At 36.7% G+C, this 61,213-nt stretch overlaps 7 protein-coding genes across 15 annotated transcripts; 6 read left to right on the top strand and 1 right to left on the bottom strand.

Moving 5' to 3' along the window:
- The first annotated feature begins 737 nt into the window (after window positions 1–737).
- Window positions 738–6,483, top strand: plagx (pleiomorphic adenoma gene X). 4 transcript variants are annotated; one of them, XM_084429224.1, is made up of 5 exons: window positions 777–982; window positions 2,170–2,246; window positions 3,026–3,058; window positions 3,207–3,264; window positions 3,364–6,478. In XM_084429224.1, the coding sequence occupies exon 5, from the start codon at window positions 3,404–3,406 to the stop codon at window positions 4,541–4,543; it is 1,140 nt and encodes a 379-aa protein (XP_084285350.1). In that variant the 5' UTR covers window positions 777–982; window positions 2,170–2,246; window positions 3,026–3,058; window positions 3,207–3,264; window positions 3,364–3,403; the 3' UTR covers window positions 4,544–6,478. The 4 variants fall into 4 exon arrangements, with proteins under 4 accessions (XP_084285351.1, XP_084285352.1, XP_084285350.1 ...); XM_084429225.1 differs by lacking the exon at window positions 3,026–3,058 and having other exon boundaries at window positions 738–982; window positions 3,364–6,483; XM_084429227.1 differs by lacking the exon at window positions 2,170–2,246 and having other exon boundaries at window positions 920–982; window positions 3,364–6,472.
- Window positions 6,484–7,076: 593 nt separating this feature from the next.
- On the top strand, window positions 7,077–8,943 carry trappc6b (trafficking protein particle complex subunit 6B). Its single transcript, XM_084429223.1, has 6 exons — window positions 7,077–7,392; window positions 7,534–7,601; window positions 7,866–7,983; window positions 8,110–8,193; window positions 8,370–8,463; window positions 8,634–8,943. Exons 1-6 carry the CDS (start codon window positions 7,315–7,317, stop codon window positions 8,663–8,665), a joined length of 474 nt encoding a protein of 157 aa, XP_084285349.1. The 5' UTR covers window positions 7,077–7,314; the 3' UTR covers window positions 8,666–8,943.
- Window positions 8,944–9,489: 546 nt separating this feature from the next.
- On the top strand, window positions 9,490–16,927 carry tpx2 (TPX2 microtubule nucleation factor). Of its 4 annotated transcripts, none has more exons than XM_084429047.1 (18): window positions 9,490–9,688; window positions 10,286–10,410; window positions 10,736–10,882; window positions 11,261–11,378; window positions 12,451–12,525; window positions 12,602–12,649; window positions 12,776–12,898; window positions 13,389–13,498; window positions 13,603–13,766; window positions 13,859–14,027; window positions 14,162–14,300; window positions 14,405–14,621; window positions 14,708–14,803; window positions 14,886–15,056; window positions 15,156–15,302; window positions 15,513–15,624; window positions 15,880–16,046; window positions 16,537–16,927. In XM_084429047.1, the coding sequence occupies exons 2-18, from the start codon at window positions 10,302–10,304 to the stop codon at window positions 16,645–16,647; spliced, it is 2,223 nt and encodes a 740-aa protein (XP_084285173.1). In that variant the 5' UTR covers window positions 9,490–9,688; window positions 10,286–10,301; the 3' UTR covers window positions 16,648–16,927. The 4 variants fall into 4 exon arrangements, with proteins under 4 accessions (XP_084285173.1, XP_084285172.1, XP_084285175.1 ...); XM_084429046.1 differs by having other exon boundaries at window positions 15,859–16,046; XM_084429049.1 differs by lacking the exon at window positions 12,602–12,649 and having other exon boundaries at window positions 9,516–9,688.
- Window positions 16,928–17,048: 121 nt separating this feature from the next.
- On the top strand, window positions 17,049–27,472 carry mylk2 (myosin light chain kinase 2). The gene is made up of 16 exons (XM_084428727.1): window positions 17,049–17,681; window positions 18,222–18,498; window positions 18,586–18,671; window positions 18,821–18,893; window positions 20,038–20,809; window positions 21,788–21,981; window positions 22,425–22,533; window positions 22,674–22,767; window positions 23,481–23,590; window positions 23,701–23,842; window positions 24,810–24,880; window positions 25,101–25,229; window positions 25,601–25,672; window positions 26,060–26,140; window positions 26,360–26,492; window positions 26,601–27,472. The coding sequence occupies exons 2-16, from the start codon at window positions 18,237–18,239 to the stop codon at window positions 26,679–26,681; spliced, it is 2,409 nt and encodes an 802-aa protein (XP_084284853.1). The 5' UTR covers window positions 17,049–17,681; window positions 18,222–18,236; the 3' UTR covers window positions 26,682–27,472.
- A 6,155-nt stretch (window positions 27,473–33,627) lies between these two features.
- cd63 (CD63 molecule) lies at window positions 33,628–43,963 on the top strand. Its single transcript, XM_084428133.1, has 8 exons — window positions 33,628–33,778; window positions 35,941–36,025; window positions 40,639–40,821; window positions 42,163–42,237; window positions 42,324–42,419; window positions 43,066–43,209; window positions 43,391–43,474; window positions 43,575–43,963. Exons 2-8 carry the CDS (start codon window positions 35,948–35,950, stop codon window positions 43,638–43,640), a joined length of 726 nt encoding a protein of 241 aa, XP_084284259.1. The 5' UTR covers window positions 33,628–33,778; window positions 35,941–35,947; the 3' UTR covers window positions 43,641–43,963.
- Window positions 43,964–44,069: 106 nt separating this feature from the next.
- letmd1 (LETM1 domain containing 1) lies at window positions 44,070–49,197 on the bottom strand. 2 transcript variants are annotated; one of them, XM_084428131.1, is made up of 9 exons: window positions 49,045–49,197; window positions 48,581–48,738; window positions 48,378–48,493; window positions 48,217–48,299; window positions 47,373–47,559; window positions 47,162–47,263; window positions 46,092–46,244; window positions 45,893–45,989; window positions 44,070–45,237 (listed from the first exon to the last, which is right to left on the bottom strand). In XM_084428131.1, the coding sequence occupies exons 1-9, from the start codon at window positions 49,161–49,163 to the stop codon at window positions 45,164–45,166; spliced, it is 1,089 nt and encodes a 362-aa protein (XP_084284257.1). In that variant the 5' UTR covers window positions 49,164–49,197; the 3' UTR covers window positions 44,070–45,163. The 2 variants fall into 2 exon arrangements, with proteins under 2 accessions (XP_084284257.1, XP_084284258.1); XM_084428132.1 differs by having other exon boundaries at window positions 48,581–48,735.
- Window positions 49,198–50,415: 1,218 nt separating this feature from the next.
- Window positions 50,416–55,986, top strand: gtsf1 (gametocyte specific factor 1). 2 transcript variants are annotated; one of them, XM_084429344.1, is made up of 8 exons: window positions 50,416–50,495; window positions 50,804–50,958; window positions 51,606–51,727; window positions 51,841–51,967; window positions 53,194–53,274; window positions 54,109–54,172; window positions 54,588–54,658; window positions 55,570–55,986. In XM_084429344.1, coding segments are annotated over exons 2-8 (552 nt in total). In that variant the 5' UTR covers window positions 50,416–50,495; window positions 50,804–50,873; the 3' UTR covers window positions 55,572–55,986. The 2 variants fall into 2 exon arrangements, with proteins under 2 accessions (XP_084285470.1, XP_084285471.1); XM_084429345.1 differs by having other exon boundaries at window positions 50,457–50,534.
- The last annotated feature ends 5,227 nt before the right edge of the window (window positions 55,987–61,213 follow it).

Raw genomic sequence — 61,213 nt, 5'->3', positions numbered from 1 at the left:
TTGAATTTATTCATAAAATAAATGATCATAATTTTTATAAATAAATTGTTTACACTGGCTGAGATTCTTCAATGAGCAATTACCGACTAATAATATAACAATTTAAAGAACTTTCATAGACAAATAATGTCTCTTGTCCAGACTGCTTTTTCTTATGTTACGTTCAGTTTCTTATATGACTTTCCCGGATGCTATTGTTGCTCGTGGAAAATGATTTCATGATGGAAACTAAAACGCTCCATTGTGAAATGGAAACAATGCTAGAAAAAACGTTAGACTCAGTAGGCTACATATATTCAAAATAAAAACGAAATTGCGCTAAACGTTACCTCAAAACAATTCATAATGAGTTTAAAATGGAGGGAAACGTTGTGGTAAGTTTGTCATATTCGTTCCCGCATGTAAAAGTTGCACTTAGTGCAATAAACCTTTGGACGTTGTAAATTAGTCGAATGACGATATATTAATTGTATCTTGTCAAATACAGTATTATTAATGATAATAATAATTAATTTTCAGAAACTTTAATTGTTCTTTATCTAGTAGCCTAAGTTGAACTAGGCTTTCCTTACTGTTTTTTAAAAATTGCTATTCTACGAAATTAAGATTTGTTTTTTAGTTTATTTATAGAACTCAAGGTAATGCCATGTGAGTGTTTGGGATATTTTAGATGGTGAAAAATAAGAGTGAAATCCAACCCTGAAAGTTGGCCAAAGTGGCTGACGTCACGTTCCCACAATGCACGCGCCCATCAAACTCGAGCTCGAGCGCTCGCCGCCGCTGTGTGTTTAGAGGGAAAGAAACAGCAGGCCCGAAAAAATAGACACATTATTGAAAACAAAAATAAAGTATCCACTGCGAACAGTTCTCGAGAATTCATCGAGATATGGCTGAGAAACAATTTTTTTTATTTGCACCCATGTGAGGTGTAGAATGGAGAATGCATGTGAAATGCAACTTTTGCGGGGATCAAAAGTTTCTGGTGAGCACAATACTGTTTTTTATGCAAATGTTATGTGTGAATTTAGGACCGCGTGGACTGTTTGCATTGATGTCCGAATGTTTGAAACCCTCAGAGAGTTTCGTTGATAGTATTTTTAGACTTTTGAGAAGACAAATGTGTGTCATTTACCCTTTTAAGAGGTTTAAATGTTGCGTGCATGAGCAAACAACATTAGCTACGCGACACTGTGAGTGTATTTAATGTATTTATTTTTATAAATGTTTTAACATGATGGAAAACGTGAATGGATAGTCTGATTTGTGTTGCTCTTTATTACGGATCCTTTCGATTTGACCATTTAATCACAATGTTCCGCGGTTCTTGAGAGATTTTTGCTGAGCGAAACGTGCCACGGGTTTCTGACCCCGAAACGTGTCAGGAGTAAATATACAAAAAGATGCCAGTTAAATCAAAAATAAAAAAAAACTTTTTTTTTTATAAGTTATTATAAAATAAGACACAACTTTATATATGACTATAATACATTTAGTGCAGTTAGTTTGATATTATTTTGAATTAATCAGATTTACCACAAACATGTCATTTGAAAATATGTCATTGCATGAAACTGTGAAATGAAATGGGGAACAAAATGTTGTTACTATGTAATTAGCATAGCTACTTGATTGTAAGCCATTTGTGATTTTGGTAATCATTTTTTGATACATTACCTAATATGAATTAACAATGAGCAATATATTTTTACATAATTTATTAACCTTTGTTAATGTTAGTTAATACAATTGCTCATGTTAGTCCACTGTGCATTAACTAATGTTAACAGATACAACTTTTGATCCTAAAAATGTTGAGATTAATAAATGCTGTAGTATTCTTAGTTTCTGTTAACTAATGTGGTTAACTAATGTTAACAAATTAAACCTTATTCTAAAGTGTTACTGTAATTTTAAATATTCAAAGCTGATAGGCAAACATAATTTTTTTATTATTGTATTATGGTAATTATACTCTCTATCTACATGAACAGTTTTGTTTGAAAGTTAATACATAGAAGAAGCACATTTTGTCCCAACTGAACTCTCAAGCACCTACATTTATAACATTAAAACTAAATCTGAATATTGAAATAAAATAGTGTGGATTTATGTGCACATTAAAAATACTTGAAATGATTGCTTGAATGATGTCCATCCATTCTCTAAAAGGGAGGGAGTAATAGTGGACATGCATTATCCGGAGGTCTGTCAAGATAATGAATGTGCTTTTGTGAGAGTCGAAACAGGTAAACAAACCCTTTATAAATGTCACTAACCAATCATCATGACGTCCCTTCAGGGTGTTTTTAAGTTTCTTGTGTTGAAATCTGCTACCATTCAGAAGCAGTTTGGTTAAAAGTCTGCACTGCCATCAAACACTTCAAGGTTTTGTTTAATTTGTATAAAAAAATACAAAAGGTTTTATAAATAAATACAAAGTTCTTTTATTGGTCAAATAAATCTCTAGAATGACACAAAAAGAGTAAATCAATTGCAAATCCTTTGTCTGTATTTTTTTTTTTACATTGTTATTAAACGAAACAAATTATCTTGAATCATTTTATAATTCTTTTTTACCAAATGAAAAAATTCCAAATCATAAATTCTCAAGTGGACCTTTGTACTTTTCAGAAATATGTGTTCTCTAAATAATATTTGTTGAAAGGAGACAATAGAAATTGATGCATGTATGTGCTCCAAGAATTTTAAAACAAATTTTGTATAGAAGCATATATATATATAAATGTTTTACAATTATATTGCATACAATTTTTTTGTTTTTAAAAATAGTTTTTGTTTGTATAATCTAACAACATTATGGCTGTACATTACATATATATTTTTAAATCATCGTTTTTGTTTGTTAGTTTACCCAAAAATGAAAATTCGATCATTTACTCATCGTTCTTCTGTGGAACACAAAAGTTATTTTGAAGGATGTTGGTAATCAAACCTTTTTGGTTACCATTAACTTACATTGTGTAGACAATTTCCCCCCCAAAATGACTAATTTTATGTTCCACAGAAAAAATTCATACAGGTTTGGAACGACATAACGGTGAGTAAATTATGACAGAATTAGAATTTTTTGACAAACTATCCCTTTAGTGAAGCACATAAATCCATTGTGGCTTTATTTTTTTAGATGAACCTTATGGTAAAAAATAAAAAATCCTCAACAGCTGCATCTTTGTGTTTGTGTGCAGAATTTTGAACATGCAAAAAAACCACCAAGAAAAATCACCTGTTGGAGCTTCTTCTCAGGTACTTGTGAAAAACGAAACAATGTATGACTGACTATGATTGTACTCTCTCTTTAACCTTCTATTATTGTGGTAACTGATCTCCTTTGGCTTTTCCCAGAGTGACATATGCCCTGAAAACTACACATATAAATGAGAAAATGTTCCATGGCAAAGACCAGCTGAACGGACACCTGCAGAACCACGACCCCAACAAGCAGGAACTGCAGTGTGAGGAATGTGGAAAGTGTTACAACACTCGCCTGGGTCTAAGACGCCACGTGGCCACACATGCCACCTCTGCCGGCGGTGACCTCACCTGTAAGGTCTGTCGTCAGGTGTTCGAGAGCATGCCGGCGTTACTCGAGCACCTGAGTACACACACTGGCCGGCCGCCCCCGGGGACTGTGGTTCGGGAAAGGAAGCATCAGTGCGAGCGGTGCGGCCGGCGCTTCTTCACTCGCAAGGATGTAAGGCGTCACGCGGTGGTGCACACCGGCCGGCGGGACTTCCTGTGCCCGCGTTGCGCCCAGCGATTCGGCCGTCGTGACCACCTCACCCGACACCTGAAGAAAAGCCACGCGCAAGAGTTGGAGACCCTGCCGGCGATGCCCATTAAGGAGGAGCCTAGTCCCACCATGTGCTCTGTCGGATCTCCGAAAGATGCCACAGAAGCGTTTTCCATGGCCATGTTCAACCCGCAAGGCTTCCCGAACGCATCTACCTCAGGGGTCAATCATCATCATCATCACACGATGGTGTCTGGCCCCCTGTCCAGCCCCATGGGTGTGGGCTGCTACCTCGAGCCAAACAAGCCTCCGCCGCAGCAGTACCAGCAGGCTCCCAGATATCAACCGAGCTGCACTACCTCATTTCTAAAAACAGAGATGGAGAACTTCTTGACCGAACTCCAGTGCGGGCCTATGCCGCCGCAGGCCGCCGTGGCAACTGCTGTCTCCCGGCCAGGCGACCTCCTCCCCGAGGGTCTGGGAGCTCAGAGTGCCCATTTCACCCTCAGAAACTCGGCGTTCACCTCCGCCGAGCCGCCTACCACCTCCGCCAACATGGACCTTTCGCACCTGCTGGGCTTCCTGCCGTTCGGCCTGCCTCCCTACAGCACTCCCCTGGGATACTCCACCACCACCAGCGCCGTGTCCCAAAGCCCTACCTCTCAGTTCTCTGGGCCACTTACCTCATTTCAGCCACAGTCACTGCATGAGCCTCAGGCTTCAGGGCACTTAAACCAGCTCTCTGGTTTCTCACCAACTCTACCTCGATTCCATCAGGCCTTCCAGCAATGATGTTGCCTGTGTCCACTATGACCTGCCAGTCAAATGCAACGAATCTGTTGCGTCATTGCCAAGTAGCTTAAAGGGTAATGAACTGGATACATTAAGTGGGTGCGAGGTCTTCAAATGGATCCTGTAGAAATAGATGAGATGATCACTAGGATAGATGGAGTTTTGCTTTTAGAATAGTTTTAACTTTGTGGTTTTTCCTAGAGGGTCTTTTGAGTAACTGTTTTGTAGTGTTAAATGAACTCAAAAAATTCATGAAACTGAAAAGTTAGCAAAAAAATACCTCAATATTTTTTGTCACGAAGGAAAATAATGCTATTACAGTGTTCTCCGTTGTAAAACGAAGCACTTTTTTTTTTTTTTATCAACGGCACTTCTGACTAAAGGTGTGGTCACATTTTTCGTTGCTCTGCGAATTTTTGCCAACGAAATACTGTCATTTAAATAGAAATCCACGTGGGGATTTCGCATGAAGGCGAACGACCAACATCGCCGCATTGATCAACAGAAAGCTGCTTGGTGTGACACTGACTTGTGTGAAAGCGGTGCTTCATACATCTGCACTATTGTCAAATAAAACAGTTTTGCCTGTGAAATTTCGCAGAAAATTCACTAATGTGATCGCACCATAAGAGTCAAGTTGAACTGTGGCCGTAGATGTACCTCTCAGCTCACGGTCACACAACACAAAAAACCTACCTCTCTAAGCTGAACTCTTGTCATGAAAAGGATTCAACCATTTGACAAGAAATGAAGCAAATCCTCACGCCAATTGCGTGAAGAACATTATCTCGTTTTTTTTGTGTTTTTTTTTTTTAGAAAGCTCAATGGTTTTAGTTATGAAAACTTTAGAGTCAGGTGATTAATTAGCATTTAATTAATTAGCTTGTGTTGATTTTTAGACTTTAGATCAAAGTTTTTAGGTGCTGTTGTGTTCACATCCTTAATGCTTATGAAAGGAATCACACTTATGTGTGGAGACTCGTCTCCTGTAAATCCCCATCTCTCTCTGTTCATTCCAGAGTATTTTGCAAGTGAAATGCAAAAAAAATCAAAAGTATTGTTTATTGGAATTGAAAATCATAATGACAAGTGAACATTTGTTTAAAATTAGCCCATCCTGACAAATTCCCAATATGGGAACTAAGTATAATATAAAGTTTTTTTTGTTGTTGTTTAGTAATAAACAAGAATTGATCATATATACGCCCTGCATATCGCTGTAAAAAGTATCTTGGGCAAATAATTGGTAATTACACAAATGATTCTCACACTACCAAGTTTTCCCGAATGTTTTGCCTGGATTCAGTATTTTCAGACGACTTAAGCTTAGCACAAACCCTGTTATTGCTGAAGCACTTCATGTATCTCTCCATGCAAAACCAGGAGCACTGTCTTTTTTTTTTTCATGTAAATTTGAATGGCATTTTAGCACTGCTTCACTGTCTATTCTTTTGGCTCAGTGTTATATGCACCAGTGACCTATAAGGGAACTGTTGGTATATGTTGTTGTCAACTCCATTTTGTTTACGCCATCTGAAGGGGGTGAATTCATTTCATGAGATCCTTCTGTTACTCCCATTTTGTTAGTAAATCATCATTACAAATCATGCCAATTGCATTTCCTCCTTTGGCTGAACTGAAATGGAATTGGCCTCAACTCAACTGTGATGTTTAGACTCAGACTAATCTACCTCAGTGAGATGCACACTGTGCACAGCTGTACTGTACCTTTAGTGAGAAATGTAAAGTTTCCATGGCTGTTTAGCTGGAGTAAACAGGTGTTTTACCTCTTTAAAATTCCAAGCATTGGCATTTTTGTGTTTCAAGGACTGTTTGTTTTCATAAACATTCTGAAAGCAAAAGTGAATGAGTGAGAGATGAAGGTGCATGCAGAAACAATGTTAAGGATGAATTAAAAAATAAAGCATCTTGTAGAACTTGCTGTGTTTCATTCATTATTTACCGTTGGTAAAACAAAGTTTTTAGCAAGCCCACTTCAGTATTATGACATTTATATTTAGGTTATACTTAAACTTAGGTGGCTTTTAAAATACATTTTATTTCGAAATGTAAAATACTTTAATGGTTTCATGGCATTGCAACAGGCTAGTGAAACATTTTAAACGCTTAATGATGTATAAAAGATAAACACATAAAATTAGATGTCAATGATTGTAAATAAATTAATTTACAGTTTTATACATCTAACGTTTCTATATATTTTTTTATAACTGAACCACTATTTTATAAAATACAATACAATCGTATAAACACTTAACACTGTAATGTATACTATTAGACCTGCAACAACAAAAAACGCTGGTACTATTGTGTTCCATCCTCAATTGTGCACTAGTATTGATAGTTGTGAGACCTCCATTTAGTTAAACCAAGAAAGTTGTTGATTGTAAAAGTCAATCGGTTGTTCGTGACTTCACTTTCCCATACTTAATTCCCGCTCTTATATGTAAATCGAGAGAGAAATCGGTTTCCAAAGAAAACGAGAGAAAAGCAAATTCACATTCAGGCAAATACAAGGGCAGCTAATTCTCAGGCAAACAGGAAGTGGAACAGATGTGAAGAAGGACCCTATTAATAACAAGCAGTCGAATACACCGGCGAAATATTTGAATTTAATTGATATATTCACACAATGAATGGCGCCTGTTTACTAAAGTAGCAGCTGAATTATACCTGTAGTCAGTTTGTGTCGTACGGCCGTTGTTTGTCGCCTGTCAGTTTCAGTCTGGCTTTGGCTGAACTGGCTTGAGATGGCAGACGAGGCTCTCTTTCAGTTCCTGCACAGTGAGATTATTCAGTATGTCAACAGTGCAGAAACTGGGGAATCGGTAAGAGCTGGAGATATACTGAAAACACTGTCACAGAAACGTAAAATAGCGTATTAGAACTGAGTAAGCCAAGCACAATAATAAAGCAACTATTGCTGGAATGTTGCGTGTTGAAGTAATGCAGTGTACCTCTGTGCACAGGAGAATGGACGATGTGTTTCTAAACTTGAGAACATGGGGTTTCGTGTGGGACAAGGACTTATTGAGAGGTATCATAACAGATATTTACATCCTATTCATAATCCAATCAGATCATCTGATGTCATCCTATAATCAGATGTTATGCTTGTGCAGTTCTTTTTTTAGTTTTGTACTAGAGCAGATTGTCACTTGAATATCCAAACTTTAACTCTGAACAAGTAAATGGGTTGTTTTAAATCAGTTCGCAGAAATGTAATAGACCGTTTAATTTGTAAAAATATCTATTTTTTCTTGAGAAGATGTGTCTCAACAGCCATAATTTCTGTTTGCAGGTTTACCAAAGACACGCCACGTTTCAAAGATGAGCTTGATGTCATGAAGTTCATCTGCAAAGATTTTTGGACCAGTGTTTTTAAGAAGCAGATTGACAACCTGAGAACAAACCACCAGGTGTGTACAATATCATGGAAGTCCAGCTGTTTTTATTTTATTTTTATATAACAAAAACATCATTTTTATGTCAATTTCATATGGCTTAGTGAACGTCTTTGAATAACATGACAAAATTGTTTGTAGGGTATTTATGTGCTACAAGATAACAAGTTCCGTCTGCTGACCCAACTGTCTGCTGGCAAACAGTATCTGGAACATGCGCCGAAGGTATAAACATAAACAAACATATTTGAAACTCCAGAATCAATATCTTTAACACATATCATTTATATATATATATATATATATAACATTAAAACATTAAAAATAGTAATGTTTCCAAACTTTTGACCGGTACTGTATATATTCTGTGTTTGGTGATTCTCATTTATTTATGTCTACAGTTTTTAGCCTTAACCTGTGGACTGGTCCGAGGAGCACTTTCAAACCTTGGTGTGAAAAGTATAGTCACAGCGGAAGTGTCAGTCATGCCTGCCTGTAAGGAACAAATTATATGCAAAAAATATAATAAATAACTTTTTTTCTTTTATGATATTACTCAATCTTTAACTGATCAGCAATGAAGTTATTTTTCCATCAAGCTCTAATTAATTGTTTCTTACTTGTCTCTCTCCATCCCTCTTTCTCTGCACCTTGTTTGTTCTTAGGTAAATTCCAGGTGATGATCCAGAAGATTTGATTCACTACAAAGGAGTGTTTTGCTCATAACACGTGCATCTGTTTTATTGCCTTGCCATTTTTTTTATTGCCTTGTCCATTTTATTGCTAATGTCACTATGATTATTTTTTATTTACAGTATCATGACAACTACTGGCATTAAAAGTGTTTTGGCATGCATCGTCAAGCCTTATTGTACTGTATTTTGTTAGTGTTTTGATAGTCATTATTCTCTGCCCAAATTCACTTTGTTTTGAAAATTAATTTGCACTGATAACATTAAAGCTGGAATCCTGGTATGAGTTTGTGGTTCATTTTTGGAAATTAATAAATATTGGGAATTAAGATTAAATGTTTGATGTTAACAATAAGGATTCATTTGGTAACATTAGTTAACTATATTAGTTAATATGAACTAATGATGAACAATCCTAGCATTTATTAATCTTAGTTCACGTTAATCTCAATATATACTAAAATATTTATGAGGTCAAATGTGTTTACAATGCATTGTGAACAAACACGAACATTTTTTATTAACTAACATTAACAAAAGTTAATAAATGGTGTAAAAATGTTGTTAGTTCGTGCTAGTTAATGCAACTGTTTACAAATGATAGCTTATTGTAAAGTGTGACCAATGTTTTTTAATAGCAAGTCATCACAAAAAGGTCACTTTATAAAACAGTAGAAGACTTATAATCCGTAATTAATAATCCGTATTTAAAACAATTACTGATATATTTAAAAACATTACAGTCGTTTTTTTTAAATGTCCTTCGTTTATGCTGCTCAGCTAGTCACGTGGTTATTGCGTTCTAAAACGTCACAAGTGCGGAGCTAATAGGAAACGAGACGCGTCGCGTTAAGCACTCTGATTGGCTGGTTTGTAAACCCAGTTCTAACGGCACAACATTCAAACTAAGCATTCGCTTCGAATTGTTTGTGACTGCAGGATACGAGCTGTCTGCTGTTTAAACATTGCAATATATTTTTCTTCAGCCTTTCAGGTTGCGGTAGGAGACAGAGGAATTGATTTGAACTGTAAGTGTTTATACATTTTGATGGGTTGTGATATTTTGTTTGACACGACTGCTGCGTTTAAGTAAAGATTAACGTTAAATTGGTGCGGTCGTTTTGGGCCATACTCGTAGAAATCCAAGCTTTTTATTGTGTGATGTAACGTTAATAGAACGACTGAAGTGAAAGTTTATCTCGTTTTATTACTGCGATCTTAATCCATATGATTATATTATTTAGACTGCGTTTGTTTAAATTTTAACGTTAACGATAACCTTTTTTCGTGCTAATGAGTAATGCAAGAGACAGACTTTTCTTTCATTAGAACTGGTTAGTGTAAAATGCTAGTCTGTCATTTTAATATTACTTATAATATTGATACACTTTATAAATAAATATGATATCCTTAACTGGCCGATACTGCTGCAATTACAGGCTAACGTTAGGCCTTTAGTCTGAGCTCGGCCCTTAACTGCCATTTTGCGCCACTCTGCAGGAAATGCAGTTCCAGTGTTCTTCTTCGTGTCCCTTTATGATTTATTTTATGTAAAATATTGTTATAGATGCAGTTTGACTGTGAAAATACGTGATTTTTTTTTTTATTTTTTTTTTATTTTACAGGAGATTCGCAGTGAATATGGAAGGGGGCTCTGCTGATGCATACACATGGGATGCCCCTTCTCATGTTATAGAGTCTATAGATGATTTTGTCCTGGACCCTCAGGATAATGCAGACCAGTGGTTTGGTAAGGCTTTTTAAGTATATAATATACATATTTTTGTTCCTGCCATGAATTGTGATATACAGAAACTAGTGTATATTTTGTTAGAATTTTAGCAATGATCTTTCAAACAATATTATCCTGTGGTGTGACTTGCTGAACACATTCAGCATTATTTTTCACTGTATTATTGTGTATGCAGGCCTGGTATCTCAGCAATATTAGGACTTTTATACAAAATATTTGTACTTATCAGAATTTGTTACCCAACATGTCCACTGAAAGGACCTCATGACATCAAAAAGTTGACTAAACTGGTAAAAATGTCTTTGTTCTGTTTTAATTTTAGAATTGAAGGCAGCCCCTAAAAGCGGTGCTGTGGAACAGCTCACCACCCCTTTACGGACTGTAAATCCTTTTGATGAAAACCATGATACTAACAGGCCCAAAGCTTTGGTATCTCCTATGGTCAAACAAGTTGAGATGACAAGCTCAGGTTGGAAAAAACTGCTTAGATACTTGAGGACTGTTTACACCAAGAATAACTAAAAATATGATTACAATTTTATCCACAAATGCATGACAGCGTTCTGTTTATTATAAGCGAGAACTGAAGTTTTTGTTGCCTGTCTTAAATGCTCTTTAAAATCAGGTTGATTCTGACTGGCTGTCCTTATTTTCATCAGCTGGAAAAAAAAAAATCTGAAAATGATTTTACCTATCATTATAGTAGTTGTGTTGTGCACTTCCCTATTCTCAGAATTGTAATGATTATTTAAACTTAATAGTTATTGTCCTTGGTGTGTACAGGCCTTTAGAAACCATTTGAAAAGGTGTTTTTGCATGTCTATTCTTAACATCTGCTCTGCTTCAGATGTCACAGAAAGTTCCTCTTCAGAGGTCCCATCTAATATAGTCACATCATGGGGGAACAGCAGACCTACTACAGCTCCTGGCCAGGGCCAGAAATCTGTTCCTGCTCAACCACGCAGGTAAAGAGAGATCTGCTTATTAGAGATGCACCAGTCGACCGGCCAGAAATCGGAACTGGCTGGTTTTTGCTTTCTTTTCTTTCTTTTTTTTTTTGGCCGACCTCTATTCCGGACTTGCGCACAAACTGCATTGCGATCATTTACCTAAATGTAATTTATGTGGAAATATTGGGAAGTCTTTAAACAGGACGTTAACACAGGCCAGTGACAGAACCTGCTGAAGACAGGTGCAAAGAGAAGAACAGTGATGTGCCAGCAGAGAAAATACTGTACCAGGCACAGCAAGCTCACGGTTTGCGATGCCTGAAATGTTAAATTGTTTTTTAATTTATTTTATTAATGTAGCTCTAAAAGCAACTGGTTATCTTATCTTCAGAAAACTTTCAATGGCATTTTCTTACCTCTGTATAATGCCTGTTTATCAGTGCCTATACAACTAGTAAATTTTTGTTCTAACTCAAGCTATGTTTCCATCCATCTATTTTTATGCTCATAAATTCTAAAAATGCGCACTAAAATCGTATGCGCTCGTTTGAGTCGGATACATTTATCCGATAAGTAAACGCGGACATAAACTACGATGGAAACACATTTACCGAGTATATTCCTTGATGTGCATAAAAAAAATCATGTGACTGCGATGGGACGACATGACCAGTGTACTGATCTCGTTTCACCGTATCTGAAAACCTATGCCTGAGCAAAGTGTTGTCAAAATGGTTCGGTATAATACCGTCCCAGAACTCTTACATGACTGCATTCCCAAACAGCAGCAGCTGCCTCTGAAAGCACGATAACGTGTTTATTGCGTTCTGTCTGTGCAATTAAGTAATTTATTACAGGCCTATACAAAATTATATACAGTGGCTGCTCCTACTTTTCTTAGTGATATTCAGCACCAGTTTATCAGCAAGTGAAGTTTTTATTCTCTTCATCTCACTGGATTAAACGGTGACCTGGAACGGTGCTTTATTCGCAAATGTTTTATGCAATATTACAATTTTGCACATAAGTTGTATTCACAACTTTGAATGGAAACATAGATACTATCAGTTTACTTTTCTTCCTGCAGAGTGTCTAAACGGCCAGTGGCAAGAAATGAAAATCCTACAGCCATTTCAACACCCCCTGTTGTTAAGAAAAGAAGGTATGTGTTCCTGGTATTTGGATCCGTTGTAGTATATTACAGAGTGCTCAATTAGCCGCTTTGTCTTGCTGCATAGAGTTGTACCAACTGCCACTGTGAGGAGAGATTTTGATCAGCGGCGAAGGTAAAACTAGAGGGCACCTAGTGGGGATTTAGTAGACTTCACTGGTGAACTGGCTAGTAATGTGGGGTGTTACTTGAAAGTAACAATATTTAGTTTTTTTACTGTTGTTGTTTTATCTCCTCATAGAAGCTCAACATCCAGAGCTGTGCGACGCAGTGGTGCTGGTGCAAGGAGCAGTGTCCGGCTGAGGAGCAAACCAGCCATTGCCTCCAAGACCTCAGATACTGCTTCTGCCTCAAACACTAAACAGTAAGTGAGAATCTTATTAGACTGCATACAGTTAGCAAAGTCAAACTACGCTACAGTTCAAAAGTAATTGAGTTTTATTAAAAGAAATGAATTATTTTATTTAGCAATGATGCATTAATTTTTTTCCAATGTTTTACAAAAGATTCCTATTTCAAATTAAGGCTGTTCTTTTGAACTTTCTATTAATCAAAGATCCTGAAAAACAAATTTACAACAAATTAAATTAATCAGCACAACTTTTCAACATTTACAATAAGATATGTTTGAGAATTTCTGAAGGATCATTTGACACTGGATTAATGGCTGCTGAATATTCAGCTTTGCCATCACAGGAATAAATCAGTTATACAGTTTTATACATTTGATTTCTTATTTTTTTTATTGTTAAGGAACTGGAACTCACCTTAATGTCTTGTCAAATGATGTATACAATCTTCAAAGTTATATATAAGTAAATAGTTAAACTCTATATGTTTTCTTTGAACTTCAGACAGAAAAGCACAGAGCAGCAGGAGCTGGAGCGCATCGAGGCTCTGCAGAAAGAGGTGGCTGAACACCGTCGTAAGAACGAGGCCAGCTACAGGGCTGCACTGGCAGGAAGTGAGTCACTGGCAAAACTTAATTCATCTACTATTTGTAATGAAATACTGCCTTTTTCATTTTAATTTTCTTTTTTAATTTGTTGTTCTGGTATCTTCTTAAAGGTCAGCCTCTTAAGAAGCAAGTGCTGTCCACCACCATTCCCAAAGAGTTCAACTTCCGCTCTGATAGCAGGCTGAAGAACCACACAGATGGAGGCTCTGCAGATGACAACTCGTATAGGGAGATAAACTTCACCTCTCAGCTCCGCAAACACCCATCTTCTCCTGTGAGTGCCATCACTAGGATGGGTCTGGATGATATGTTGGATTAAGTTGCTTGATGATTTTAAGAAATTTGAATGCTGTCGTCATTCTGTAGTTGAAGGCTCCAAAGGGAACAACCATTCCCAAACCCTTCAACCTCTCCAGAGGCAAGAGGAAGCATGATGAGGCAGGAGCCTACGTGTCAATGGCCCAGCAGATTGAGCAGTTCCAGAATCGCACACCCACCCGCTATCACCTGCGCAGTCGCCAGAGCCAGGAGAGAGGTGAGACCCTGTTTCTGGTGGCTTTGAATATTGTTAGCATTGCATTCTCATAGCATTAAATCATTCAATTTATTTCCTAAAATATGATGCTTAATCTCCCCTTTTGACTAATTTTGCCTGTATTTATTTTGCAGGACCATCACCAGTGAAGACAGAGAAGCCAAAAATCACACACCCCAAAACGCCACAGCTAATGACTCGCCAGCGACATCGTCCCACTATGGTGAAAAGCTCTGCAGAGATTGAGGCTGAGGAAACAGAAAAACTGCAGCAGTAAGCTTTGCTCAGATGTTTTGCACATACTTTTGAGCTTCAATAATGCTTCATTTTAATGTGGCATGAGTAAACCTGTTCAAACTTTCCTTCTGTCCCCTCAGGTTTAAGTTCAAAGCTCTAGAACTCAACAGAAAGATTCTGGAAGGAGCTCTGGTTCCCAAAAAGCCTGCCAGTAAAGCAGTCACCAAGTCTGAAGGCTTCCAGCTGGAGATTGAGAAGCGACTTCAGGAGAGGCAGGCCAGTAGGAAGCCTGAGGAAAAAGAGGACCACACATTCCATCCCAGACCGTTACCAACACGAATTCTGGAGGAAGTTGTGGTTGGTACAGTTCCTTCAACCCTCTTTTAAACATGATGTGCCAAATTAATGTCATTTTTATAATTCTGTTGTTTTAATTTTTAAAGGGTGTCCCAGAGAAGAAAGTTCTACACCCAACTGTTCCAGAATCACCTGCGTTTGCTCTTAAAAACCGTGTGCGAATTGAAAAGAAAAAAGAAGAGGTACATTTTTAATAATGTATGCTTTATATAGAATATAATGAAACTGATATTTGAGTCTCAACTAATTTCTTTGCACCTCCAGGAAAAGCCTCCTGCTCCTATTAAGGCACTTGCTGTGCCCCACTTCCTGCCCTTCCAGCCCAAACCACCAGTCAAGAGCCAGGTAGAAATGTGCCCTTTCTCATTTGAGGAACGTGAGCGTGAACGAAGGGTCATGAAGGAGAAGAAACTTGAGGAACTGAGACATGAAGAGGTATTTTTTTTTTTTTGTCTGGACCTGAAAGTGTCTTAACACCAAGAACCTTCATAATTTATATTGTGCCTAAATGCACTGCCTCGCCAAATCTTACAGGTGCCGAAGTTCAAGGCCCAACCCCTTCCTGACTTCCATGAAGTGCACCTCCCTGAGAAAAAGGTAACAGAGCCCACCAAACCTGCTCCTTTCAAGCTGATGGTTGACGAACGAGGAACTGCAAAGGGAGAACGCTGGGAACAGATGGTAAGATCTTTTGCCGTTTCTCCTCATCTTCCATTGCTGAATGCTTTGTTCTACTGGACCACACACATCCAATGTGTTGACTTAGCAGTTGTTTGCATACTTGCAACTAGTTAGCCAGTGGAAAGTCACTTTAAATTTGTTGCCTCTGCTTTTAAGTGGCATTACAGTCTGTATTTTAACAGGTTCATTCCATTTAAAATGTTTCCCCAGATGAAAGAGGAGTTGAAACGTCAGGCTGAATCAGCATGTTTTAAAGCACGGCCAAACAATGTAACTCACAAAGAGCCATTTGTTCCGAGGAAGGAGAATCGTTCAATCCTAGGTATGCTGTGTTTGTGGTGGATGGTTTTTTGTGATCTTACCACTTAGTGTTGTACTGTCTCCAGTCTGAACTTCCCTTGGGCTTGTTGGCTCTGTGTGTTTTGATATTGAAGTGCCGAGTTAACTCTAAAAACAACTCTTGCTTCCTTCCAACTTTCACTGCTGCATCACTGCTCTCACTTCTACCTGACTGCTTCGCCTGGTCCTCTTTATCCACATTTGGCACTTTCTTAAGCCAATACTACTAATTCTACAGTTCCGGAGGGCTTCCATTTGGCGACGGAGCGGAGAGCCATGGAACGCCTAGAGTTCGAAAAGGAGATGAGCGAGAAGGGGTCTCTGAAGGCTCGCATGGAAGAGGAGCGGGCTAGAGAACAAGAGGAGCAGGAAAAGGAGGAGATTGCAAGGCTACGTCAAGAGCAGGTAAGAGATTCCAGAATGAATTGTGCTAAATCTTGTGCACAGGTGAGAATTTCTTTTTCCCTGTAGGACTAGAAATTCAAATCTTAAAGGGATAGTTCACCCAAAAATGAAAATTGTCACCACTTACTCACCCACGGAGTTGTTCCAAACCTGAATTAGTTTCTTTCTTCTGTTGAACACAAAATATATTTTAAAGAGTGTTGGAAATCAAACAGTTGATGGTAGACATTGACTTCTATAGTAGGAAAACAAAATACTATGGAAGTCAATGGCTACCATGAACCGTCTGGTTACAAATATTAGTTAAAATATCATCTTGTGTTCAATTTGAGGGTGCGTAAGTGATGGCAACTTTTGCTTTTGGGTGAACTGTCCATTTAAGTCATCTGACTTATTTGTGCTAATTAGTGTTTGTTTTTTTTGTGTAAAACTGTTTGACATTGAAAGTTACTTTATTTTTAATTGAATCCATTTTTTTTCTTTTCAAAAGGTGCGAAAGGCCCAGCCAATAAGACGCTACAAGCCGATAGAGCTGAAAAAGAGTGACGTGACCCTCACAGTGCCCCAATCTCCAAATTTTTCTGATCGTTTCCGCATGTAAATGCGGAACACAGTTACATTTACTTAATTGTACATAATTCTCTTATGTTTTGATATTTTGTTTTATATCACTCTTTGATGTCTTTGTGAACATTTAGAGTAGTTTTTATCTCTGTGGCTGATGCATTAATCCTTTTGTGGTCAAGTCAAACGATTTTACAGTTGGGTGTGATGCTTTCCCCAGCTAAATTTCTTAACTTTTCCTGTATATGCAGATTAATTTTTCTGTCCTTTTTAGCTTTTCTTTTGTATCTCACAATAAAGAGTCTTTAGTATATAAATGTTGTGTATGTGGTTAATGATTAGTGTCTCAACTCAAATAAAATGGTTTATTTGGTCCCAAAAACGACCACAGATGGGACAATTCTATAGAAGTAGGTTTTGCTTAAAGGAATAGTTCACTTAAAAATGAAATTTGACAGCGAGTAAATTTGTTCCAAACCTGTATGAATTTCAACATTAAGGAATATATTTTGAAGGATGTCATTAACCAGACAGTTAATGGACCCTATTGACTTCCATAGTTGGGGAAAAAAATACTATGGAAGTCAGTGAGGTACATCAACTGGTTACCGACAATCTTCAAAATATCTTCATTTTGTGTTTAGCAGAAGAAATAAATTCATACAGGTTTGGAACAATAGGTAATTCATGTTAATTCCGTAAAGGGCACAGCTTTTATTGCATTAATGACATGACTGCCAGCATTGCATGGTTGAACGATAGAGGTACGTGTCTCGCATTCGTTCAACTCGTGCATTACTTGTCTACTCTTTTCGTCTTGGAAAGACTTTGTGCCCCCTCTCATGGGCCAGCTCTGCGTGCCTCTATTATCAGTTTACTGTTTGCGAGCCCCCCTTCTCTGGTCTGCCTATTTCTGGTGAGGTGGCCATGGAGCGGAGATAAAAGAGGAATCTGACAGACTGGCACTCTGTGAGCTTCCACAAAACGCCAGAGATCAATCTGTCCAAACGCTTGGTGAAAAGCATATGTACTTTACGCTGGGCTTCTCATTCTGCACAAACATCATTACAGGTGGGTGTAAAATATCTTTTGAGTTGTAAAGATGATTGTAATTTCAGTCAGTTACTCTGAGGTTGTGCAATCTTTTTTTCTTTTTTTTTTTTATCATTTTTGTAACTATTCTACTTTTAAAAAGTTCATTTATCATACCAGAGGACAGAAAAATGGGTGGCCAGTTAGAGCACCTAAAATTAGTTTTCTATATGCATTTATGTTTTAGCTTAAAGACTGTTTACTCCCATAAATATTTCAATTTAGTAAAATTGGTAATATAAATTCATATTAACTTGGCTTTTAGTTAACTAATTAGTTAAAATAATTACATTTATAAAAATGTTTAATAAATAAAAGCTCAAAAGTCCATGTTTTTTCCTGTCAGCTTGCCATGCTGAGAGACCGTCTAGGACCAGCGAACAAAAATAGTCTGGTTTAAATGGAAATATTTCAGTAGAGTTTATCTGAACGTTTGGAGTCAAATCTGAAGGCCTAATTGCAAATTTGACCTTAAAAGTACCTTTTGCGTAATACCTGTATATTTGTCTGTCCCTCTAGCACAGCTTTAATTCCATGTCTGTCAAAGGCTCTATGAAATGCCCTGTGCCTCCGTCCAATCCCACAACCCTGGAGGCCAAGGTTGATGACCTGCGGTTTAAAGTGGAGCAGCTCCTTCAGAGCCCAGGGAAAAGTTGTCCCATGTGTGCGACCTGCGTCCAGCACAACACGCTGCAGGAGACTGTGACCAGCCAGCTGTCAGCTCAGACCAGACTCCTGGATTCTCTCGAAAGGAAAGTCTTGGAGATGAGAACAGCCTTGGAGGACCTGGCACGTGGTATGGGAATCAGAATGCGATGACATTCAGGTTTTCAAGTGTCTTGGTTTTAAAAAACTTTTCTGTTCTGTCTCTTAAATATGAAAGGTCTGGAGGACAGACAGTGTGAGAGAGTGTCTGTGCCTTTAGTGGCTCTACAGAGACGGAAATCCCTGCCTGTTCGAACCTCTGCGGTCAGTGGAAAGGACTAGAGCCAGAATTGCTTATAAACTGTTACATTAACTCGTACAGTTATTGCATGAATCAACATGGCATAAATGACATTTACCATGTGCTTAATATCTGTTTGTAAACTTTTTCTTCTTTTTTTCTCTATTGACAGGAGGAAGTCTATGTTCGCTTAGACAGAGACCATAACATGGTGCCCCATTCCTTTAATAAACCCTCAGAGAAAGGTACTACAATATTACTCTGTATATGCTGGGCAGCATTCATTAGTAACGACAGGTGGAGCGTTACCATGCCATTGTCATGGTCAGTTTTGACAGACATAAATCTGAATGACGGGCTTGTTATCGTGTTAACTATTTATGAACTACAGAATGACAGAGAACCACAAATCACCTGACCAATGAAAACAAACAGTTAGTAGCTCTTTATGCCGATCATCACATAAACAAAACAAACTGGTGGTCAGAAACTGACGGTGATATCTATGGAACTTTAAGGCAATCAGAAAACCTAGCTAGTTTTTCAATGTTGCCATTTTTATTTGATTTAAATATCTAAATGTTCGTGAGAAAAAAAAAATGCGGTGGACATTGGTTATGCTAATCTTTACTCGCTTCTTGAAAAGTTAGTGAGTATCTTGAGTAAAATGGCTCTATTTAAACGAAGCACATACAAAAGACCTAAACCGGAAGCAATGCAACCAGTTAAAAAAAAAAAACGAAACTTTTAATGGGAGGTTATGAGCAAAAAACTTCTATCTCGAACCTCCCATTAAAAGGTTACCAAAAAACAATGACGATGGGGTTATGAGGTATACGATATTGTCAAATATTTGCTTTGAATGTTAGATTCAAACTTATATTCTTTTATTCTATGAATTTAAATTGGTTTTTATATTAATCTGGGATATTTTGCAAAAAAAGAGTGCGTTTGCAAGGCTAAAAGGGTTAGTTCACCCAAAAATGAAAATTAGCCCATAAATAACTTACTCTCAAGCCAACCTAGGTAAATGATTTACTTCTTTCAGCCAAACACAATTGGAGTTATTAAAAAAAAAGAAATTATTTGGGAGTAGCATAAGCCTCGGTGAGAGTTCAAACAAATAGGGCTGGGCACCAAACAAGCTCCTCACACATTTCGCTTCAAAAATATTCGTTTTAGACTTCCAATTCATGACCGGTGTTTTGTTTCGCTCTATCCTCTGCGCATGCAGTTTTCTTGTCTCAGCAGGATGGATTCTGATTGCCTGTAAATGTTTTTATCGTTCATCAGTTGAGAATTTTTTTTCTGAAATTGATTCCAATGATATTGTTCCTTTAAATCATTATCGTTATGCTGTTATAGTTCTTTTATTCTGTGTTTGCGCAGGTGTTTTGCTAGAAGTCAGTGAAACCAATGGAACGAGAAGAGAGGACCATCAAGCTAGAAAAGATTCAACAGAGGTCAAAGTTCAACATGAACCTAAATTGCAAATCAAAGGAGAAAGAGAAATATCCACTGTACCCCCAAGATCGAACCTATCTCAATGTCATGAGCAAACACAGAAAATGAATAAGCTTGAAAATAAGAACCAGAATGACGTCCTGATACCCGTCATTGCTGCTTCAACGGTGATCCAGAGGACTTCTGGTATTGCTCCACCAAAATCAGAAGCCCAAGATGACAGGAAAGTGTCACTATTAAAAACTAAAGCACCAAAGATGACATCAGCATCTGTTCCTGTGACAACAGCTGTTTTGCCCAACACAATCAGACCTAAGCATACTGAAACAGTGAATGTAACCCTACCGAATCATACCATACCAAAGATGACTGGACTGGTTGCTCCAGCAATGCCTCCATGTACGGCTTCATTGGTACCCAACAACCTTCCCAAGCTGACTTTAATGGAAGTCCCTACAGATTCAACACCAACCCAGAAAGTTCCCCAAACAAGTCTGGTTCTTCCTGCAGCAACTGCGCAGAGTTCGGGAAAATCATCAGTAAATACACCTACCACAAAAACGACGACGTTACAAGATGCGACTTTGTTTCCGCCAAGCCACAAACCACCAAAAACAGTGGGTTTGAATGTGACCACAGCAACAAAAGAGGCTTTCTCCCTTCGACAAGTGCACAGCTGCCCTAACTCTTTACAGAGGTAAAACCAGCAAGGGATGCATTACTTTTCCGAAAATTTTAAATGCAATTTATCACTGTTGCAGCAGCTGATGTAGTACTATAGTAATAACTATAAATTATGTATAATCACATGCAACTAAACCAAACCAAGTCCTAAACCTAATGTATGTACATGTAGTTACTTAATATTACTCAGTACTTAAATGCATAATTACACTGTAACAAAGACACCTTCAAATAAAGTGTAACCAATCATAAAAAGACATTTAAAGACATTAACTGGTAAAACCACACACGATTGGTATCAATGTTTTATGGAGATGTTTCATTGACAATTTTTATATTGTACAAACTGTATATTATATCCCATAAAACCAAACAACCCTCACAGAAAACTTTGTGAAAAAAATTTTTTAGTCGGTTAGTTACGATATTATAAGCTCTTGTCCTCATGGGGACCAGAAATGTCCCCACAAGGTCAAATATTTCTGGTATTGTGAGACTTGGAGACACTTTGTCCTCAAAAAGTAGGGTTTACACACACAATACCTTTAAAAAGTTTGGGATCAGTTAGTTTAAAAAAAAGATATATATATAAAAATGACAGAAATCCTTTGTAACATTATAAATGTCTATACTATTTCAGCTGTTCTTCTAAACTTTCTAATCATCAAAGAATCCTGAAAAGTGAATCACGGTTTCCACAAAAATATAGTTTTCAATATCGATAATAAAAAATGTTTCTTGAGCCCCAAATCAGCATATTAGAATGATTTCTAAAGCATCATGTGACACTGAAGTAATGATGCTGAAAATGTAGCTTTGCCAACAACAGGAACATCTTAAAATATATTGAAATAGAAATCTGTTTTTACAGCAATTTTAAACAAATATTAATCTTCTTTCAAAGCGGTACTAAATATTGCCCTAAATTTGAGCATTAATATATAATATACATGTATATATGTATGTAAATATCAATGTTTTTCTTCTACAGATTACAGGTCACTGGAGGAAAGGCAGATTTGGTCCACATGGTGAAGGCACCGCTGGCTAAGAAAGCGACTGAAGCAGTTGGAGTCGCAAACCACGTATCTGGTGGAATACAGATTAAAATAAGTCCAGCTACTGACAAGAATCCAGTACAGATGAAGAGCAAAACTCCTTTAAAAACCTTTTTTAAAGTAATAGGTAAGTAACAATTTATGTTTCTTTTATTTTTTTAAATAATGTTTATGATAAAAAAAATCAAAGACATTTAAGTTAAAGGATATTCGTAATTGACAATGCCATTAAACGTTTTCCTGAAGAAATCATCATACCCACAAAATGACAATTTCCAGTTGTGTAAATTTGTTTTCAAAGGTTAAGCTGACTGCAAGGCTAATATAGCCTGACCTTAGAAATCTGAAGTATCTGGAATATGATAATCCTTTGTCCCTGGCACATTATTGCCCTATTCTCTCCTGCAGCTGTTCCCACTCCAACCCAACATGAAGAGAGCGTTATAGATCAGATATCAACACCATTAACATCTCATAGTGATCTCTGACACAAGATTCCCAATGAAGTAGACTGACTGAAAGATTGTTGTCTGAAAGAACACTTTTCAGTAATAGTGTGGCTCTTTTCAGATGATGTTTCACCTCAGCCTGCCCCTTTTCCTCACCGGTTTGTGTCGCTGAAGTCGAACCCTCCACCCTGTGATACCTTCAGTATCCACACCAGAGAAGTGCTGGGAGGGTGAGCTGACAGCTAGCGTTTCTGCTACAGTAACTGCTACGGAGTTATTCTACATTTATTTCACCTAAGTTATTTTATTAGCAAAATATTGTCGTAGTAACCAGTTATCCTAATCTTTAACCATCATATTAAATTGTCAGCGGTCGTTTTGGCAAGGTGCACAAATGTACCGAGATTAAGACAGGGATGAGGCTTGCTGCTAAAATCATCAACACAAGAAATGCCAGAGAAAGGGTAAGCTGACCAGATCTGTCCTGTGCATGTTTTAATACTTCACAATATTTCTGACAGCATTTGCACATTAGTGCACTAAAAAGTGCCATCTCATAGACTACATGTTGCTTTCAAACTAGTATTTTTCCACTACCAGAATTAAATTTTTTACCACCATAATTGATTCCTGTGATGAATTTTCAGTATCATTACTCCAGTCTTCAGTGTCACATGATCCTTCAGAAATCATTCTAATATGCTGATTTTCTGCTCAAGAAACAGCTTTTTCCAGGATTCTCTGATGAAAAAAGTTGCAGAAAATTTCAGAAAGACTGTCAATTTTGATCAATTTAATGCATCCTTGATGAATTCTTGATATTAAATTCTTTAAAAAATCGTAACTTAACATTTTGAGTGGTATAGTGTACATAATATATTGCCTCTAGATGTATCAACAGATTTCCATTTATATAAACTGAATTTAGATCAGCAAAAGCACACATTTTCAGCTGTTCCAAATTAGCAAACATATTCTTCCACTTGAAAATGTCTCTTCTAGTCTTGCTGAGTCCTCAAATGTTCATATTCTGGAACTATATTATTAATTATGCTTTATTTACCTGACACTAGATACCTTCTTTAGCACAGCTAACACAGATAATTACACAAAAGGAACAAAAACACTCATAAAACATCAAATTAGCAAATATCTAAAGGTTGTTTCTGTTTTGCAGGACATGGCACTGAATGAGATGACGGTCATGAACCAGCTCAGTCACCCTAACATCCTCCAACTTTATGAAGCCTTTGAGGTCAAGAATCAGGTTGTGCTGATTTTGGAGTTGTAAGTAGACCCAGATCTCAACTTATTAAGCAATAAAATACAAGGAGCTAAAGCGCAACATGTGAAGGATGAAACCATAGAGATGGTCCTGTCTCTTCTTTTTTATTCAGTGTTGAGGGAGGTGAGTTGTTCGAGAGAATTGTGGATGAGAGCTGTCCGCTGACTGAGGTGGATGCCATGGTGTTCGTGAAACAGATCTGTGAGGGTGTCCAGTACATGCACCAAATGTATGTACTTCACCTGGACCTCAAGGTAAGAGATGAAGCAAAAAGGAGTCACGCTGTTCAGTCAGATTTAGACTAGTGATTTTGTTTTTTTTTCTGAGGGTTCAATAGGATTATAGCATACATCTTCATGGTAACTGCTATTGTAGAGATGGGTGTCAAAGAGAAATGTGAGTCATAAATAGACTTCGCTTGTCTGCGCCACGGATAAATTTAAGACGAGACTCGTCTTTTCTGCGTCATGGAGAAACGTAAGGCAACTTTTGCTCTTATAGTCTACTCCATGGTTCCAAAACTGCATGTAATAAGAAAGACAATAAAATTGTAATTTAAAAAAGTTTACAAAAATAATTTAATACAAATGTAAGGATTTTTGACTTTTTTTTTTACATATGGGGCCATTTGTGATGCTAAATTTAGTTTAATATCTAAATAAATTTAATTGAGAAATCATAATTATGAAATGTTTAAAAACAACAATTTGATCATTGATACAGTCATTTAAGTTACTTAAACTGCAAACAGCCATGACCAATGACAACTTTTGTAACATTTGATTGACAGCAGATTGGGTGCCACCTCCTGGCTCAACTGGAAATTGAGAAATTGATAATATATAGCAATATATAACAGAAAAAACTATTGATTGATTGAAAATCCAATGCATACTTTTAAAAAATAACAGTAACTAAAAATAACAGACTTGAATTAGAATTAAAGTGAATTTAAACTAGAATTAAAAAGAATATTAAAAATATCAATTTTATCATCATTTCTAAAATGTCCTTTTAGTTATTTTAAAGTTTTTTTTATTATTATTATCAAACTGTAGCCTCTTATTTGCTTTTATATATTAAAAAATATTTATGGATTTCTTAAACTGATGTATCAATATTTCATATGATAACTGAGGGTGGCCTCATATTTACAGCTTTCATTCATAGTTCCTTTTCTTTGACATCCTGAAAACAGTTTATCACTTCTTTTTTTCTCAGCCGGAGAACATCCTTCTCGTTAATCACTCTAGCCATCAGGTGAAAATTATTGACTTTGGACTAGCAAGGAGGTATGATTTATACTTTTACACCACTATTGTATTGTGCTTGTCCATTGTTCAAATCAAGATTAGTGTTGTCGTCAGCCATTTTGGCATATGACATTTGCCTTACATACTTTTCCAATGACCACTGTGTATTTCTGAATGTGTTGATCCTCTGAGAGTTCAAATATTACAGTCAAGGTTTACTTTTATGGTTTAAGTGACTCTTCTCCTTATCCTCCTTCAGATATAAACCACGAGAGAAGCTCAAAGTTTCATTCGGAACGCCTGAATTTTTAGCTCCGGAGGTGGTGAACTTCGATTTTGTCTCCTTCCCTACAGATATGTGGACTTTGGGAGTCGTCACATATATGCTGTAAATCACAATAAGCTGTGTGCATTAACATACACCAGAATTAAATATCATTTTGAACAATCTTCTACATTTGAATTTAAAATCACCATAACACTGCAAAAGACTCAAACGGGCCTTGATTACAAACATTAAAATTAGTTTCATAGATTGGCTAACAAACAAGGCAGTCAATGAGCATCCAGGGTCACTCAGTCAACTGCTTCTAATTAAAGCAATACCAGTGTTATGGTGTATTATGGGTAGTCTCCAAAACAGAAAAAGGAACTTTTGCAACCCTGTTAGCTCCATGTTAACTGAACTGTTGAACTGGAGAAACTGAACTGTTGAACTGGAGAAACAATAAAAATCACAATCAATTTCTGTTGTTGTAGCTTAAGTGGCCTCTCTCCTTTTCTGGGGGATGATGATGGACAGACCCTCAACAATGTGCTTCTGGGCAACTGGTAGGCCACTATTATATTAATTCTATACAAAACACAACATTAGCTACTCACAAAGAAAAATATATTTACAAGTCATACCCCCGGTTTCACAGACAAGGCTTAAGCCTAGTCCCAGACTGAAATAAAAATGTTTGAGCTGTTTTAACTGAAAGCAACTTGCACTGATATCTTAAAATATGTCAGTGTCATTGTTTTGTCTCAAAATGGCATGTTTATAAAAGCTACTTAAATGCCCTAAATGAACCAAGGCCTAATCCTGGCTTAATCTAAGGCCTGTCTGTGAAACCAGGCTGTAAATTCTATGGAGCCCAGAAATAAAATGTATGCAGGTATATCTGGAAAATAAATACAAATTGTAAAACAACACCCTCTGTTGGATGTGTGTAGGTACTTCGATGAGGATGCGTTTGAGCATGTGTCTGCCGAGGCTCGGGACTTCGTCTCCAACCTGCTTATCAGAGAAAGAAGGTGACATTTAAAATACACTTACAAGTACACTTAGTCCAAAAACTTGTAATTGTATTCTGACAACTTCCGAGTGACTTTACAGAATGTCCGAGCTGCTCATTTCCATACAATGAAAAGCGTACAGTGACTAATTGCATTCAAGCTCCAAAAGGGATGCATTTCATACAACTTACGTTATATATTCCAAGTCTTCTGAAGATGTCTCCTCTTATTTTACAGTGGTCGCATGAGTGCTACACAGAGTCTCAAACACCCGTGGCTCAACAACATCAGTGAGAAAGCCAAGAGCAGCAACATCGTGCTCAAGTCACAGGTTCTCCTCAAGAAGTATATGGCCAGGCGGATGTGGAAGGTGAAACGCTGAGGAAACATTATGATTTAACACTTTAACACTGTTTTAAGATACTAAATACTTTCTCCATTTCTCCTCCTTCGTCTTCCACCTCACTCCTTTGTACAGAAAAACTACATAGCCATTGCTGCGGCCAATAGGTTTAAGAAGATCGGAAGTTCAGGTTCCCTGACAGCGCTTGAATTCTGAGAGTATCCTGTGCTCACTATGTGTGCTTTTATAAAACGCAGATCATGTCTTTGTTATTGCTGTGCTGCATTGCCATCCACCATTCATATCTGAACACTCACTGGCAGCCAATATAATCTTTTAATTGCTTTGGTAAAACATACCAATCTGTAATATGCATTAAAATGTGTAAACAAAACACATTTTTCTTGTATTTCCTTTCAGCATCATATTATTTAACACTGATGTTTATCAACGATTCAATAATTGATCACTTTTGTCTCTTCCAAAATGTAATTCTGATTAAATAAGCATGTGGATGGAATGATATTCATATTTTGAAAGGTATTTTATTTATTAACCTTTATTTTACCAGGAAGTCTCATATAGTATAGTAGAGGAATACCAGTGGTGTGATCATTAACATAGTTTCGTCCAAAACTATGAGGGAATACTGATGGCCTTAGTCATATTTTAAGAAGTTTTTTAAGAGGAGGTGTAAGCTCATGAACAGGAAATATAAACGGGAAGTTTAAAATGCTGCTATCACCACCACCACATTAATACAATGCGGAAGAACCTGTTTTTGAAATGTGGCAAAACATTTGTCTGATTAAACTAATAAAATGCTCTTTTCTTTTCCTTGCTATCAAAATAAAGGAATATTATGGGTTAAATAAGCACTGTCATGCCCATTCAAACTGCATACGCTGCTCAAATTTTGAATGCAACTTCACAAAAAGAAATTAATTTTCAACTTTTTGCAACTATTTGAAGTAACTATTTTTCAAATAAAGATTCAATGATGCAACTATTTTTCAAATAGTTAGTCATTATTCATTTATTAATTTTTTTTTTTAAAAGAAGGAAAATAAAAGGCACACATGGTATCTTAAAAGAGAACTTGCGCAGACATTCAGAATTTCCCTGGAATTAAAATTGCACCACTGATGATGTCATCCACATGACTGTTAGGTCATAATTCAGTGTAAATGATGCTGATCTCAATCCGAGGGCTGCATCCTCCAGAGGTCAGAGGATGTCTCATTTCAGGAAAGGGACCGTTATTCCATTTGAAGCATAGTCATTTCTTAATGACTTTGGAATGTCGTGGCGAGTTCACTGAAATGAATCAGCCTCATTGACATACGGCAGACAAATGCGACAGGTTCTGCAGAGCTGTTTTATAGCTGAATTGAACTCATTTCCTAATGGATGTACTCAGATATTGAATCAACACTGAACTGACTAATGACTGTTGTCTTTTCAGAGCTGCTTCACAGCAGAATTGAATTCTGTTTGCATCATTGAATCGTTATTTTCCTGTTTATCACTGTAAAGCTGCTTTGAAACACTCTGTATTGTAAAAAGCACCATATAAATAAAGGGGTCATTTCTGGGATAAGGTAATATTCAAACTAGAATTGAATTTCTAAATATCCCACATCATTAGGCACATATCAAACCTTTTTTTTTTCTTTTTTTTTTTTCGTATTTTAAACACCTTTTATTCTCAACCCCGAAACGGACAAAAATGGAATTGTTTAAAAAAAGATTTGTTATAAAACTAACATGTACCTACTACTGCACATGTGTCCCTCACAACAATTTTCATATACTAATGAAGTCCAAAAAAATTATTTGGATGTTTAACTAAAACCACAATTTTATTGTGTTAGTTCTTAACATGTCAGGTGGTAATCAGCAAGAAATGCCTTCATTTTTAATTGTCTTCCCGATTTTCCCCCAAAAAGAATAGTGTGATGGAGTTGAAGACTGTATAAGAGGTGAGACGGGAGACATTGCTTGACGATGTTTAAGTGGATACATCACATCAATTATTGTATTTAGAACAGTTGTCATGGTTTTGGAAAGTATATCTTTACTGAAACCATGACTATATTATAAATTTTTTATTAAAAATATTAATAAATGAAGTGAAAAACTCAACCCTGTCACAAGTTTACAACCCCGAAACAATGAAAAATATTAGGTTGAGTGTGATGGTGTTGAGTTTTTTTTGTGCTAAAAATGGCCACTGCTCCTTGTGTAGAGTAGAATAGACCATATAAGGCAGCAATGAAATAAGTGCATTGTACACTCACCTAAAGGATTATTAGGAACACCATACTAATACTGTGTTTGACCCCCTTTTGCCTTCAGAACTGCCTTAATTCTACGTGGCATTGATTCAACAAGGTGCTGAAAGCATTCTTTAGAAATGTTGGCCCATATTGATAGGATAGCATCTTGCAGTTGATGGAGATTTGTGGGATGCACATCCAGGGCACGAAGCTCCCGTTCCACCACATCCCAAAGATGCTCTATTGGGTTGAGATCTGGTGACATTTTAGTACAGTGAACTCATTGTCATGTTCAAGAAACCAATTTGAAATGATTCGAGCTTTGTGACATGGTGCATTATCCTGCTGGAAGTAGCCATCAGAGGATGGGTACATGGTGGTCATAAAGGGATGGACATGGTCAGAAACAATGCTCAGGTAGGCCGTGGCATTTAAACGATGCCCAATTGGCACTAAGGGGCCTAAAGTGTGCCAAGAAAACATCCCCCACACCATTACACCACCACCACCAGCCTGCACAGTGGTAACAAGGCATGATGGATCCATGTTCTCATTCTGTTTACGCCAAATTCTGACTCTACCATCTGAATGTCTCAACAGAAATCGAGACTCATCAGACCAGGCAACATTTTTCCAGTCTTCAACTGTCCAATTTTGGTGAGCTTGTGCAAATTGTAGCCTCTTTTTCCTATTTGTAGTGGAGATGAGTGGTACCCGGTGGGGTCTTCTGCTGTTGTAGCCCATCCGCCTCAAGGTTGTGCGTGATGTGGCTTCACAAATGCTTTGCTGCATACCTCGGTTGTGTAACGAGTGGTTATTTCAGTCAAAGTTGCTCTTCTATCAGCTTGAATCAGTCGGCCCATTCTCCTCTGACCTCTAGCATCAACAAGGCATTTTCGCCCACAGAACTGCCGCATACTGGATGTTTTTCCCTTTTCACACCATTCTTTGTAAACCCTAGAAATGGTTATGCATGAAAATCCCAGAAACTGAGAAGATTGTGAAATACTCAGACCGGCCCGTCTGGCACCAACAACCATGCCACGCTCAAAATTGCTTAAATCACCTTTCTTTCCCATTCTGACATTCAGTTTGGAGTTCAGGAGATTGTCTTGACCAGGACCACACCCCTAAATGCATTAGAATAGAATAGAATAGAATCGGGCATTTATATAGCGCTTTCATATGTACTACTGTACACCCAAAGCGCTTTACAATCATGTCAGGGGATCTCTCCTCAACCACCACCAGTGTGCAGCATCCACTTGGATGATGCGACGGCAGCCACAGTACAACGGCGCCAGTGCGCTCACCACACACCGGATATAGGTGGAGAGAGGAGAGAGAGTGATAGAGCCAATTCAATGTAAGGGGATTATTAGGAGGCCATGATTGGTAAGGGCCAATGGTGTGTGGCCATGACACCGGGGTTACACCCCTACTCTTTACGAGAAATGCCATGGGATGTTTTTAAATGACCACAGAGAGTCAGGACCTTGGTTTAACGTCTCATCCGAAGGACGGCATTGAAGCAACTGCCATGTGATTGATTGATTAGATAATTGCATTAATGAGAAATTGAACAGGTGTTCCTAATAATCCTTTAGGTGAGTGTATATACTTATGGATTAAAATAAAATGTTGAAAAATAATCATTTTCTATCCTAATTTTATATGATGGGGTTGAGTTGTTAGGCTTGACAATACTTACAATATTGCCAAAAAATTGCAAAGCACAGATTCAGTGAAGTGCCTCAGGGACATGACAAAATGCTTAGTGTATGATAGAAATTATTTTATGATAAAACACTATTTTTAAAGAAATTATTTTATGATAAAAGTGATTTAATTGCAATAATTATTGCAAAAATTATTTTCATTCATTATAATAGACATACCAGCTTTTAATTTTGGTGAACCACCACTTTAAAAAGTCTGGGGGACTGAAATAATTACCGAATCCCGGGAATGACCCAAAGGTGACTTGATTTGACTTAACTGAGAGAAACACTAATCTAATTAAACCTGAAAGTCTTCTACATTTGTTAGAGTATGTAAAAACTCTTATAAATAATGGCTCTGATTAAACTGAATGAAGAATTCCCTTTCCATTACAGCACACGCCTCTAGATAAGATTGGCCTCCTTCAAATGATTGTAGTACATTTCATCCATTCCAGTCCTCTGTTAAAATGATTTTATCTGGCCATGACAATGTCACAATAAAATTACATCACACTGGGTGTGAATGTATAACGAGAAATATGAAGCTAAATGGCTTCTAATCTCTCCTGGTGTCTTCAATATGTCAAATGATATTTACAAAACTGTAATAAAATGATAGATCGACTTTAGTTATCATAACGACTATAACTCTTTCTTAACACATTTATTAGTGGTATGGACTTGTTAGGGTTTTATATTTGATATCAAAATCATATGATGTGACATCTTTAATTTGTTATGTTTTTTTTTTTGTCTCAGTGGTTTTGGACTTTATACCTTTTGGTGAGGATACATGAAGTTTATTTACTAATAATACTTGCATCCATATAATAGGCTACACATTCTTATAAACACATATAGTCTATGTTACATTTACTTTTTTATACTTCCATTGCTGGCATTGGCTGTTCATGGGATGTCACATGGTGGTGCTCATGAAAGGCTATTTTCATGCTCATATTATGTGATTATACATAATTTCTTATAAGTGCAGTCTCATCTTTATGAGTAAGACTTTTAATTTAGTTAAAAAAACAAACAACAACAACAACTGAGTAAAATGTGACGCTTGTATTGTTGTTGACAACATCTGTCAACCATTATATACCATTTTAAGTGTTTATATACAGCGGGGGAAATAAGTATTGAACACGTCATCATTTTTCTCAGTAAATATATTTCCAAAGGTGCTATTGACATGAAATTTTCACCAGATGTTGGTAACAACCCAAGTAAGCCATACATACAAAGAAACAAACAAAAATAAGTTCAGAAATTAAGTTATGTGTAATAATGTGAAATGACACAGGGAAAAAGTATTGAACACATGAAGAAAGGGAGGCGCAAAAAGGCATGGAAAGCCAAGACAACTGCTGAAAACTTACAGTAATTAAAAAGCAACCCAGCCCCCTGTCAGTGGAAATGAATAACAGCTGGTTCAGTCCCAAATTATGGCCTACAAAAAGGTCTCATTGCCAAGGTGTCACACAAGACACATCTCATGATGAGTAAAAGCGAAGAGCTGTCTCAAGACCTTTCGCAACCTAATTGTTGCAAAACATAATGATGGCATTGGTTATAGGCGCCATTCTAAGCTTCTGAATGGTCCAGTGAGCACTTTTGGGGCCATAATACGGAAGTGGAAAGACAATAATTTCACCATAAATTTGTCTCGACCAGTGCTCCTCGCAAGATTTCTGATAGAGGAGTGAAAAGAATAATCAGAAGAGTTGTCCAAGAGCCAACACCAAGTTGTTTTTAGGGTAATGTGCACTGCCATTTCTCCTCCAAATATGGTGTGTATTATGGCATCCAAACAGTTCAATTTTGCTCTCTTGTTGTGACCACACTATATTCTCCCAGTATTTCACAGGCTTTTACAAATGTTGTGCAGCAAACTTTAAATGAGCTTCCACATGCTTTTTTTTTCAGTAATGGAGTCTTGCGTGGTGAGCATGCATACAGGCCATGGCGGTGGAGTGCATTACTTACTGTTTTCTTTGAGACAACAGTACCTGCTATCTGCAGGTCTTTTTGAAGCTCTCCACAAGTGATCCTTGGCTCTTGGACAACTCTTCTGATTATTCTTTTCACTCCTCTATCAGAAATCTTGCGAGGAGCACTGGTCGAGACAAATTTATGGTGAAATTATTGTCTTTCCACTTCCGTATTATGGCCCCAAAAGTGCTCACCGGACCATTCAAAAGCTTAGATGGCGCCTATAACCAATGCCATCATTAGGCTATGTTTTGCAACAATTAGGCTGCGAAAGGTCTTGAGACAGCTCTTCGCTTTTACCCATCATGAGATGTAAATATATTTACTGAGAAAAATGATGACGTGTTCAATACTTATTTCCCACGCTGTATATATATACAGTACAGGCCAAAAGTTTGGAAACATTACTATTTTTAATGTTTTTGAAAGAAGTTTCTTCTGCTCATCAAGTCTGCATTTATTTGATAAAAAAAAAAAACAGGAAAAAAATGTGTATGTAATGTAATGTGTAATGTAATATTGTGATATATTATTACAATTTAAAATAATTGGTTTTCAATTTATTATACTTTAAATTATCATTTATTTCTGTGATGCAAAGCTGTATTTTCAGGATCATTACTCCAGTCTTCATTGTCTGTGACATCCAGTCTATCACATGATCCTTTAGAAATCATTCTAATATGATGATTCATTATCAAAGTTGGAAACAGTTCTACTGCTTAATATTTTTTCATAACCTGTGATACTTTTTTTAGGATACTTTGATTAATATAAAGTAAAAAAAAAAAAAAAAAAAAAAAGAAGAAGCAAATGTTTTAAAAATAGAAATCTTTTCATCATTCCAAACTTTTGGCCTGTACTGTGAAGAGTTCAGATGCAAAAGCCTCTAAGTGCCATCTGAAATTTTCTTCTAGAATGATCATTTTTATAAAGCTTGTATATTTAAGTTAAGTAATTTCAATTAATAGGTCATTTGGGTTGCCATTTATGTGAAATTACTGAACTTAAGTATACGAGCTTGATAAAAATGATCATTCTAGAAGAAAATTTCAGATGGCACTTATAGGCTTTTGCATCTGAACTCTTCATATATATATCTGACTGATTATATCTACATGATTTTTCTTTACTAAGTTAAGCCTCATGCTGTAAGGGGGTGGGGTGCAGTGCAAGTTATAGGAGGGATCACATTTACACAGCGCACACATCGACTTCTTCTCTCATATCCGTGAACTCTTGCTTGGATAGAAAGCATCCAATTTTCACTATACAGGTTTCCTGTAAGACAGACTGAACATTTTAACCCGAGGTAAGCGATTTCTCACCGTTTAACGATATTTTCTCGGCAGGCGCGAGACACCTCTGATTTTAAAATTAACGGATTTTTTTCAAGTAACTTAACTTTGTCTCGAGACTGAAGCGAAGGCCACATTTTTTTCTTCGTTTGGGAATACTTCGTTTGGGTTTATTGTTTTCTTAAGTAACGTTAGCGCTAATTAGTTTTGACTGGAAATCCTCGAAATTACACGCGGGGTGTAATTTAGTTAACGAAATGAATGGCCATATTGTTTCCTGTCCTTCGCTTCGCGAGCTTCTTATGTCGTAGACTGAATTTCAACATGCTCGTCTTTTCTGAGAGAGCGAGGCTCTAAAACTCTTCAAAACTTCAGACATATTGGTGGGTTTCTTTGTAAACATGCGAAACCTTTATTTTATCAGATTTAAAACGCCATGATGTAGAACTTTTAAAGGTGATAAATTGGCGTAGGAGTTGAAAAATAGCGCACGAGGAGGGGGATTATCAAGACCAAGAAATACCTAAGTATTTTGTCAACAAGTGTCGTCATGATCATGAACATTTATTTATTTACAACTGGTTTACTGACGCAGTTAAATATAATGTATAAACACTTGAAAGCTAATTTGAAAAAAACAAAACAAAAAAATAAACATTTAAAAAATGGAACTAAACTCTGACTGTTAATCTCGTGACCGCAGTCAGATGACGTTAAAACAGGTTACGCTTTCTCACGGTTTTACTTAGTTCCTGGTTACTGAAGACAGGTCAATAGTTATAGCATTTCACATTTTACCTAATTAATATTCTGTTCGCTTGGCTAAAGAGAATGAGGACTATTATTACATTAGGCTACACACTGCTTTGACTCCAAAACCCATATTTTACCTACATTTATTTTGATATTATTTTTTAACAGTCGGGTATTTTTCGTTGTATCAAATTTCGTACAATGACAATAAAGGTAAAACTGAACTAACTAAACTTATTTAGTCTCCAAAAGCGTACACTGAGCATCTTTTACAGAAGAAGCTTTGAAATTTCCAATTTCTTCAAATACAGTAAACACAATGTATGGTGATTTTGTTTGTCTCTTGAGTTACTGTCTTGTAATACTTTGTCCTATAAGAACTGTCATCACACACTGGATGAGACATTGGGTGCGTCTCAATCAGCTCTCTAGTTCACTATGAGCACTGATTAGGGAGTCAGTCATTTTAAGGGCTGTCTCAATCGCAAAATCTCTCCCTAAAAAAAAAAATTCCCACAATGCACCGCAAAAACATTTCGTTACATTTCTGAAGTGTGAAACAAAACACATCAGCCAACTCAATAAATATAATGACACGCGAGAGAAGATTTTGAAAAGATAAACCGCTTTTTTATTATATGTCCGCATAAATACACATCACTAGACCGGTAGCGAACACGTCTAGTTAACATTTATAATTAATATTCGCCTGAAATGTTGTAAGGATATGTATCAAAACAATGTGTTTAAACAGCATAAAAATAATATAAAAAACATACAGGTTTTTGTGCCCGTTGTTGGTTAATACCAGCGGTGCAGTCTACACCGTTGGACGTTGATGATGCAAGAGAAGTCATGTCGCTGGAAATTGAGTAATCACTGTCCCGATGAGCCAGGGTCCTTACTCTTACCAGTGCCCGGATTCGTGTACACTATATATATACTGATTCGGGAGCTAATTGATACACACCTTTCGTATTTTAGTCATGTGGTTAAGTATAACATGTCCACCCTGGAAACTCAGTTGTTAAAATTGTAAAAATATAAGATTCAAATCATTTAAACTTGACCGGTATGACATGAAAAATTAAACATCAAAAAGTTTGTCAAAAGTTTCAATGGCCAAAAAACACTAAATTGTCAAAATGACCCTTATATTATTTATACTTTATTTCTTCTTTACATAGGCTATTCTTGCCTTTTGACACTGTTTTAGTTTTTTACTTTGATGGTTTGTTTCAATTGCTTGAAAAGGATATTTGACTTTCTACGATATACAGTTAATTATTAGCCTCATTTAGCTTGTGTCAGAAAACTGACCTATATTGTTCCAGCATGTTTTAACCTTGCCGATATATTAAGGGCAGTAGGTGTGGTCGTAGGTACTTTCGTTTATGTGTTTTTACCTTCATTTTATTTTCAGGACTTATATGAAAAGCGCCATGGCTGTAGAAGGAGGAGCAAAATGTGTCAAATACCTGCTCTTTTTCTTTAATTTCATCTTCTGGGTGAGTAACAACTAATGTCTGTCTTATTAATGTCATATTTCGCATTAGCCAGGACATGTGCCATAACTGCTGACCATTTCCCTGATTTGTCATTGACTTTATTGTGAAAGATTTAGACCAAACCCGTCTTTCCTAACACTTCCTTTTTACAATTCATGCTTGCGTCACCTTCACTTCAGTTTAGCTACTGTGAGAGGCTTTGACGTAAAAGGAGAAACAAAATAGACTTCTCAAATTAGTCTTATGGTATGAGCAAAAATCACCTCAGAAAGTTTTAAGAGGTTCTAGTAACTAATGACGCTCACTTTTGCCGGTCAAGGAGTTCAGGGGGCCTCCTATGGGGGAGTTCAGTTTTCTCTTATGGTGACTAAGACATTTCCCAGCATTCAGGAAAACATGTTTCTGGCTATGCCAGATGACCGGAAAAATGTCAATTTGTGTTGACGTAGCTCAAATATGGATGCAGACCTGTTGCTCATGAACGTGGGTTTACTCAGAAAGTGGATAAACCTTCTTGTTGGCACATTGCATACTTAAAGGGAATGGAAATATTGTGGTGAACTCAAAATAAACTACACTGATGCACATCGTTTATAATTTCATCAAATTAACGTGTCCCAACTTGTGCAAAGACACAATGCAGCCATTTAAAGGTGTGAAATTAAAATGTGCATAATGCAAAAACGTTTGTTTTTGTTGCTAATCCTTCATGACTTTGGGTATTAGAGCGTTTATGACTGTCCTTCAGCAGTTAGCTGATAATGTAGGCTTCCTTTTAGGTAATGGAAACATACCACTTCATCCAAGCAAGTTTGTTTGATCACACAACGCACTGCTCTCTCCACATATTCATCTTGTGCTCCTTGGTGTTGACATTGTTTGGTGTCTAAGCGTCCCCTGGTGTAGCCTAAGCGTCCCCTGGTGTAAGCGTGCACACCACACACTCTGTTTACAGTGTAACCTGAGCATTAAGTGGAATGTTTCCTGAAGAAAAAAAAAGAAAAAACATTCTTGCATGTGCAGCATTCTGTCCTTCAAATTGACAACATACAGTAGCTGCAGTTGCTAATGGCGTTTACTTGTTTGAGTTGACAGCTTGTTTCTCAAATATAGCTAATTTCACACCTACACAATCTATGCTTCCTGTGATCACAGACAATCATGCTGATCTTACTTTCTGTTGCACTTTGGACAGATTAAATTTTCTAAACAACATTTAAGCTTTTTAAGATGGTCGTCTTTCATGTGTTAGAATCTCTGTAGTTGTTGCTAATGTCGGGGACACACTTAACAACTAGCTGAAACATTCTGAGGCTGAACTGAACACTAGGGGTGTAACGATACCCTCATGTCACGATTCGATACATATCACGATACGATATTATTGCGATACTCCAAGACATATGATAAAAGGTTAACAAAAAATGTACTGTTGATTACAATGCTAAATTTGATATTACATTGTGTGTGTAAATGAATAGGATGGACTTGGTGCTGAAACCCAAAGCACAGGACAATAGAGACACCAATAAAAAAATATTTAGGAAAATACAGAATTATTTTAGATGAATATGCTTGATCTCTGTCACTGACTAGATATATTTACAATAATGTAGGACACTTTTACTGGTAACATCAGATATTTAGCATTATCAGGACCCACAAATATTCTCCCATTGCATTATTATACATTATATTTAGTAGTTTAATGTAGTACTAACACTAAAACTCTGAAAACTTGAATTTTCATTTTGGGTGAATTATACACAATACAGATTGTCACTATCCACGATACATATTGTTGCGTTTTTGTGTTGCGATATATTGTGACACCCCTACTGAACACACTTATAGACTGTTTCCAATGACTGGAGAAGATTTTAAACACTGACTGTGAACACCGACTGAACGCAACTGTCTCTGACTCGCCGTGTTTGGGCATGATCAGTCGTATGTATCAAATTACATTCATAATCGGCCTTACAGTCCTTAAGTGTGTCCCAGGCTGAAGGTGAGGGTATTAGTTATCTGGATGTGTATGTTAGTGGATGCATTTGATTAATTCTATTTTATTATATATTACAGCATTATGTTATTATTAAGGAAAGGAATTATTTAGGGATGTTGATGTTCTGAGCAGTTTCTGGAATTCGGCTTTCCTTTTTAAGTTTTAGGTTTCATTTACTCACAAGTTGTTAAACAGTTAAAAATCACTAATGAAGATGAATTCATTAGGGAATTTCACCTTAAATAATCGTTGCGAGTGCGACGGAAGCGAATCAATCAAAACTAACTTTAGCTGGAAAATAACTTTATTAAATAACCGCTATAAAGCCAAACAATCTTACGTTAAACTATACATTTATCTCTGTAAAGCTGCTTTGAGACAATCTACATTGTTAAAAGCGCTATATAAATGAAGATGACTTGACTTGACTTGACTTTAATAATTAAAAAAAATGTAAATGAATTGTGTGCCACAAAAACAGCTTTAATTATGGTATTCAATGAACATCAAAATAATGCTGTGGAAATGTCCACAATCACAAAGAAGCAATAGGAAATTTTACCCACAAGTTTTACAGAGGTTGTGCGGGAAGAACACAGATGTGTACAGTACTGTTCAGATGGGTTTGAAAACAGTACATGTGTGAAGCGAATGTACTTAACTTTCCCAGGGAAAATTTGTTCCATCTGGAAATTACTATTCTACATGGAGACTTTCAACTGTGCTTATAGACAGCAATTGAAACACATTTTACATGTTTCATACTTTATTTTTTATAATTAAACAATTTAAGTAAACATCTTTTGAACTACATTTACATTGGATGGATTTCCTGATACAAACCAGACATGCAACCTTTAACAGTTCCAGTGACTTACAGAGAAGTACAGTTGTGTTTGCTTTGCAGCAATATGTTTTTTCTGAACTTGAAAAGAAAATTGTGCAGGATTTGTGCTGGGAATTTGGTATTCAAATGTCTCTCGTATATATTTCTCAGTGAGAGATTGTAAAGTTCAACCTCAGTCATGTGATTGATCTTCCTATTTACGATGGCATCATGTGATGTGACTTCTCCATACGAGTTTTAACGTTCATCTGTGACGCATTGTCAAGTAATGCCAAAGGCCAGCCGGAATATGGTCTAATAAAAGACGATTAATCACCGCTCCTTATTTAGGACACTGTCATGTGTTTCTTTGTAATAATAGACACTCCTTGCAATTTCACTACATATCTTTATTTCATTCAGCAAATGAAACAGGATTCCTCCTGCTATTGTTTCCTCTTTGTCTATGCCATACAGGTGCCTACCTGCTGCCACTTATTACCCTCAAATATTTACACTGGTGTTGCTTTGTATGTTTAGCCGGACCAGTGTAGTCATTAAAGTTGTTCTGGGTTGTTGACTAGCCGTGACGCCCACATATTCTACATTTGTACAGCTGACACATACATATTACTAAACATCCTTTGCACTTTCTCAGCGGTGCAGTTCAGTACTAATTTACTTGGAATATTTACACAGTACATTATCTGTGTGATGATGGCGCATAACTAATTTTCTGATTGCTGACAAACTTTACATAGCATGATGAATAGATATTGCGAGCCATCGTCATTGGCAAAGGAGTGTACCGAAGGTTTCAAAGAACTTTCCCACACCTAGTTACAACTCACTTTTTAAATTGAATTTCTCTCTTTAATGCTCACCAACATCCTGAAGTGAAATTTAGGGTTAGGGAACAGAATAATGCAATTTTACACAAGGTACCTAGTTTATAAAACTATTAATTAGTACTTATTCTAAATGGAAAGATAGCAAAAAATGCTAGTGGTTCCTAACCCTGGTCCTGGAGGATCCCCAGCACGGCGTGTTTTAGATGCCTCGTTAATAAAGACTCCAAGTAGAGATGCGGTGCCTTCATAAATCCTCTCCTGTTGCATCATGGGATAGTAAAGTGTCCATCGAATGCGCACTTCAGAATCTCGAGGGAAGTAGCAGGTCATCCGGGTACTTTTTGATACTATAAAGTAGGCATGTAGCCTATTCGATTTCGGACGCAGCGATGGTCTTATTATTGGGAGATACGAGGGTCCGTGGCTCTACCATTGGAGAAAGCGTAACGACCAACTTGGATCATGTGTGCCCTAATAACCAATCACATTACAGCCCTGACGTCATTGAATTTCTTTCAGAGTTGTGCGACAGTCAATCACTGTTTGTGGATATGAATGAAAGAGAAGTGACTTCTCTTATAAAACAGCATTTTTTTTCGGTGTACACTCTAAAAATAGATCATTCCAAAACAAATGTTTAATGGCAAACATGTTGAAGATTAGCTGATAGGCTGTCGATTCGTTAAATAAGCTGCTTTCGCTAACCTTGGAGGCTTGCCTTAAAGCAACTTTGCTCCAAGACCACCTTAAATGGGTGTTTCAGATAAGAGAGACATCAAAAATGTACTCCATGGTAGGGAACCATTGAATAGGCCATCAGAATTGGTCATTTTAGTAATTGGATAATTTGAGAATCCAAATACATATGTCTTCTGTTCACTGTTTTCCACACTGACTTTTCCACTCTTTCACTGTCTCTCATCCCCAGCTGTGTGGCCTGGCCTTAATAGTTCTGGGGACATTGGTCCGCGTTTCATTCCTCAACACGGCCATCATCAAAGAATACTCTGGCTCTCCTCTAGTGCTGATAATAGTGGGAGTCGTCATCTTCTTCATCGCATTCTTTGGCTGCTGTGGCGCCTGGAAGGAGAATCAGTGCATGGTCACCACGGTAAGGCTATGCGACAAATATTTGTGTTCTAGTGCATGGAATGATATTTTATTTACGGTGATTCTAGTAGATGTGAACTAGTCATTGTTCAGACTATTTCGCTAAGATAAAGGAAATGGTCTACTGGGTAGGGTTGCTTCAGCCATTTGTAAGGTTTTTAACATTCACACTAGGAGCTACTTAATTTGTTTGCACCATTTATTCGTAATGCTTAGCTAGTAGGTGTAAGCTCTTCATAAACAAATGCTTAGTCACAGAGTATGACATGACATTTACCTTTATTGATTATCCAATAAGAATTCTTTTAAAAAATGTAAATAGCAGGTCATGCACTTCAGTTTTAACTTGTTAGGTTTGCTTTGATCCTCATGTGGGACCAACATTTCTGTAATAAATGCTGTAATCTCATTTGAATGGGGATATATATATATACACATACACACACACATATACATATATATATATATATATATACATATATATATATATATATATAATATAATATAATATAATATGTATGTATGTATGGGTGTGTGTGTGTATGCATTCCCCCCCATTTTTCCAGATTCTATCAAAAGTATTAACAAAAAGATTCATTTAATATAAATATTTCCAATTAGTCTATTATTATTATTTATTTTGATCTATTACTGATTTAATTATTTCCATATTTTATTGTATAATACATGTAAATATGTAAAGATAATAAAGATTCAGGAAATGCATTTTAAAATAATCAGGAGCAATAAAAAAACCTAGTAATAGATAATACTAATGCAATAAATACTAGTAATGTGCAAATTGACAAATGTATATTTTATTATTAAAATCTGGCATGCATTGGGGTTAGTGTAAATGAAATTTTTCATGGAACTGGAACCAATGACAAGTAAATGTATAGGAGTGTATATGTCAACTACTGAAATATTAAGTTTATGTGTGGGGTTATGTTTTAAATAGGTTTAGTGGTGCAGCACACTAATATGTAGTACTGGCCAAGTAATTTAGTACACATATAAACAACATCTAACTAAGTTGCTGCTGATGCTTTTGTTTAAATGCTGACCGCTGTAAAACTGCTGTATGTCTGTTAATGCTGTTGACATGATCAACACATCGCCGACGGGTTAAACCAGATTCCTTCTTACACAACACTTCATTTGAAGAATAGAAATGTATCTGCATATTTGACTGAAATGCCAAACAAACTGTTGCAATGAACTGGTTTGACCCAACACTGACCAGCTCTCAATAAAATTATTCAGTTTTTTAAGATGTAATTTCTTGACTTGTCATTCCTCACTTTTATCATTCACCTCTCCTCTCTTTGTTTTCTCCTAGTTTGCTGTTATTCTCTCCCTCATCGTCATCATTGAAATCGGAACCGCCATTGCTGGATATGTCTTCCGCGCGAAAGTGAGTACTCTTCTAATTTCTACTTTATTACTATCAACCTGTTTTCCAGTACCATTTGGCTCCTAATAATCTGTGTTTTTCTGCAGCTGCCTGAGACTCTGGATAAAAGCTTCAAGCTCATGATCGAGCAATACAACAGTACCAAAGAAGACCGTGACGCCATCGATACTATACAGAAGCAGGTTGGTAAACCCAAATCTATCACGTTTTGGAAAGTCCAAAAAAGTCTGCTTGTCTGAACAAGGCCTGTGATCCTGAATGACGCGTGTCTCGAGTCTCCCCAGCCTTGTTTGCCTAGTGCCATCTGTTGACTTTAAACTGACATCCTGCTTCCTCTTGTGCCGTCATGTGGCTAAACTTCAGTTCAGACCCTGTGGTGTGCTTGCTCTCTGCATTTTGAATGGTTTTTAGTTGAGTGAATCCATTCTGCTGGATCATATACTCTCTTTAGGTGATCTCTGCTTTTGAAGGGAAATGTATTAATGGATTCACTCTATGTAAAATGATGTTTATTTGTTTCTGTGTTGTAATTTAATTTAGGGCTGTCACATAGATGAAAATAATTACGTTTTGCCATTAAAACAATCAGCTCTTTTTTTTTTTTTATACACACACACACACACACACACACACACACACACACACACACACACACACACACACACACACACACACACACACACACACACACACACACACACACACACACACACACACACACACACACACACACACACACACACACACACACACACACACACACACACACACACACCAGACAGAGTGTATTTAAATTTAACTGATTATGAATTTATGTCTTTCTTATAGCTCAAGTGCTGCGGAGGAAACTCCTCTGAGGATTGGGTGAACTTCAGCACCGCTCACACATCGGTCCCAGACTCCTGCTGTATTAATGCCACCAAGGACTGTGGTATTGGAGCTATGCACGATACCAAAAAAATCCACATAAATGTAAGAAACTCTTTGTTCTTTATTATTGAAATAGTGCACTAGGTTTTGGCTACCTGACTCTTCTGCACTGTGGCATTTTCACGAAGTCTAAAAACAGACTTGGTGTTGTCAATTTTTTTTACATTTTTTTATAACACATGTGAGACACTAGAGACTAAGACTTTGTGTTTGTTTAATACAGGGATGTAAACCCGCTTTGGAGAAACTTCTAAAGGAAAATATTTTGTGGTTTGCTGTGGGAGCTCTGGTCGTTGCGTTTGTGCAGGTGAGACCTGCAATATTGTTTTACCTGTTGTCTGCACACAAGAACGTCAGTGCAAACTCCCCTTCTTCGTACACTAATGCATGTGTTTTGTTTTTTGTAGATCACGGGGATTGTGTTGGCCTGCATTCTGATGCGAGCCATCCGTAGCGGCTATGAGGTCATGTGATCACGTCCAGTCACTTCTCGCGCTCTTAGAGACTTTTTTTTTTTTTTTTTTTTTAACCATTATATAAATGCTAATTATTTTCCCTCTTGCTGTGTAAGTTGACAGTACACATTTTCACTGAGAATGAAATATATATGATATCTTTTTCTATGACTAATCCAGTAGATTAGTCTCCTGTTAAGTCTGATTTATTCTTAAGTATTCTGTCTTTACTACCATGTTGACATTCCTTTGGGTTACAGGACGACAATGAATTACTGAAATGCCAAATTTTATACATTTACAGAACATTGTCAAATAAAAGAATGAAATGTTCTAAACAAGTTTGTCCTGTTTAAGTTCATTTTATTGTATTTGAGTTACTAATATTTGTTACAACTGTAGTTTCTGAATCAATGCTAGGTTGATAAGGGATGCAAACAGAGACCATTAAGTTTGAAGTCTTTTAATAGAAGTTCTGATATTTTCACGTTGCGTTGACTATGTACTATCATACTTTTCAGTGACATGTTAACACTGAACCAAACAGCATTCTATTTATATATAAAATACAAAATAATGCAACACATTTGGCAACATAAAAAGATAACAGCATGTATTGCACCATGTTTAAAGCTGTGTTCTTAAGTAAAAAGGCACCTGTTAAAAGGCTGAATAAGATCATTTTAAAATCTGGCAAAACATAACTTTAATGCTTTGACCAAACAGCCCAGTGCACACAGCAAACAACGTCTTATTGGATAGAACAAATAACAAGGTGCAATAATCTTTGTGTAATTTTGGGATCTCAAAAATAAATATTAACATAAAAATTTAAATGAGTATATACGGCATTATAGAACTTAATATATTAAAGAATACACTTTATCTCCAGTATCCAGGCTTTGTAAACCTCTTTCCAGTTTTAACATCGGATTTAAACCATAAAAACTGGGTTGCTTTACATGTTAAACATCCCGATAGTGATTGTTTGTCTTACTAATACACCAGAAAAATGAACAAGATAGGTGATACTTGTCCTTGGTTCAGTGCTGATTTTAAACGTATACAAAAAAATGCCACAAAACAATTCACAAATGATTGTGCTCCACGAACAACTCTATTTAGAATGAATGTCTCAAGACCAATGAGCTTTAATTCCAAATGGATGCATTTGGCACATGTTCAGTGTGCTTTTTGTATCGTGATCTTAGTGTATTGTTTTGCAGTGTATTGTCACCCTGTCTCTATGGAAGAAAAATGAATGAAATTATTCCACACATTCCAGATTCTCAATTGCATCCTTCAATGAGAATGTCTGTTCCTCACTCAAGTAAACAAAATCTCCAAATGTAAAGCACAGCACAACATTAAAAATGGAATTATTCAGAAACATAAAATTCCCTTGATTACAAAAGTAACATAACTAAGCCAAAGGACTGGGATAATAAAGCTTGTGTTGCGCTGCTTCAATTTGCATACAAGATTCTTTTGTTCCCATGTTGCATTTTGGGTGTGGTGGTGAAGTCATCTTCCTCTCGAGGTCAGTGACGTTGGTGTTTAGGGTAGTTTACAGTGAGCAGTACCATACAGTGCAGATAGAGGGAGGTCTCTGACTCTGATCAAACAGGAAGGAAACGCAATGCCACAATGAATGTGCGACACAATTGTCATGTCAATAGTTTCAAAAGCAAAACTCTGTACTATTTTTCATGCCATTTAACAAAAAACCATAATGACCCATCAAAAATATGATTACATACAGTGCACAGTATACACACTGCATAAATGGTAATCTTGCATTCACACCATGTCGGAATTACCGTAATTACTAGATTCAGATTTGTAAAGTGTTCCCCAAATTGTACCACCTGACCACTGAAAAAGTCACATGGAACCATTCCAAATGGTGGTGGCTTCAGCAGAAAAATGTAGTTAAGTCAATTTCTGTTTAATAATTCCTTTAATTGACTATTGATAATGTCTAACAAATGCCAGATTAATCTAAAAATAATTGAAAGACAGACTAGACTAGAACAGAGTTAGATAACTAACTTAAACATTTAATGTTTATTAATAAGCATTTGCATAACAACTGTTACTTGTTTTATTGTGGTTTTGTCTGTACTCGAATTATACATTCATTTTGTGTGGTGTTAACGTAGAAACAATAATCTGAGGATGTGAGCAGCTAGTTAAACGTTGAACGCAATATAAGCGTAGTATGCTAGCACTCTCTTGTGAACATAGCTTTGATTTCACGGCCTACGTACCTTTGAGGTGTGTTGAGAACTGCAACCACTGTGTGAGCCATTCCCGGCACTGTGCGGGACTCAGAAGCTCTGGATTCAGCCCTCTCACGTAACATGCCTAGGAGACGTGACGTAAAACTGACACATTATCCTTCAAAAAAATCACAAAATAAAGGCTGCTGACAGAATGTAAAGGGCAAAATAAGGAGCGACCTCTGACCTCTCTGAGCTCTGTGTCGTTTAACTGATGCAAGCCTAATTGAACAATGCTGCGGTCAAGCTGCATGAGCTCTAAGGCATGACTGTTCAAGCGTCGACCAATCCAGAAGCCTGGGAGGCGGGGCGTCAGGAACAGCAATGGACAGAGGTGTCTCTGCAAATATATTTATATGTTTGCATTTAGCAGACTTTAAAAAGGAACAATTTATCAAAGAGACAATGTAATATTCAGTCAGGTTTATTAGACAACTAGATAAGGAAGCAAGCTAGAAAAGTTTCTTTTTGGTTTTGTTTATATTTTAAAGACATTTTTAAGTCATGATGAAACGGAAGTAGTGACAGAGCTTTTCTTCCATCTAAGTGTAACGGATTATCGAAAAAAGGTAGGGACTAGGTTCTATGCATCGTTGTTGATTGGATTTTGAGATTTGAGATTTGCACTGAAGGCAGATGAATGTAAAAGCTAGCAGAGGAGGGGTTTAAGTGGACTAAGGGTACATGCATGACAACGATGTACTAAAAACGGAAAAGTTTCCTTTGCATTTTAAATTTTTTTGCGTACAGACAACAACGTTGTCAAAAGGATCCCCGTTCACCCGGAGCCGCAAAAAACGACAAACAACGCTGTATTAAGCATGACAGGACAGTATTTGTCGATGTTGCCTTGTGAAGAAACACTACGCGCCAATAGACTGAACACATAATATGCATTCGCATGACGTCACCGTTTTCACAAATTCACGTTTTTGTAGTTTACGTGGAGACGATAATGGTATTGTTTTTAAAAACGTGCATTTTCAGGCCCCAAGAACACCATTGTCGTGTAACTGAACGGCCAAAACGCATAAAAAGTTTTCCGTTTTTAGTTGAAAATGAGGACTGGGGAGGTCCTGCAAATGTCACCAGAGAGAAGTCTTTCGTTTTCACCTGAAGGTCCAGTTGACTAGATGAATGAAACATGCACAGATGAATTGTTCACAATAAGATTTATAACATACATTTAGAAAATAGATTTTAACAAACTTTTAAAATGCAATTCATTGTGCAGCTGGCTGATTATTTGGGGCTCACCATCTGATCTGCATACATTTTCTTGATACCTAAGGGAGGTCCGGAGAACAATGTTCTCACTGCATGGACATCAGACACTACAGGATGGACTCCGTGTCGCACCTGCAGACACATATTTATGTTTATTGAAAAAAAGTCAACATCTGAATAAAACAACTCAAAAAGGCTATAATTATACACATGAGTAATATCATGAATTAGTTCAGGCTACCTTACTGCAGAGCTCCATGAGGCGGCTTTTAAGTCGGCTGTCTTGGACAGAAGTGGACGTGCTCTCCAGCCCCTTTACTATAGGCCAGTGGTGCTGTGCCCTCTGGGAGTGGTACACCCTCTGAAACTCCACCAGCTGCTGTGGGGTCCAGAAGTGCCGGATCAGAAGCTGGCGAGGATAGAAGTACCTAGAGGGCAGAATTGTGGAGGAAAACAGAAGCAAAACAACACCCTCCATTCAATATGGCTATACAACAATAATAAAAACCATTGTTATTATTATTCAAAATAATTTTATTTCATTATTATAAAAATTAAATCAATAAAGAAATATTACACTGCAATAATACTATAAAATAAAAAGCTGAATATTTAATAATAATCATTATAATAATAAACATTACTATTACAAATGTTTTTCTTTTCTTAATAAAATGTTAAACATTAAACAAATCAATAAAGAAATATTACTATTGCAATAATACTGTAAAATAAAGAGCAGAATATTTTATAATTATAACAACAAACTATTTTTATATTTTATTATTACATTTTAAAAATTAAATCAATAAAAATACTATTGCGATACTATTGTACTGTAACATTAAAAGCGTATTTATTAATGATCATGAATTTATTTTAAAACACATCCATTTTTCCCTTGGATTTACACTCTTCACATCCCTGAGGATGAACGGATTATTGAATCAATGAATGGAAGAGTGACAGATAATAAAGCAAACATTTAATACTCAATATTCATCAATCAGTATCAAAGATACAGAAATACTTCATAATTGCAAAAAACACAGAATAATCAGCAGTGTAGCATAATAAATACTCACATAAGGATAAAGACCAGATAGTTGGCGAAAGGAGGTATTGATATGATGACCAAGGGAATGGCTTTGATTAAGTCCCTGCGGACCTGAAAGCAACACACAAAAAAAATGACATTATGACAGCAATATATCCCGTAAATGTCTGCTTCAGTTCTTCAACCCACCTGCCTGAGTTTCTCCAAATCACGGTAAGGCACATTCTGGTGCTCTACGCTGTCACTGAACATGCGAGTCGTGATTCTTCTCACTTCTTGAGCATCTTGAAACAGGAGCCGGAACCCTTTATACAAAAACACAAAACCTATATCATAACAAATCATCCGGAGGTGGTTTGAGGTTTAATAATCCAGTACTAATTTTAAAATACCTTTCATAAAAGTGTGATAGAGAGCATAAAAGCGTGGGAAGCGCCGCTGCAAGAATCTCTCATACTTCTCGTTGACCCACTTCAGCCTGGACACAATGCTTCGACCAATCCCACGTCTTGCTTGTGAAGGTGAGTAGTGTCTAACAAACCACAAACTACTAGACAGACAGGCAGACAAGACAGAAATAAATATAAATAAATAAAAGATGATGTGTTGCTGTCACATAAGGGCAGGGCATGTACTGTATTTCCTGATTAACCCAATGCATTTTATTCTATTTCTATAAAAACTAAAGGGAGAATAGACAATGAGAAATACTTAATGTTGTCTAGTACTATTTATCATATTCAGACTCATTTTATAACGACTTATCTATATGCAAACTCTCCTAGCTAAAGGAATATGCCTTCAAATGATCGATGCCTATAAATGATCATTTATATTAACTTATTATAAATAGTACCTGGATTTTGTGGAAGCCAATCTAGGTGTGCAGAGACTTGCTTTGACCCCGACAGGTTGTTTTCCATACAGTAAGATCACAGAAGCCCCGCGGCATACCCCTCTACAGGACAGCGCCATCTTGGACTGAGCAGCTGACAGTTCTACGTGGGCGTGTCTTCAGAGAATGGAATGCGGGCGCGGCACTGTGATTGGCTGCTGCAATAACCACATAAACAGTAACCAATGCGCACCACGTTTTTTTTTTTTTTTTTTTTCGTTGACTGGAGTATTTGTGTGATAGGAGTCTTTATTTCAAAACTGATGATGAGCAAAAAATTGCAAGCACACTAATGAGGTTTATCACTTATAACACATAGCCTAATGATAACCAATATCTTTATTACAGATTAATGAGGTAATACTTTTTGGCTGAAACCTCATAATGGCGTGTTTAAGACTATTACAAAAGAACTCACCACACTCAAAAAAAATGTTCTCCCATTTGTAGCCATCTAATTTTACTTAATTTAATATTTGAATTGTTTTATTGTATTTTATATAAACCCGTTTAGGTATATTTTAGGTCTGAATTTGGAAATACAGTATTGACTATAGTACATAATTATGAGATTAATATAATAATGACGAAACAAATTAAGGCTTTTAAGTAGAGCATTTAAATTTAGAGTTAAGGGACTGTTCGTTTTTTATTTAAGGGGCTGGAGGAGTTTTGAGATCTGTTGTCAAAATAGACTTGACCCTCCCTTCGCCAGCAATACATTTTTCTATTACCCTCCAAAATGATTGTGGAAAAAAGGCATGACCCTCCCCGATAATTTGATTACTTCTGTACTAGTTTGCGCTTGGCAAATATGTCCAGATAGCCATTTTTTTTTTTACAACCTTGACAAATGACTTTAACCTTTAACCTCTGCTTTCTCATCTTACGCATCACACTCATTATGTAGATCCTCAGACCCAATACTGTAAAACTCGACGTACATAGAGTTACACTCACAGGACACTGCACTTATTCGCAATCACAAAAGTTCATTATTTGCTCGTGCTTTAAAGCTTTACCGGGTAAACATTTCATTGGCGTTCTGTTCTGACATGATGTACTTTTTCTGAGCAAGTAACGTTACGCCCGAAGCACGTGCGGAACAGTAAACTGGATTTTTGTTGGGTCAGACCCATCTGCTAGCGATGGGGGGGGCGAGTCTGAGAGAGCTACATGGAGCTACATGGAAAAATATGCACCAAACAAGCAACTTTGAAATTGTGCTGTTTTCATGAATACAAAAGTTGGGTGACCCTCCCCTTAGACTAAAAAAAGTTGGATGACCCTCCCCTCAACAAAGAATAAAAAGACATGACCCTATTTTCCTCCAGTGGTCCATTCCATAAATACCGAACTAAAAGCAATTGATTGACAACAATCTCAATTGATTGCAGGCAGCAGATAAGCAGGTGAGCACGCGCAATTCCTCAAGACTACAAAAAAAAGTTGTAAGTTAAGTGCTTTTAACATTTAAAAACTTTAAAATGCAAATTTACATTGCCCGGCAACATTGCTCAAAAAGTTGCCACGTGTATCATCACTTTAGTTTTAGACTACGAAAGTATTTCCAGTTGTGTGTGTTTTTTTTTAAATGCACTGACTGTTGGCCTCGCTTTTTCCCAAGTGGTTTGACCGTCTGCCGTATTCTAACGTTACTGATCAGTGTGTTGCTGTTGTTTTATTTGGTTTAATTTCACATTTGGCGTGTTTCCTTTAGGGTGCCATTTTTATCAGAGCTAACGGAAGACGCAAGGCCACAACTACCCAGACCTCCAGAGGAAGCAAGCATGGCCACTTATAGATTCGGAAGTAGCGTCGGCCCGTCTGGAGTAAACTCTGAAAATCAGCCGCGCAGCTGGAATGAACAGAGCGGTAAGTTAATAGTTGGACTTGCTATATCACTACGTTTACATGGACAACAATATTCCGATATTATTTCTGATTACATCAATCCGGCTGAAGTTATACTCGAAGTAAACACAAATCCAATTAAGACCGTTTTAGTATTCGCATTTTAAGCGCATTATCGAAGTGTATTATACGCATGTAACAGTTACACCGTCACACTATTGTGTTTGGCGACAGGACATAAGCACGGCAAACAAGAGAGCATAGCTTCAGAATTTGTATCCGCCCTCACCTGTTTGCATGAATAGAATGACAAATAATTAACTGCACTTGAAGCTTTCGTAAAATAAAAAACACCTAAAACTGTATATGGTATTACGGAGGGAACATCGGCTGGCGTGGCATGGTGACGTAATGACGTGTGGCATTAATCGATCTACGTTATAACATGTAAAACGGGAACATGAAACGACTATTCTAAAAGCACTTCATAAACACCTTAATCAGAATATTATCTTATTCAGAATAAGGTCAATGATTAGATTACTGCTGTCCATGTAAATGCTGTTAAGTCACATTCATCAATTTATCAAAATTGATTATATGCTTCTTTTGGAAGCAAATAAGTACTGTTTCTATGTTGCATTTGATGGCGCATCTTGTTTCCAAAGCTTATGGTGAAGACACTTGCACTGATGATGCCGACCCCAACAGGATTGTGCAGTGCCCATATGACAAAAACCACCAGATCAGAGCCTCTCGCTTCCCTTTTCATGTTCTCAAGTGCAGGAAGGTCGGTGATGGCAGGGGAAACGTTCTTCATTTGTTTCATGCATTTATTTAAATTGTGAAAAACATACCAAGGCAGCAGTATTTAACTTTATATGTCTACTTAATCTGTTTCAGAACCACCCCAAACTGGCCAGTGAGCTGAAGACCTGCCCCTTCAATGCCAGACACTTGATTCGCAAGCATGAGTTGTCTCATCACATAACAAACTGCGAGGACAAGAGGTCTCTGAACGCTGAAGAGGGTTAGTGTTGCATGTGTGAATGTGACCCTCTTGTCGTTCCAATCCAGTAAGACTTTCGTTCATCTTCGGAACTCGAATGAAGATGCTTTTAATGAAATTTTAGACCTTTCTGTCCCTCCATTGACTGCTATACAACTACCACTTTTGACGCTTCAAAAAGTTCATAAAGAGATTGTAAAACGAATCCATATGAATTGAGCGGTTTAGTCCAAATATTCTGAAGAGACACGACAGATTTGTATGATGAACGGATTGAATTTAAGCTTCGATTCAAATAAAAACATTCATCAACTCGCACATCAGTTGTGGGAAACGGAAGCTCAAGCATGTTCGCTTGACGTGCGAGAACCAGTGAGGTTCATTCTCGTGTTGTACAGCACGTTTGAGCTTCTGCAAGAACCAGTGAGGTTCATTCTCGTGTTACGAAGCACGTTTGAGCTTCTGCAAGAACCAATGAGGTTCATTCTCGCGTTACGCAGCACGTTTGAGCTTCAGCAAGAACCAATATGTGCATTGAACCAATATTGAGCATATGTTTATGTTCTCTGATCAGTTTAAATGTGAAAAGCCTAAATTTAATCTGTTCATCATATAAAGCGATCAAGTCTCCAGAATATTTGGACTAAACCGTTCAATTTATACGCATTAGTTTTACAATCTCTTTATGAAATTGTTGAAGTGTCGTACTAGTAGTAGTTGCGTAGGAGCTGTCAATGGAGGGACAGAAAGCTCTCAGATTTCATCAAAATATTTTAATTTGTGTAACAAAGATGAACGAAAGTCTTACGGGTTTGGAACAACATGAGGGTGAGTAGTTTATTTTTGGGTGAACTATCCCTTTAAATTACACTTTTTGAAATGTGATTCATAGAAAAATGTGGTAGTCCATTTTAAAGTTGTCACAGAAGATTTGTAGCTTAAATATTACAAATTAAACTTGAATGAGTTCTAAATGTTAGCTTTAAAGCTATATATCTGGCAGGTCATTTAAATGGTCATGCAATGTGACATGCAATGTCATGCTGTTTTAACGAATTAAGATTAAACTGAACTGAAATGGTGAAATCAAAAGTGTTTTATTTTTTTTTATATTTTTTTTTATAAAGCCGTTAAAATTAATTTTATCTGTGATCTTGGCATTGAAAATGCATTAATATACGTTTTGTCTTTTTTTTATTTATAATTTTTTTTTTTTTTTTTTTTTTTTTTTTTTTTTTTTTGTCCAGGGAATATAGAGGTCCTGGAGAAGTTCCAGGTGCCCATTAACACCTGCACAAACCCTTCACCTAATGAGGACTGGGAAACAGGTCTGTGACCATACATGTTTGTTATTTATTTTTAATGCATTTGTTCTATCGTAGATTTTTCACTAAACCTAACTACCTGGGTCGTCTCCAATCGACGTTAGTCTTCCTAACAAACTTGCTTCCCTAACAAGCTTTCTTGCTGCGCAGCAATGATCGACAAACAGACTTCAGCAAATGTTCTTTAAATGCTTTAATCACGGCCGGGAGATCTCAGAGCAGTTCTCCAGAGCATCTCCCTAGAAGAAGCAAGGCCGGAGGATCTCAGACAAATTCCATTGAGAATCCCACCAGTTAACACGAATACAACAGTTTTTATAGAATAGGGGGGCATGGCAAAATGATATGAATTTGATTGGTTCTTCATATGCAAACCCTTCTGTTACTAGGTAAAGCAAACTTTGTTTTTAATGATTACTTCATTGTTAATCACAAGGTTCTAACCTAGTCATCTGTCTAGTTTCAGTTCCCATATTTGTTATTTTTACTTGCACAACCAAAGTCAAAGGGATATGGCAACACAACATACAGCATTCAAAAACACAGGATATAACGTTTTAGTACATTGTTTCAAAGTGTTAGTTTTGTTAGGCCTAAAAAGGGAAGTAAGGTTAGATGTTAGAGTTAATATTAGTTTGATATACAGTTTACTATTTTTATTCATTAAAAATCCACCACAGTTCTTATTCTAGGTCTCTACTGTATATCTACTTTGGCATTGCCACTCTACCTTATTTACTATGTATGGTTTCTGAATTATGTGTTTGGTTTTGGTTCAAATGAATGAATCCCCACTTTCTGGACGATTCCTTTTTTTGGGGGGGCATGTGATTGCAGAGGCTGATGATAATGCTGCCTTGTTTGTCTGGGGTGAATCCAACAATCAGCTTGCTCAAAACAGGTGAGTCCTTGTGCTTTTTTTCTTTTCTTTCTTTGTTATAACATTTATACATCAGAAGTCCGTTTATATGGAGTTTTGAAAATCTTTAGTCATGATGGCACATATATTCAAGATGGTGTGAGTTTAAGTTTGATTCCTATAACACTAACCACAAGTATATGTACTGTACAAATTGAAAAAGGGGCATATAAATTGTTTATTTGAAGCGTTCAGTTATTTCTGCATCACAAATGGAATTGCAAAAAATGCGACCATCCTGGACAAACAGGTGAACATGCAGTTTCTGAGCATTGTTTTTTGGAAAAAATATACAATGCTATATTTTCTATACTACACAGTAAGCCAGTATAGAAGTGTTTTTAATGGCAAAATGTGTGATTATTTGCTTAACGATTTGTGCTCATGTTTTTGTTAGGCCAGAGCCATCTACCACCATCAGTTTATCCGATGGACTACGGGCACCACGGACTCTGCCATGGAAACTCTGTAAGCACTTGAACACTCTAAATTTTAACCAGAGTTGCATCCCAATTTGCATACATGTGCACTTTTCTTGTATTATAAATAGTGTGGGTAGTGTGTTCACACTGAAAAGTCCAAAAAGAGAAAGTACACTTTAAATACCCAGATGGTGCACTTAATTAACCAAAAAAAAAGCTGAGTCTGAAGTGGAATGCTTCCCTATTAATTAGTATGCGAAAAACAGTATGCCAACAGAGTAGTATGTCCGAATGCATAATATTCAAAAAACTTTCGACGAAAAGTCCCTGGATGACCTACTACTGCTACCGGCGAGATTCTGAAGTGCGCGTTTGCTTGACACTTTACTATCTCATGAGGCCACAGGGTGTATCGCGTCAGTAGCTGCTTCATATGCATCTTTAATGTGGCGTTGGCTATGCATCGATGTGTATCGCATTGGCCTCAGTTATGCACATCCCTACTGTGAAGAGACTCAGCTGATGCTGGTAGGTCACGTGACAGTAACATGGCAAGATGTTCTATGTCTGAATTTCATTCACATTAAATAGAACGATTTTGAATAAGATTTTGCAAGTGTGGAACGTTGGACGCTTCATGCACTCAACTGTCGAAGGTTTAATAACCTAGTAAAGGGGCTATCAGACTCCAATGCTGAATGACAAAATAACCTTGCAACATTTATACACTAGATGGTTGAGTACATAGTGCTTAGTATATAGTGCATCATTTGGGTCACAATTCGTGTTTTTTTTTTTTTTTGTGTGCTTTTGAACAAGTGCTCTTCTGAGTTACAAATGCACCAGTAGATGGCGGCAGCACTCTTACCTGATTCAAACAGTTCTGTTTTGTTTTCTTAGTTCTGTGTGTGGAAACATTGTCATTCATACATTACCTTTTCCCCTCTTTTTACTAAGGATATGTCACCACTGGACGGACCTCAGCAGAAAAGCTTACTTTTTAGAATACTTTAAGCGCTGTGTGGTTTCTAGCTTAACCTGTTTATAGTCTACTTATCTTTTAAAGCTTTTAATTTTGAAGTGTTGTGAAATTATACAAATATTTCCCTTTTCCTATTTTCTAAAAGTTAATGCACATCTGTAACCGGCTAGCCCCTTATACATTGTAGTATTTCATCTTTCAAAGAAGAAAACATAAGTATAAATCTTTCTGGACTATTTGTTTAGACTCTTGCATTTCCCAGCAATGGTAACCTTTAATTTTGACCTGTATGATTCATTAAAGGTTTCTTTAAGTGTAAACATCTGTCTGTTGCATTTCTTTTACCATGCAGTTAAAGCAACAGAGATTAAAATAAAAAATGTATTCCTTTTGAGGATTTGATTTATTAATTTAGCTTCACATATAACCATATTTACTGAAATTGTTACCTGAGTGATTTTAATAAGTTACGCTAATGAGATTGTAATACTTTGTGATTTAGTTGACACATTGCTGTTTTGATAATGTGAAAAAACACAATTTTAACATTTTGGTAACTTTACTGTAAGGTCTCATTTGTTAGCATTGGTTAATGCATTAATGAACATGGAACTAAATTGAGCAATATATTTGTTCAGTATTTATGAACCTTTGATACTAGTTAATAAAACAATTGTTCACAGTGCTGTAAATAAGATGCAACTTTGTTTTAAAAAATGTAGAAAGTTCTGAAATCAACATTAAGGTTAAAAAGTGTTGAGCAATTGTTCATTTGTTAAGAACAAACAATGAAACCTTAAGTGTTACCCAAGTTTTAAACCTCTTGCACATGAAGTATAGAATACATTTATACACTTTGCAGTACATTGTGCAATATATTGAATGTGTTTTTAAATGCAGATAAAATATAATTTGTTGTCAGATTAATCAATTATCAGACATTAACAATGGTGGCTTCTTGATAGCTAATGGATTAAAGTAAAATGAACTTTATTCTTTTGAAAAGGAAGTGTGTTTTAGCAGCTATTGAATTTCTTTTAGTTATCCACTTTGTATTACAGTAAGGAGTCATTATTGCAATTTCTTTTAAACTTGAGAACCTGATGTTCTCTCACAGTGCGCTTTTTGAGCGTTTTTTTAATTAGTGCGTGAACGTTCTGTCCTTTTTTTTCCTTTTTTTTTTTCTCGTTACAGTGGCTGGTTTGAGTCACTGAGGCGATGCTAGTGTAACCCTGTGTCTGTCAATATGAATGGAGCATGAGTTACTGTGGCAGGGCCACAGGTCTGCCCCCTCTTCCTCATCTCCCGTGCCTCGTTTAACCCGCACAGACAGCTGGCCACACCAGCTCTCCCCTGCTAGCTGCACTGACAACAGACATTTGCACAAACGACTCTGTGTGTGTGGTTGCGTTTGTGTGGGCAGGACTGATTGCTCGCCCCCTCTGGCGTCTCTGTATCTGTGTGCCTGTTAAACACAGCTGTGTAGCGCTTCCTGAAATGCACTGTTGCTCCAAGGAGCAGTTTACAATCTCGGTTTCATTTTTAAACTTCGCACTTTCGGCATGTGTGAGCAAATGAAATACAATGCAATGCCAAGAATGTTTTCTTGTGCTTCTTCGGTTGATTGAAATTCAAGCAGTTTCCTGCAAGATGATATCCTATACGTCATAGGGTATTTAATTTTATCTGTTTTATTGTAACTTTTTTTTATTTATTTTTTATTATTTTATTTTTTATGCTTGCATAATTATACATGCGTTTTTTTTTATTGTTTTTTATTGTTTTTAGACAGCCTGGAATATTTGTACATATACAAATGTCACTGCAGGACCTTTTAAATGAACTGTAAATGGCTACAAGTTATAAATTGAATTATATAATTATAAAACTTGGTCATTTAAAATACACTCACTACTATTTAAAAGTTTGGTATGCTCACTGAGGCTATATTTATATGATCAAAATTACAGTAAAAACAGCAATATTATGAAATATTACAACTTATAACTTTTTATTTAAATATTTGAGAAGTGTTGTGCTGCTGTATATATTTTTTTTGGAAAACATGATACATTGTTTTAGAATTCTTTGATATATAGAAAGTTTAAAATATTTTTTTTTAGAAAACTTGGTGCATTATAAATGTATACTGTCACCTTTGATCAATTTAATGCATCCCAGAATAAAAATATGAATTACTTTCAAGAGTTCTCACTGACCCAAACTTTTGAACAGTAGTGTACTACTTCTGCATTACTACATTTCTCACATTATTTTATTTTTATAATATAGTTTCATGAATGGTATTTGGGAAATGCCACAAATAACGTGATGGGACCAGAGCATTTTTCACCCATAGCTCATTAATATGGGAAAGAAAATTGCCCCTCTCCTCAATTTTTTTAATCTTAAACCCTAACTAAAGTAGAAGCTAATCCGATTACATGCAAGACATACTGCAACGTGACTCACAATAAAGACCCCTCATTTGCATCTGGTTTTCTGTCCTGTAACAGATGCTGAAATTACCCATCGTCATGCTAGTCTCTCTCACGCTTCCGTTTGCTCAGCGTTGTGTGCTTTGACACGAGCGTGTCAGTTCATCATTAGCCTGTGCCTTGCATCAATGACACTCTGCAGAATGGGACCGCTATATGTGGAGCTGACTAGAAATGGGTCACTTCAGCCTGTCAGCTATGCTGAAAGAAAAATAATGCAATAATGTAAAAATAATGTTTTTGTCTCATTCATCTGAATTTTAATGGGGGTCATTAATAGGCTTTTCCTAGTTGATAAAATTGGACACGAATGCATCTTCTGAAGCAAAATATAGTATTATTGTATGAATGCCCTTTCTCTGGAATGCTGTAAAGTATTCATGAGGTGTAAATATATTCTGTCCTTCAATTAATTTTCCCCAAAGAGCAATTCTACCAGCCCATGCTTTGCCTTTCCGTTCTGCCGGCATTTTACAGTTACATCAGAGAGCGCCTAACATTAGCGTTTCAGTGCTGTTTACTGGACCAGTAATAGTTATTTAATAGAACTTCATTGTTCAGTGTACATTTTTTTGGGGTGAAAACTTTTTATCTCACTGCATGCTTCACAGAACATACTTAAAAACAAAACAAATTGTGATAGTTGTAGCTACATGAAACCTATGGAAGCCTAGTAAATTATAACTGTCATATCTGACCTTTTATCTCTTTATTTATGACTTATGTAATTTCGACTGACTCATAATTTAGACTTTTAATGTCATGGTTTGGACTGACAATTTTGGCATGTCATAATTGTGACTTGGTGTCTTCATTTTGACCTTTTTATGTCATAATTGTGACATTTAATGCCATAATTATAATTTATCAAAGCCTAAACAGAACACATGCGATGAAATGTAGAATGCTGCAGTGTCACATTACTGCGTTGCATGTATAATTCAGTAAGTGGCATCCAGTTCTCATCTCAAACTTTTTACATTAAAATTTTATTTCAATGGTCTACTTTAGACATTCTACTAACTATAACATAACTTTACAACTACATATCAACTAACTCTCATTAGAGTATTAATAAACTGTATTTTGATGGTCCCCCAACAGACATTCTACTGACTAGAAGTACCTTTGCAACTACATGCTTGCATGGACTTATTCTCCTTACCCGATCCCTAACACCGAATTCTAACCTTACAGTCTACTAATACTCTACTGAGAGTTCGTTGACATGTACAGTAGTTGCAAAGTTACTCATAGTTTGTAGAATGTCTTTAGTGTGTATATATATATATATTTTTTTTTATATATATACGTGTCAATTTTTCCTAATTGACATTAAAACATCACATAAAAGCTGTAAATAAATAAGCTTTCCATTGATGTATGGTTTGTTAGGATAGGACAATATTTGGCTGAGATATGACTATTTGAAAATCTGGAATCTGAGGGTGCAAAAAAAATCGAAACATTGAGAAAATGGCCTTTAAAGTTGTCCATTTATGTTTGTGATTGTGCTGCATCCACTCACAAAAATAAATGTCTTATATACTGTATTTACGGTCAGAAATGTACAAAATATCTTCATGGAACATGATCTTTACTTAATATCCTAATGATTTTTGGCATAAAAGAAAAATCAATCATTTTGACCCATGCAATGTGTATTGTTGGCTAGTATTCCCACAAATATACCCGTGCAACTTTTTGTGAGCCAGGGTCACATAGTCTTGTGTAATTACAATCTTTGGTTGTTTGATCAAGCCATGAAATCTATTCATTCATGGAAGGTATTAAGCACATTGCACTGTGGTGTTAATTGGCATATCTTGGCAAATGTATAAATCATCTGTATATTTTATTTGTCCACGTTATACAAACTGCATACTGCAAAAATAGTATGAACATAGCCTTACTTTAGCTATTTGTCTGGTGCAACTTATGTTTCCGGTTACCTCAATTAATGCCGAGCAGTGATGCCCTTAAATCGATGTCATGCACTTAAAACATTCAATGTTTACTTGGATCTCTCTAATTGATAGTGTTCTTGAAGCACAGATGGTGAAATCAGTTGGGCAAGGACACTTAATGGTTCATTATTTGCATGCAAATGATAACTGAAGGACTTAGAGCTTAGGTCGAAGTCTCAGCACTGTCTGGGTCGCGATCTGCGTAAGCACTGTGAAAGGGCCGCTCAGCAGGACTCGACGTGCTGCAGTTTGAGACTGCGTGTTTGAAAAGGTTCAGCAAGACATTTATGACAGAAACCCATGGGAAGCACAGTCATGCAGAGCGAGTGGGTGGACATCCAGCAAGAATTTGATTACATCACCGTTTCTTAAGACTCAGAAGTTGCCTTATCTTACGATTTAACGTGATTGTTTTTGTCATTTATCACACAGCTTTCTGGAATCCTTGATTCTGATTGGTCAATCATGGCATACAGCTTTTCCAGGTAACTAAAACTGGCGTGCCTCTAGTATCACTCCACGGACTCACGGTGTCTTGTTTCATACAAACACAACTCCCACCATCTTGCATCTTGTCGATTGTAGTAAAAACAAAAGTATATTGCTGTAATATTGTTTTAATGTTACCTAGGCCTACATCTGATATAGATGTGCAGTAAATGGAGAGAACAATAAAAATAAATAAAACTTTCAATAATTAGTTATAACTCTTTCCACATATGGAAGATTTTAAGAAGTGAAAGCACGTTTTGCACTCAAATACAAAACCTAGAATTATTTCAAAGCGAAGCTTATGTCTACTTAAGATGACCTTGATATAAACACAAATAAAACTTTATAGCATGCCTTTCGTCAGAAAATAAAATGTATAACTATACGCAGCCAGTAACTCAAGCTGTCAATTGTCATTAAAATCTTGTTATGCAATATTTGGTGTGCTGTACAAACATTTGCGCTTTGCAGAACTGTGGCTGGGCTTAAAATGCCTTTTGCTGTCAATCACATTTAGACTCATTGGACTGAACAAAAAGGAAGGGATGTGGGGGGGGAAACTGTCTGTCACTTCCTGTTCCTCACACACCACTGGAGTGATGGGTCGCTCTGTCCTGACTGAGATGGAAAGGTATTGCAGCTGTTACTCCCAAATGCTGAGC

This window comes from Rutilus rutilus (genome assembly GCF_951802725.1).
Source record: "Rutilus rutilus genome assembly, chromosome: 13".
Classification (NCBI taxonomy): Eukaryota; Metazoa; Chordata; class Actinopteri; order Cypriniformes; family Leuciscidae; genus Rutilus; species Rutilus rutilus.
This window is presented reverse-complemented; position numbering and strand designations above follow the sequence as displayed.

Bases quoted from the DNA above. Each gene is read 5' to 3' on its own strand.
- gtsf1 (XM_084429344.1), top strand. From the start codon at position 50,874: ATGGCCACTTATAGATTCGGAAGTAGCGTCGGCCCGTCTGGAGTAAAC. The intron at 50,959-51,605 runs GTAAGTTAATAG...TTGTTTCCAAAG, and splicing joins CAGCTGGAATGAACAGAGCG to CTTATGGTGAAGACACTTGC. The intron at 54,173-54,587 runs GTGAGTCCTTGT...TGTTTTTGTTAG, and splicing joins AATCAGCTTGCTCAAAACAG to GCCAGAGCCATCTACCACCA.
- cd63 (XM_084428133.1), top strand. From the start codon at position 35,948: ATGAAAAGCGCCATGGCTGTAGAAGGAGGAGCAAAATGTGTCAAATAC. The intron at 42,238-42,323 runs GTGAGTACTCTT...GTTTTTCTGCAG, and splicing joins GATATGTCTTCCGCGCGAAA to CTGCCTGAGACTCTGGATAA. The intron at 42,420-43,065 runs GTTGGTAAACCC...TCTTTCTTATAG, and splicing joins TCGATACTATACAGAAGCAG to CTCAAGTGCTGCGGAGGAAA.
- plagx (XM_084429225.1), top strand. From the start codon at position 3,404: ATGTTCCATGGCAAAGACCAGCTGAACGGACACCTGCAGAACCACGAC.
- letmd1 (XM_084428131.1), bottom strand. From the start codon at position 49,163: ATGGCGCTGTCCTGTAGAGGGGTATGCCGCGGGGCTTCTGTGATCTTA. The intron at 46,245-47,161 runs GTGAGCCCCAAA...ATATATTTGCAG, and splicing joins AAATGTATGCAGATCAGATG to AGACACCTCTGTCCATTGCT. The intron at 45,238-45,892 runs GTACGTAGGCCG...CTGTTTGATCAG, and splicing joins GTTCTCAACACACCTCAAAG to AGTCAGAGACCTCCCTCTAT.
- tpx2 (XM_084429046.1), top strand. From the start codon at position 10,302: ATGGAAGGGGGCTCTGCTGATGCATACACATGGGATGCCCCTTCTCAT. The intron at 10,883-11,260 runs GTTGGAAAAAAC...GCTCTGCTTCAG, and splicing joins AGTTGAGATGACAAGCTCAG to ATGTCACAGAAAGTTCCTCT. The intron at 12,526-12,601 runs GTATGTGTTCCT...CTTGCTGCATAG, and splicing joins CCTGTTGTTAAGAAAAGAAG to AGTTGTACCAACTGCCACTG.
- mylk2 (XM_084428727.1), top strand. From the start codon at position 18,237: ATGTCTGTCAAAGGCTCTATGAAATGCCCTGTGCCTCCGTCCAATCCC. The intron at 18,499-18,585 runs GTATGGGAATCA...TAAATATGAAAG, and splicing joins CTTGGAGGACCTGGCACGTG to GTCTGGAGGACAGACAGTGT. The intron at 21,982-22,424 runs GTAAGTAACAAT...GGCTCTTTTCAG, and splicing joins AACCTTTTTTAAAGTAATAG to ATGATGTTTCACCTCAGCCT.
- trappc6b (XM_084429223.1), top strand. From the start codon at position 7,315: ATGGCAGACGAGGCTCTCTTTCAGTTCCTGCACAGTGAGATTATTCAG. The intron at 7,602-7,865 runs GTATCATAACAG...TTCTGTTTGCAG, and splicing joins GGACAAGGACTTATTGAGAG to GTTTACCAAAGACACGCCAC. The intron at 8,464-8,633 runs GTAAGGAACAAA...GTTTGTTCTTAG, and splicing joins AGTGTCAGTCATGCCTGCCT to GTAAATTCCAGGTGATGATC.